The following is a 72,089-nucleotide window of genomic DNA, read 5'->3' on the forward strand; positions in this document are numbered from 1 at the left end:
CTTGTAAAAACATGGGCACATATATGTTAGCACAGCAATAGCATGTCAATACCGAAGAATTCTAAACTGCTTTTTTACATAAAAAACATAAAAATAACATAAAAAAAAGCTGGGATTAAAAATGAATTGTCTTATTAAATCAAACCCCATTTAACCTTTTTCCAGTGTCTTCATGCTGTAGCACAGAGGTTGCTTACAAAATTTGGCACATTCCATCTGAACACAGTGTGCTTGAAAGGAATGCCTCTGAAAATGACACAAGACTAAAAATCATGCAACAGTTGTTGGCATGTAACAGTTCGTTTTCAAGGCAGATCACAATTTATTGTCACAGTATTTATTATTGGCGGGAACTTCACAATGAGGAAGTCTGCTTGTGTGAACCGTGTGAGCGTTCGCAGTATCCAGTAACAAGCTCTGGAACGAGAGGTTCTCGGTATAACGGACTGACAGAACACTGTGCAGCAGAAATGAGCCAAGTCTGAATTACTGTGGGGTGTGACATTTGCTCTTTGGAAGATTCTGAGTTCTATGACTCATGTCTTTCTAAAGGTTGGGCATTACATCTGAGTCGCTGACAACTAACCCCTCATGAAATGAAAATGCAATTCTTTGTTTAACCTCACTGGAGGGTTCGGTTGTTTTTGACCAGTAAAAGCTTGTCTAACACAATATGTTTTATAACTTGTTTTTAAAGAATAATACCGATTGTGTCTCTGATCTGGCCAGCCATAATTCCTTCAGAATAAATGGTTATCCGAGCATGTGGCACAAGAGCAAAATTTGAAGTTTATTTTTTAAATGGATCTTTCTGGTTGGCAACTTGTCTGTGAACAGTTCTAAGCTAAAACACATTCTCTAAGTATTGTAGACCTTCTTAAAAAAGGCTTGTTTCAGGTTTCTAGTTGACATAGCAATCTTTTATAATCATTTATTAATCTATAACCTTTTATATTATATTATATTATATTATATTATATTATATTATATTATATTATATTATATTATATTATATTATATTATATTATATTATATTATATTATATTATATTATATTATATTATATTAATTAGTTACTCAGTAAGTGTTGGCTGTGGACAATTTGGGATACATAAGATTTTTTTTAAATTATTTTGGAAAGTCTCTTATACTCAACAAGGCAGGATTCTTATGATACAGTAAAAACAGTAATATTGTGAAATGTTACTACAATTTACAAAGAAACATTTTCAAATCTTTAAAAATATTCAAAAAGTTTTTTGATTTCCCTGCTGAATTTTTAGCAGCCATTTCTCCAGTCTTCATTGTCACATAATCATTCAGAAACCATTTGGTACATTTCTTATTATTATCAATGTTGAAAACTGTTGTTTTGCTCAATAGTTTAGAGGTGTTTTGCTTAGTATTTTTACTCACCCCAAACTTATGAATGGATGTGTGTAGCAAACAAAGTTTAAGAATAACCGTAAATCTGTTACAAAATCTCTTCTCTATTGTCTGTTATTTGTTGGGGTTTCCGAATAAGGAGTTGTGCACTTCATGAACTCCCGACCCTGTCTTCAAAACAAATTCCAACAACCCGGTGGATAATAATTCCTAATAAAGCCACACTTATGGCTCTTCAAGAACACTTTTAGTCACACCAGATCAGACATTAATGACCTCGGGGATGCGTGTCACAGAGGAGAAAAGCAGTCTTAAATCTTTCAATAAAACTTGCTCTCAGCAGTAAAGCAAATTCAGATGGACCATCAGTCTTTCAAATCCCACGAGTTCCATCATGTCTTATTCATTATCTACACACAGTTCCCAGTCCTTCCATTTCCTCCCACTGTGAGTGCTTCCTCTTTAAGTGTCTGGTCCAAATGTAATATCAGTAAATCAGATGTCTGCGCTTATATATCTCGAGACAGTATTTACGAGTCACTATTTATAATGTACTATTTATGATTTATTTGATACTGAACTTTATTTTACTCTGTCTACACTTGTTTCTCTTGATTTTACAGAGATATAGTAGTATAGTATACTGTACCATGTGTTCTTCATTAGAAAGTATGGTTGAAGCAATCATAAACATATAAAGTACGTCCCCACCCAGCATTTTATGATGTGGGGAAACTGGCCATGTTATGCCTTGGGCTGTGCTGCAATCTTCATTCTCTGTTGTTTTGTGTGCTGACATTAAATGTAAACTGAGTGAAATCAGACCAGAGAGAATCTGACTAAAGCAGATGGCCATGACGTAGTGGAACCAGAGATATTTCCTTCAATGTGTGTGTAATGTGCAACACCCCATTCCTGAGAGAGAGATAGAAAAGAGGATTTGCCAAGAATGCATTGAACACAGGCTCTTGATCCAGTTTCTTTTGTTCCTAAACTGGACAACTTTGAAGACAATTCCAGGTGTGTGAAGATAAACACAGCACATTTCCTTTTATAGAGTGAAAGCTATGTGATCCTTATCCTATTAGATGACACATTTACTTTTATTTGGCTTTAGAGAAGATAGATTTGACCACACACTGTACTAATACTTACTTAGAAAGTATGAGTTTTGTAACTGCTGAAAAAATAAACTATGGTTTCTAAGAAGCATGCCTCACACGATTCCCTAATGTGTTATGTTGCAAAAAACATTTTTTTTTTTTTTGGTAGTAAATGCCGTTTACTGTGCAGGCCAACAGAGATGACAACTGTTTCAAATGAAGCTATAAAATCTGCCTTTTATTTTCTATCTATGTTTGCTTTTAATGTAGGTCGCTGGAGGAAAAGTCTGAACTGGATCCATTTCAAACCCTTCAAGTCTGTTTTATAACTCTTGAGAGTCAGTTGCTTCATGCTGAGACATTTCACTCTAGTCCCCCAAAGTCTCTCTGAACAAATGCATACACAAATAAATACATCTCTTTTATTTTATGCACTGTGACAGAACTTTTGACACAATCTAATAATTCTTTGTGTGCTGAATTTTTAAGCTAACCTGCCTCACAGTGCTGGTGGGGTTTTGGATTTAAGCAAGCTTTTCTTTATCAACATCACAGACTAGAAGATCTGGACATATGAAGTGTACAATCATTAGCAGGATAGATACGAGTTTGGAAAAACATGATGATAAATAAATTATGACAGAATTTTCTTCTTTTTTTTTGAGTGAACTGTCCCTTTAAGACCTGCTTTTAGATCTTGTGTTCTAAATCATAGGTCTTTCAAAATATTTCATCATTATTTTCTGATGCAGTCATATAGTTGTTGTTCATCTGGTACAGTGTGATGGGTGATTTGAACTGACAGATCAATCCGTAGGCAGCTGTGGTGATGACATCACATAGGCTGCTAGCTCAATTTATGAAGTCACTCCAGTGTTTAGCTTTTAAAAACAATGAACCACTGACTTTCTGTCCTTCAGACCCTCACCGATTGGCATTATGGAACTGAACCAAGCTCTGGAATAGATATCTGACCTCATCACATCCATTGATCGTGTACCTGTCATCAATGTGAAAGACTTGGATACCACAGTTGTGCTCTCTGGACTTTCTCAGTCCAAAGAGAGATGACTGTATCTCTCCTTGAATCTGTGTTATATCTGCTAGGATCAACCAATGGAAAAACAAGCCCATATATTCCTGTAATCATGTCTGTCTCTGACACATATCTTGGTCGGCCATGGCTGTCACACCCTCCCAGCCCCCCCATTAACAGCCATCTGTCTCTCGTTTGGATTTGTGACAAGGGCTCCAGGACTTTGGGGCATGTGTAACATGCAGCGGAGGTAAGGTGGTGATGTGAAGGGCTTTATAAAGTCCTATCTATAGCGCTCAACCGCCCCCTGGCCTGGTGCCCAAGGTGTCAACTAGAACATATTGATCTCCCTCTGTTGCCCATAAATCAACCGTAATTGTTATGATGCTGGCAACACTTTAGTGGATGTCCACTCTTGTAAAGTTAATGTAAATTAACCAATTCAGTCAACATGATATGAGTCATTGAGGTTTCAGTTGCCTGAAAGCATCTAAACACCATTTTCATGTTTCATATTTTCTTTCATACTCACTAAAACGCAAGCAGATAAAAGCAAACTGTGTGCCTGATCAAACAGAGATTAGTCATAGTGAGCAAAACATATAAAATGGACCAAAAAGAGAGTTAATTTTATAACAATAAAAAGAATGCCACGATTGACCACCAAAGCCTTTAACTTTAACATCCATATTTTGTTGAATGTTTAAATCCGTGTGAAGCTAAGGTTGTGTCTTTTCTTAACTATAATGACACTATTATGCTTTCATCATCGTAATTATATTTAACAGAGCTGTATATGCTTTTTATCTACTACTATTTATCTATATTTTCAGACTAATAACATAAAGCAAAGGAACTGCCGAAATAGAAATTAGCCATTCATCTAACTCATTTATTTGAATGTTGATTACACTGTCTCTTTTTAAATAAATGATAAATAAGGAAAGACACACATATTCAATGAACGTGAGATTTTTTTTTTTTTAGCTGAATTGCATCATCCCCATAGCCTCACACCAGTACGTCCATTTCCATACCGTCTGGCTTCTTTCCTTGTCTATTAGCATTTAGGGGCTACATGTGGTTTCAAGAGTCACCTCAGGGCATCTTTTTGCCTTGAGCCAACTTTCCTTTTTATTGAGAGAAAAAGAAGAAGAAATTAAGCGGCAGCAGGTGTGGTTGGAGGCCAGGACTGCCCATCTACTTGCATGGTTGCATGTTGTGATGCTTGTGGCTTCCTCTGCTCTCCAGTTTTCCAGCCTAATGTTGGATGCACTTAAACCCTCTTTCTCCTCCCGCTGTGAGCCAGCGCATCAGATATGTTACATTACCCACTATGCATAATGGATTAGCAATAAATCTATTTCTGTAACGGGGCTATGTCTCCTGCATTAAGTCTCTGAGGTCTTTATTAGTGAATACCAATGCAGAAAGAATACAACCAGAGATAGAATGAAAAGGGGCGATGTGGGGGAGGAATAGAGCTAAAATAGCTGTTGTGGAGTGGACTATGTAACCCAGGGAGAGAAATGAGTTTGGTGGCGCTGTATTATTCAGTGTTGTTAAAACACTAATGCATTCTCAGCATCAGAAGATAATAGTTTCGTAATTCGTGCATCAGAAAACGAAAAAAAAATGTGATGTATCAGAAAATTACATGTAATTTCTGATGCAATTCTTTCAAACAATGAGCATGATCAGGCCCATATGGAATGTGTGCCATAGAAAGCTTTGACGTTTTTTATATAAAATAGTTTTTTTTTTGCGCACACACACACACACACACACACACACACACACACACACACACACACACACACACACACACACACACACACACAGAGCACTCTTTAACAATGTTGGGCTCAATAAGAATAGTAAGGATGCATTAACTTGATCAAAAAAAGACATTTACATTGTTACAAAAAAATCTATTTTAAATACATGCAGTTCTTTTTCAGTTTCTATTCACTTGATATTTCTCCAAGTATCACATTCACCAAAATGTTGAATTGCAGTGGTCATTGCAACTAAAATTTATTGTTGGTAAATATAAAAAAAATATTTTTATAATTATTTTTAGGTAAATTTATTATGATTTCAGCTGCCAGTAAAAGTCTAATACTCTGCTTAGCACATTTTAGCATGTTTCCCTAAACATGAGCACAGAGCAAAAAAAATACTTTTGGTTTTGTTTTAATTCATAATGTTCCAGTAGATAAGGTTGAGAAAATAAGTGACCCCAGAGGTCACTGCATTCATTTTTAAGGAATTTTTAAGGTATTGGTGTTTGTGGTGTTTATCTCAAGCTGACTAAAATTCAAAAACATTCTTCAAATGGAGCAACAAATTGGGCACACCATGGTCTCTCAATAGTTAGAACCTCCAACCGTTATTTTTTTTTTTTGAGTGACAGGTGATGGGCAGCTGAATCCACAGCTGAGGTGGGCTGCCTCACTGGAGGTGGTCTCAAGAATATCTGCTAAAATGCCTGGCCATATATGAATTGCAGTGATGCAGAAAGGATTTTGATGATATGAAAAAAATTAATGGCTTATGACTCAAATACTCGTTTAGGAGATGTGTACTTGATACAGTCTTGATCTGACATTTTAAAATGGTCTAAATAAGGATAAAGAGATAAAAATTCAGTGTTATTTATGTGGGCAGCAGCTCGCAGAATTCGTGTCACATACAGTTTAAATTTACACTTAAATTTTTGCCAGTCACTTCTTGCCAATGTGACTTAATTACAATTACTTTGGAGCTTATAATTTTCTTTAATGCACATTTAAAAATAATTATATATACCAATTTATATAAATACACTACTATTCGTAAAACTCCTTTTCTTCATGAGTTTGCTCCTGAAAATTCAGCTTTGCCATCACAGGAATAAATAACATCTTAAAATATATAATGTTATTTTAAATTATAATAATATTTCACAATATTACTGTTTTTAATATTTTGGTCAAAAAATAAAGCATAAGACTAAGATATAAATCAAAAATACGATCGACCCCAAACTTTTGAAAGATATAGTGTGTATATACAGTTCATAATTAACTAAATATGGTTGAAAAAATATCTAGAACATAATAAATACAACACAATGAATTCACAGTGCATGACAAATATCTTTATAGCTTGAACCATGTCTTAGTGTACCATAGTCTTTTGTTTTACATGGACAATTCTGTCATGGGATGTATAATGGAATGTCAGAGGACACATTCATGATGCCTAAGCATGAACTAAACTTTGACCTTTTAACTGACCCAGGCTTTATGCTGAATGTAAAGCTTGTTTGGCTTGTTGACAGAACCGCATGCATGCACAAGGCAAAAGCAGATACAGTTGTCTGTTTAACTCCTTCTTGTCTTTGGTATGTATGCTATGACATGGGAGAGACACTTAGTAGTCTCTAGATATTCATCATAACAAATATCATAAACAAAGCATGTTCATTCTCATCCTCCACTCAGTGGATTGCAGAGTAGTGACAGACTACAAACCAACCTTTGTTACTACACAAAGACCCATTGGTAAAACATGCATCATTCACCATGTCATACACAATGTACATTCCCAGATATGCAGCATTCTTAAAGTGGTTACACACAAACTAGATGCATATGTACAATGGCATAATTGTTATATGAGCATACATTCATACCTAAACACACATGCAAACTTGCAAATATATAGAGTTCTTCACAAACACACAGTGAACAAACATTGTTTAACATAATCACACAAGTGGGACACACACTCTCATCGCCATGTCACAAGTAACTGCCAGCCTGTCTACACATGAAAGAAAAACAGGTGCAGAGGATCCTTGTGTCTGTTTAACAACAATGCCATTTGTCTTATGACCAAAATAAAGCTTTCAAATGGTTTTCTTGTCAGATTGCAGTGCTCTTAAAGGAACAGTTCACCAAAAATAAAAATATGCTAATAATGTACTTAGATGTAGATTGTTTCTTCAATAGAACAGATTTGGAGAACTTTAGCATTAAATCATATTTGTTGACCAATGGATCCTCTGCAGTGAATGGGTGCCATCAGAATGAAAGTCCATACAGTTGATTAAAATATCAGAATTAACCACAAGTAATCTACGTGACTTCACTCCATAAATTAATGTCTTGTAAGAGAAAAGCTGCAACAACAAAACAAATTCATCATTACGATATTTTCAGCTAAAATAAATACCCTTTATCCATAATATTGTTTTATGCAGGGAAAAATCCATTTAATCTGAATCAGGAGAGAAATATGCACAGATCAAGCACCATTTATAAGCAAAAACCCAATCCAATGCAGTTCTTAAGAAATTCTGTATGTTGGTGGATTTTGATATGAGAGGGGATGAACTGTTTTTATTTATTTTATTTTATTTTTTAACCAGAGGATTATAGGTTATGGTATTTGGACCCAAAGGTTTAAAGTTAAAACGCCTCAAATGATGAATTTCTTTATTACATGCACATTTTTCACTTCAAAATATGTCAACTGATAGACTGGAGTTGAGTTGTGGAATATTGTGATGTTTGTATCAGCTGTCTGATCAGACTCTTGTTCTGACGGCACCCATTCACTCACTGGTGAGCAGGAAATGTAACTCTGTTTATCAAACCTGTTCTGATAAAGAAACAGACTCTTCTACATCTGGGATGACCTGATGGTCAGTAATTTTTCAGCAAATTTTCCCTATTTTATTTTAGCTCCAGAAGCCATTTCCCTCAGTTATACATGCATCATAAAAGGGAATAAATGATTGTCAACTTCTGTTTCATGATACATTTAAAGGTAAAGTTTGCAGTTATATTATTAAACTCAATGGATGCTGTCTGTTTGTACAACCAATGGCAGATGAGAGTGAAAAAATTTATTGTTTTGTACTTGTGTTTAGTGATGAAATTCCACATTTTGGTTACATTTAGTGATGATTTCCAATGATTTCTTAGAAGAAAACAGGCCCTCTGTTCACAAAGGATATGGGCTAAAAGAAAGCATGTGTGATGTGCACATTAGAATAATACATCTGTCTTGTTTTTTCAACTTTCCACAAAGAAAATGAAATGCTTATTCTTTGTTTTGCTCAAAGCCTATAATAATCATCTTAATGAGTTGTTAATCAAATGACTATTGTGTGTTTTTCCTCTGAGATTTTCACATATTCTTTTGTCAATACATCTCAATGGCTTTGTCTATAGCAAACTGTTTTCATTCTCGCTATCAGAAGAAGGTGCAGTAATGAAATGGTCTGTTCTCTCACTAGTCTGTTAATTACTTCTCTATTTATTTAGCGGTTGTGCTGTGGTGATGGGAGGCCCTGGGGATTGTCTGACTCCCATGCTAAATAGCCTGCATTCCAATCCCTTGATGCCCAGACTAATACCATCCTCACTTTCATCTCCACGGCCTGACAAATTAGCACCAATCTGATTCCCTATAGTGAAAAATAAGGGGAAAAAGGACCACACAGCATCCTGGAGGAATCGCCTGGCCACTGAAATATCAGTTATATATAGATATCTTTATCATGTAGAAGTTGTTCCTAGAGTTTTGTAAAAATAAAAGTAAATGTTTTAGCACCAACCCATGTTATCCATAAAAAATCTAGTCCATTAAATTTTTTTTTTTTCTTTTAACATGAAAAAACATCCTCTCTGTGCCAATAAATAAATAAATAAATACATTTTTTATATAATGGCGTTTTCTGGCTTGTTTTAAATTAATGACTTTATTTGTTATAAATAACAATTTAATACACATGTATATTCCAGTTGTAAGCATAATCAATCAATTTTGTTAGATTTTATTCTTAAAACAAGACAGAAAATACTATTATATAAATGTATTTTGATATATATAGAGAATTTTCTAAGCTTAATGCGTAAAATTATAAAAAATTATAAAACAAAATGTGTAAAATATATAACTATATAATATTTATTATATATTTTATATATATTTTGTCTCAAGTAAATTCATCTTTACTGATTTTTTTTTAATATTTAACGAAAACAATGTGCTGATCAAGAAAATATGTTTTGCATTGTGTGCAAGGATTAGATTGCTAACCCATGCTGTCCCTGCAAGTCCACTCAGAGTACAATTCCAAAGGCAGTAGGAACACTTGGAGACAGAACCCAGTATGAATGCAGAGAACTTCAAAAAGTCTTTTTCTCCTGTTTTTGGATCGGTTTTCCCTTTGCACTTACCTTGGTTGCTTAAAACATTACATGGCACAAATCTGATCCTAGGTCAGCATTTTATCAACAAGCCATTCCCTACAGGAGGGCCTCTCTCTGGCCTTTAGTTGTTGTGAGAGCAATAGAGTCTGTGTCTATCTGCATAAGAATGCTGCTCACTTCACAGAGGAATAAGGAGGGCCGCAAGAATTTCTGAAAACTTTTCCTGTTCCTTTAAGCCCTTTCATTCCCCTCTCTCCTGTTTCTCAAAACTTGGCTAAGATTCACTCCTGCCAATGCATTTGCACCACTTTCAGAAATAAAACCTGCTTAAAAGCTGGATTTGAACATGTAAAATGCACACTTATAACACAGTGAAATACAGACATTGGCCTAGTCAAACTTGATAATAAGACCAAGCTATCTACCATGCTTCCTCTAAGATATTCTTATCTGTAAGACAGTCCATGTTTAAATATTTAGTAATGCATTGGAATGCAAACAAATACCCACTTTCTTTTTTTCTTCATATCATTGCTTCAGAATTATCTGGTGTGCACATTTGTTTTACAATAGCTGAAAGTCTGAAAATGTAAATATAGTAAAGTTTAGGGTTAGATAGCGGCTAGTTGTCACACAAATTTCAAATTTCAGTAGAAAACTATAACGTTTTGAATCGAATGATTGCATATTATCATTTATTTAGAATCTGTAGGCCTACAAATCATTGACTTTGAACAACACATCTATGGGAGCTCCTCCTCACAAGAAGTATATGTGTACAAGTTTGTGTGTGAGAGGGAGAGAGAGGGAGAAAGGCTAATTTCTCCTCCTATTGGAGACTCCGTGCGATGGCAATGTTGAGCAGTGTTGGGTTTATCGTGATCATGTGACAGACAGCTTTGGGAGAGAACTGCTCTGAACACAGAAACATCAGGCGCAACTAAAGGAGTTAACACTGCGCGAGGGACAGAGCCTACAAGTGAACACTGCCCTGCTTTAAAACCGTTATTCAAGTGCTCTGAACGACGTCGACGGTCTGTGGAAAGTTCTGTGGAGAAACGTTTGGTGCCGATAAAACGTTTTCTGTAGAAGAGGACAGACGCACAAATCTCAGCGGGCATGCGGCAGTTTTTGGAGTTATTTGACGGCAAACACTCTACAAACAAATAAGCACTTTCACGTAGATTCCTTTCGTTAACTGAGTCATTAAGTTAGTTGTTGTTTTTGTAAAAACCGATGATTGGGGGTGATGCAAAGTTTCAACATTGCGTTTGAAAAGTAGCTACATCGGGGCAGGACTTTGGAATAAAACAGGGAAAACATATCAAACCCCTCCGTTTGCCTTTTCCCCCTTTTTTTAGGGGGTTGTCGTGTTTTTCCGAATTTTAACGCCTTTTTGAAGGGTATTAAACATGGTTGGGGAAATGGAAACGAAGGAGAAGCCTAAGCCGACTCCTGATTATCTGATGCAGCTCATGAACGACAAGAAAATGATGAGCAGCCTGCCAAACTTCTGTGGTATCTTCAACCATCTCGAGCGCCTGTTAGATGAAGGTGAGTTCTACACACTAAATATGTTGGTGTATTCATTATTATTATTATTTATTTATTTATTTTTTTTGTTTCTTGGAGTTTGTAAATATATTTAGATTTTTTTTTTCATCCCAGTGAACAGCATTACAAAATTGCTACATTATTATGCCAGTTGGTGGCGACAAGTGGGAGTCATTTAGTGAGTTTGAGTGAGCGAGTCTTTGAATCTTTCACTCACTGATTCGTTGTTAACATCGAGTCTTTGAGGACTGAAACAAATCTTATGATCCTTTTTTAAACTGTGCGTTTATTAATCTAGACTACAGACTTTTGTGTTTAAACGTCATCTGTTTTTTACTATATAAGACAAAAAAACAACAACAACATTTAAGCTGGAAATAACATTAATACACTATAGAGACAAAAAGTCATTTCTACATATTCATAATTTATTCATGCTCTTCCTCTGTTTCTTGTGACTGAGATTACCTCACTCATTCAATTAAGAGGTTGTGTTCTTTCAGTTAGTCCAACCCATGAAATACTTTTTTACAACTGTGCTCAAATTCTGTTGGCCTGTGGTTTACTCAATATATAGGCTAATAAGCCAGGAAAGCTGTCAAAATAAATATACGAGTCAGTAAATGGGAATGATTTGTTCATGATAAAAAAACATGTTTGCTAGGACTATTGATGCACTTTTAACACATTTAAATGCTGCATAACGCATGTAACCAGCAGTTTTCCTCTGAGAACGCTGAGGACCTGATAACAGAATCACTTCTCTCTTTCTCCTTCACATTCTAATCATACAGCCCCATAGCCGTGGCTTATTTCATTCGCAATTTATTGCTGATAACCCCATGTAATAATATAAAGGCTACCACTGCAATACTTGTATGGAGAGAAGGGTGATCTGTTAGATTTATATATCCACACTATTTTACAATCCATTTTTAGAGAGAATTCAGTCTGTCTGGTTGTTTAGTACACTGAATCTAGATTCATCATAACTCACTAATAGCTTGTGGCATATTGAAATGTGTGTCATAAATAACCTCACTAAACCTGGGTTTTTCAGCTCCTATGTTTAGAGCTAATTTAGCCTTGCCTGTTCTCTTTATTCAAGCACATTGAAAACTAGATGGAGCTCCTAAAATGTTGATTAGTCGAAAAACAGGTAGAATTTCTTTGATCTAGATATCCTCTCATTATTACAGGGGGTTCCAAATCACCCACTGCCTTTTGTATAGCTTTATTGTATCATATATTTTCCTCGTATGAGGATCCCAGTTCTGTCAGGTTATTGTAAAGAGGTTACTATATAATAAGCTTGGTATTTTGCTTGAGCACTTGTAGGGTACTTTTTCTTTTCACACCCAGTGTGTTTTATGATGCCAGAGAACTCATTTGTGTCTGCAGTTTCAAATGTTCTTTCAGATTTTTTTTTTCTTTTTACTTACAGGTCAGCATGCTTACAGTTCCAGTTGTTTATATAGGGGTTTTTTTTATATGTAGTTTATAGCACTTGCTCTTAGTGTGTATTGTATATGTAGTGTTTTAAATGAATACAAGCCATTACACATAATATTTGATATTGTGCTGTATTATTGTTTCCAGGTTTTGTAAATCTCCAGCATGTGCTTTCCGAGTGCTGCTCTTTTCTACACACTTCTTTTGTGTTCCCTCTAAGGAACAAATATTCTGCTGGTATGCTGCTTATTGAATTATTTGAGTAATTAAGCCATCATGGAAGAAAAATATCTGGGAGAGGATCCAGAAGCAATGTTGAACCTCTCTTTGAAAACACTGGCTTTTCCTTATTTGAGTTAGATATAAAACGGGACTACAGAGCCCCAGGGGAACCTAGCAGTGAAGTTGTTGCAAAATGTGCTTTTCTGTTCTTTTTACTGAACTGTTCTGTTGCCTTTTATTATTGCCTAGGATAAATAATATTGGGATTGTTAACCGCATTGCACAAATGTTATTGTTTGAGGCACTTTCAATAATAGGGTACAAAATAAGGCCGAAAAAGTGGTCCGTCAAAGAAGGTGATTAACCTTCAGCATATCATCAACCCCAGAAAGTCAAATATTGTATGTTTTTTTCCCCCTCATCATCATTTCATAAGTTTTTTTTATTACATTTTTCCTCTAATTGTTCTAAATGAAGTTTAAACCCCCTGATTGAAATTAAATAGACAACATTTATAAAATAAACTTGAATGCTTCAAATAAATTTAAGAAAATTGTTTCTTTGGTTCTATTTTTTTATCAATAAACATTAAACAAATATTGAAACTAAATATGTATAAAATTTACTTTGTGGTTCCTATAATTGAAAATATTTTATTGTATTTTCTATCAGTAAACGTCAAATAAACATTTAAATTAAATACATTAAATAAATTACAGGGTTCACCTAAATTAAAGAAAAATATTTACTTTTGTGTTTTAACCTACCACTTGGCTTAAAGTTTTTATCTTATGGAATTTGCCTTAAACATTGTTATTTTTAGGGGTTATCTTTCTTTACGCTTTTATTGAAGTCTGCCACTTAAATCAGTAATTCTGTAGTTTTCTAAATGCCTCCACAGTGTCATGTATTTCCTAAATGGGTGAAAGTTGCTCCAGGCAAATGTGTAAGGAAAGTTAGAATTCTCAGTGGTGTCTTGACCTTTGATTGTCCTCACAATCACATTATTATTGGTTAAAGAGTAAAGCAAGGTTCTGGTAACCCCTTCCAAACATAGACTGCCACATGAGCAATGAAGGGACACCACTCTGACCTATATGCATCATATGACCGTGACAAGGGCACATACAATGATCACATGGTTCTTCATGAATCTGTCACCACTTCATGACTGTTAGAGGTGCTTAATGTTCCACTGATGAAGATAAGTGTTTGTGTGTGTGTGTGAGAGAGTATCAGGTATGAATGTGTGCTCTAGGAAACATTTAATCACTTTACACATATAATTGTGTCCATTTCTCTGTTATTTAACATAATGATTTATATACATGTTGTCCTGAAAGTATGAGTGAGTCTGAGTGAGTGTAGTTATATGACCCCTTCATCTCAGAATACATGTGACATCAATGCTCTTTGATTTTCAATGCATTAAGCTATTACCTCCTTAGTTAGATCCCGTGACGCAGACAGAGCGAGATCCAGAAAGGGCACGGGTCGAGGACACCACCAGCTAGACAGTTTCCCTCCAATTTCTGCAAAGTTGAGTCAGGACAGATGTTGCAACACTAATATGCACTAAAATAATTCTTCTGAAACACTTCTCCATAGGGAACAGGTCAATGAAATGGGCTGTCCTCACTGTTTAACCCCATGAAAAGCTACATCGGGGCGTCATACTATTTATTATGATATTTAGCATCAGAAACCTTTTTATGGAATTAGAAAATGTTTTATTATTAAATTCATATTTTACATTTATGCTTCCATTTAAAGTGAGAGTAAAGACAAAAAATCTGTCAAATAAATGCCTTTTTATTTTTACTTTCTATTCAACAAAGTATCCTGAAGAAATGTATCATAAGAATGGTTTTCAACATTGATAATAAATGTTCTTGAGCAGCACATCAGCTTATTAGAATGATTTCTGAAGGATCATGTGACACGTAATGCTTAATATTCAGATTTTACATCACAGGAGTAATTTTTAATTTAATTATATTTAAATAATATTCAAATATTAAGCAGTTATTTTATATTGTAAGATTTCACAATGTTGCTGACTTGTATGTATTTCTGATCAAATTATTGCAGCATGGGTGGGCATAAGAGACTTCTTTCAAAAACATTAACAAAAACATATATCATCCATTTATATTTTGTCATTACAGAATTTTACACATTTAGATCTACGCCATGACATCAGTAAAAATTATAAAAAATAAAATAAAAACACAGTAAAAAAGGATATTTACTGAGAAATTATGTAGGACAGGACATAATTTCATCCATCTGGAATGTATTGGTTTCTATAAAGTGGTCTCATAGACAGTTGGTTTAAAATTAACAATCCTTTGTGATATCCACCGAAAAGGGAAGTGTCATTTTAGAGGCAAAAGTTTTTACATTTTGATTACAAAACCCTTTTTTTTTTTTTTTTTTTTTGTGGAATAACAGTCATAATTGGCCTCAACTGATTTCATTCCCAGAGTAAAGCTAAATAAATACTGGTCCACAAAGGGATACAACACATCTGGCTTTGAATCTCAAACAATAAGAGTTTGTTTTAATAATGTTTAGATAACTCCCTTTTTTCACAGTGGCCTTTCTGAATAAAACTGCTTTGTTCGGCAGTGGCAGACAGATGTGCCTGGAGCTATGAAGTGGCAGTTATGATGTTATTTTCAGGTCACATCTCGTGCCTCTGTGTCAGTCCTCATGTCTTCTGTGTTTGTGAAGGTGCTTTTCAGTTGTCCCTGTGTGTCTAATTTTTCTTTGTCTCCCTTTAGCTGTTTCTTTGATAAGATAAATGTTGATTATCGAGCGTGTCAGTGATCTCATCAGTCTCCTGCTCTTCCCAGACAGCTTTGCTTGCATCTGTAAATACTCAATCTTTATCTCACCCTTAACTGCCAGTTTGCCCGCAGTAGTCTTCTCGACACCCAACAGACAATCTCTTTCAGCCTAAATGCAATCAGCAATCATCCAATCACCAGTACGTTGCTGCACATGCTGCACATTCTAATTTTCTGATTGCCAGGAGAATCAGGATGACCTTAAAGGAAAAATCTGTCATTTTGCTCAATCAATGTTGTTCCAAATCCTGCTTTTCTAGTCATATTGATGAACAGATCAAATGTTTAGTCTTTATTATCTAATAAACCTGCCATCCACTGTAGCTTTTATGTAAAATATAATGCCTTTTGGATATCGATGAGATAATCAAACATTATTGGCTTTTGCGGCACATCACATATCCAAATATTATTGACATCAAACTTGGCACCATGTTTGTTTTATAGTTATGACAGAAGGCAAATTATTTACATTTGAGTCGGTTTGTCATGTTATCATATGGTTTAAAATAACTGGAATATAGTAAATGAATTATATAGACTACTTTTATAATATCATTTTTGATGGTTTTTGAGAAATATGCTATGGCTCAATCATTTGGGGTCAGTAATGAAGTTTTACTCTGCAAGGATGCATTCAATTGATGAAAAGTGACAGGAAAGACCAAATGATTATTATATTTTTGTTTTGTTTAAATAAATGCAGCCTTGCTTAGTAGAAGTTAATGAATTCAATTAAGTATTGTATATGTGAAGAGCTCTCTTTAACTCTTATATATTCCAGACCAAATAACAGCTTATGGGCTTGAAACATTATAGGATTATTAAATAATGACATTTTTATGCTTAAAATGGGGATGTCATAAGTTATTGGTTAAAAAACTGTTGTAGTTGAAATGGATTTGCTTTCACCACAGTTATTTGGTCTGAAGAAGGCATTCAGTTTGAAGATATATTGTCAGAGCGAAGGGAAATATTGTTGTACACATTTATTTTTACACTGTCACTAACAGCCTGACAATTGCAGTAACTGTGGTGTCTGCTCTCTGTGTGTGGAAACGAAGGAGAAGTCGGACAGTTTCCTGGCAGTAGACCTGTATCCAGATGGTTCACTGTTTGCTGTCTACTCTTTCATCCCTCTTGCAACCTTTTCTATCTTTTTATTTATTTATTTTTTTACCTTTATCACGTTTCCTCTGTTCATCTCAGCGTCTCTCATCTCTCCCACACTGCCACAGATGGCCAACTTCACTGTCTCTGTATGGGAGATCGGTTCTGTTCCAAAGTCTTAATACTCTCCGTTGCATGACGTACACTTTACTGTGAAATGGTACGTAAAATATGAATAATTAATTTGCATTTAAGACTCATCAGTGGCAACTTATAACTGCAGCAAAAAGAGAACTATATATTTGTATGATGAAGTAGATATAGGCATGAGTAAATATATATTATGGATATATGTATTAATATACTAATTAACATATGCATTAATATAATTAAAATGTAATTTATTTGATTTCTGTGAAAACTTACTCCAATCTTCTGGGTTATGTGATACTTCAGAAATCATTCTAATATGCTGCTTTGTTGCTCCAGAAACATTTGTTGTTCTTAACAATGTTGAAAATTGCTGTTTATTTATTATTTATTTATTTTGTAGAAACTGGTCACATTCTTTCATTTAGAAATGGGAATTACTTGGTTGATAACAATCTTTCATAAATGTTTTGTTCATAATGTATAGTTTTTAGAATTATTTCAAATTCTGTCTTTTATTTGAATTTGTGTGTCTGTGTATGTGCACTCATCTTTTCAAGCCTTATGTAATGGCACATACTGTGAAGCAGTGTTTGGTTGAGTAACCACTTTGTCTTTATGCAGTGTCCAGCATGGTCTGGAGACCGCCAGCTCTCGCAGGCAACAACACTTTTGTTCGCTAAACGACCAAGGAATGTGTCTGACATCTCGCATTAAATCACGCTTGTTTTTCTGCCAGCACATATCTCTGATTTCCAGTTCTTTCTTTTAAACTGTTTCAAAAAGTCTAAAAACTGCATCCAAATTTGCCCGTTTGAAGTTGATACAGGCACAAACTTCCCATGGCTGATGCTAAAACTGTGAAAAATACTAAAGGTGTCAGAAGAAGTAATTTAAGCCGGACACATGCCAGTGTGTCATTAGTAAATGACAGCAACCGAATATGTTATCTGTAGCACTGTGTTTAAAATGCAGGAGCGCAGCTAGCATTATGGAGGTGATATTTATGTCTTGGTGATGTAGCCATTTCTCGCTTGCTGTCATACCAGACCAACTGTATCATACTGTAGTATTGGTTAGCTCCATTCAGTTGACAGTAAACAAACACAAACTGTAATCAGAGTCGTCTTGTGCTTGCTCGCTCTCTCTCTCTTTCTCTCTGTCACACACACATGTAAATGATGGTCTACAGCAGCAGTTGGAACGACTATCTCACTGTATATCTATGTAATGGTTTTCCAGTGTTGACCAGTCGCCTGTTATGTTTGTTTTTAGTGCACTTGAAGGCTGTGCTAATGACAGCTAAACTGGGGGTGGAAAATTATATGTCTTATGTCATCTCAGCTGTTCTTCAGGGGATGGTTTAAACAGACTGTAGTGTTTATTTTATTGTTTATTTAAAAAATTTCAGTCTATTTATGTATATGTTCTGTGAGCAGATCCAAAATATTAGGTGTTTTCAAATTGAATTTTACTAAATGGACACAAGGAAGATTGATTTTAATGTCAGTATTCATTTTAATTTGCACCAGTATAACATTATGCAAAAATATTTTTAAAATACCATTATTGAAAATCGCATTCAGATACTTCTTTGAACAATTGTGCGTAATGCTTTTAAACAGTTGAATCTTTCTATGTTTATTGCTTTTATATTTCAATCATTGAATTAATTTCCAGAAGTGAATCAGATTCTCCATTTATATAAAGTCATTTTTGCGTCTGAATTTATGCTTCTGAATGATTCACCCCAAAATGAAAATTCTGTTATTACTTATTCACCCTCATGAGAACAAGTGTGATTTGTTCTTGTTCATCAAGCAGCCATGGCGTTGGTAATGTACTGTATATTAAAAAAGATCAACAGAAGTCTTATGAGGGTGAGTAAATGTTGGCACAATTTCTATTTTTGGAAGAGCTATCCTTTTAGCTTTAATAGATGAATAAAAACCATTAAATTTGTGATATTCACAATATTGCTTGTTTAATATTGGCAGCAGAATCATTGTGAATATTATATATATCGCCCAGCCCTTGTTACTCATGGGATAAGTCATGCTTAGTCCAAAGTTTTGAGACTGTTGGAATGTTAAGCCGTAGAGTCACACAAAACCCAGTATAAACTTCTGACTCACTGTTTAATCTCCTTTCAACACATAATATAAAGTGACCAATTATATTTCATGTGTAAGTGCCAGAATGTGTAAATTAATCGGCTTTGAGCAGTTTGAGCTGATGTTTGGATTTGTGCTTCTTTGTGGGACCTCGTATTGCTGATTTTACTCCGAGGGTTTATTTTATCAGCTCTGTTCTAAATGATAGCATATGGGCAGACGAAACCCGTCCTGGTGTAACCAGTTAGGATTTATTTAAAACATCGTAAACCAGAATATGCTATAGGAATCGAACACATGGTAAGAGCATGTATTGCATGTAATTGAGTGTAAATGTTCTTACGTTACATGCTTGCATTCACTAATGTCAGACATATGAGAGACATTAAAAACAATTCTGTTCGATCTTCAGGACTGAGTGGTGTTGTCAGTGGAATTCAGAGGACCAGAGCCTGTTGAGTACTGTTACAGTTATTGCTTATGAGATCTTGTTGAGGTTCTCGGCTTTGCACTGGGAGGATCCTATGGGAGCCCAGCAGGCTACGACTGACTCCGCTCAGGGTTATATTTAGGTCATTTTAATCTGCAGGCCTGGGCCGTGCTTTGATGTTGTCATTTTGAACCATATTGTACATCAGTGTAAATCCATTCTAATATAGTGCTGCTTCTTCCCAATATCCTCCAAAGAGCTTTTGTTAAATAATAATTATTTCTTCAGTCTTTTAAGCTGGTCTCTTTGGAATTCCTCTGTTTGGACCGACAAGCATTCAAAAGGCTGGTGTCTGATTCACTCTTTGTGAATGCACATCATGGTGCGCTAGTTCCTCCATGGCTGGCTGGGCTCTCATGCCCTTTAGGAGTTGTTTTTGAATTAAGTAGCTGCATGAACTCTTCAAAACTTCTGCAAGTCATTTATAACAGAAAGTATGCCTATTCTTTGTTTTTAAAGATAAAGGGAACGACTTTTATGGATCAAGCTATGTGGAAAACTGCATTGTTTGTGTAGATAATACCGTTTTTCAAAGAAAGTGAAACATTTTTCAGGATCTTGGTTGAAGTTTCCTCTCTCAGATTTTAAACCTTAAATGGATAGTTCACCCAAACATACAATTCTGTCATTTACTCAACCTCATGCCTTTCCAAGCCCGCGAGCATATTTTGTAACCAAAAAACTTTGGTACATATTAACTTCTATTGTACATTGTATTACATTTTTCTAAATATTTTCTTCTATGATCCACGAATGAAATTAACATATAAAGGTTTGGAATGACATAAGCGTGAGTAAATGGTGGCAACATTTTCATTTTTAAATATGGCTTTATTTATAATCTCTATCCAGGTTTTAATTCAGAGTTCCTTTATATAATTGAGTTTTTAACATGTCTGTTCGACAGAAATTGGACGGGTACGGAAGGACATGTACAATGACACTCTGAACGGCAGCACAGATAAAAGGACTTCCGAGCTCCCGGATGCTGTGGGGCCCATTGCACAACTCCAAGAGAAACTATACGTGCCTGTCAAAGAATATCCAGATGTAAGTATTACTTCAGCGCTTTTCCAAAATAGTTTAATCCTTTGTTGTCACTTACTAAGACTACTGTATAGATTTAATTTAAGTGTTCCCAAATGTGTCTCAAATGCTTCCCATGTTTTTCTTCAACTCATAGACTGTTGAGCAGTAGTTCACAGGTGAATCTCCATCAGTGCAGGCTTGCTTCTGTGGGTAAAGCAGGTTGATTTATTGATAAGGAGAACAAGTTTAGTCATGAATGCACACAACATTGAGGTCAAGAAAGCTGTTTTACAGCAGATTAGTATCTTAAAATAATCATTGCATTCATGGTATTACTGGAATAATAATGTACAGTCAGAAACTAAGGTTGGGCGATGTCTACAAATTTGGCATCAGACGATGTCTACAGTGAAACATCACGATGGATGATGACATCAGGGGGTGTGCCCAAAGCGTGAATCCTTATAAGGGAAAACAACTAATGATTCCTAACACCGTGTCTCCACCGGATGTGAGTGGCACGACAAAATACTATAAAACCACTGATCTATAATAGAGATTCATTATATAGATAAGTCAATAGAACTCATTGGATGCGGCGTAACACCACAAATCTCTGACAGTAAACTGCTGCCGCATTCTATTTATGACGTGCTGACAGAAACGTCAAATGATTTTCAACTGACGCTTTGTCGCGTCCAGTGTAGCAGTCTTTAGCTGATGCAGTGCGGTGCCACACGACAACAATCGTAATAACAGTGCCGTCTATCGGCCCAACCCTATCAAGCCCCTTTCACACTGCATGTCGGACCATGAAAATTGCCAGAACATTGCCGGGTCGCCTTCTGTGTGAAAGCAAACACGTCTCGGGATTGATTCCGGCATTGAACATTGCCGGGTTCAATCAGGGATGAGCGCTGTGTGAACAAAAACCAGATCTAATGCCGTGTCATAGTGGTGATGCATGTTATCGCGCGACTCTTTTACCGGCTGTTTTGAAGGAAGATCAACGTTCGTGAAAAAAAAAATTTGTGCACACTGTAATGAAGCAGAGATCAGTTAGTTCCTCACTTTCCGCACTGACGCCAAGATTGTTGGCCAGCTTCAGTGAAAGTATAACGTTTTTCGACTCGTACATTACACGTCACGCCCTGATGTCACGTGTCGTTACGGATCTTTACGGGTTGTGTGTTAACGCACGCACATATTCCGGGTAATCACTGGCAGTGTGAAAGTGCAAAATCTAGCGACCCGGGAACAATTGCCGGAACAATTTACCCGTGTATTTGCCGGAAACGCAGTTTGAAAGGGGGTTCAGAAACTGCAATTTTACCTGCTGTATGACTTATGACTAATATTTGGTTGTTTTACACTTTGATAGTCTTACCTTAGATGTAGACTCAGGGGAGCGTGATAATCCTGCAGCAGACTGATCCAATTAACTCGTCTCTGCCAGGACAGCAATGATCAAAAGACAATAATTAGCATGGTAAATATTGCTTAATACTGCGAGTCTATGCATTGTTTGACTCTCAGCCAGATTGTGCATCTTATTCGAATGCATTGTGACTGTTGAATCCTGTATACAAGGGCAGCTTTCATACTATTCTCAAAAAACGTAATTAATGCAGAAACAGTCATCAGGCCTGAGAGTGCATTACGAGAGGAGCCCAACCTGAAACGTTTGTATGTCAACTGAGCAAAGTGTTGGGACGTACGTTTTCTGTGTCCTGTTTATTTTGACAGTCTTTAATATTGAGGCTGTGTTTAAGGAGACAGTAAGTAGATGGAGAAGTGTTTCTGGCTGACAACTCTCACATTTCTCCTGTCTTAAAGAGCTGATAAGAGTGATAGTAGGGTCAGGGTTAATCGAGTTTGAATGAGAGGTGCGTAACGGGCTTCTCTATTATCTCTCGTTTAGTTATAATTAGCCTCTGTGCATTGTCTTCTAAATCAGGACGAATCCCAACCTACAGCACTTGCACAAATGTATGAAATTAACTTGTTTTAAAAGTATGTAGAAGAAATTGGAAGCTCTAGAATGCAATACATCTCATTCTGATGCTGTTCATGCATCAAGTAAACGCATTTTGAAGGAAGAAAAGCTTTTGAATAGATTAACCTGATAGATGACAACACACAGGAACTTCTGAACTGGTATCTGCTGTCTAGTGTATTAAAATGTTATACATTTTGACAACCTGCTCAGAATTTCCCATTGTTGAGTGACTTATTGAGGTCACAAACTTCATAAAGCAACAAAGTCATTTGTAACTGCGCACTGCCAGCACCAGTAGGTCTTTTTCATGAGCAATATTCTCAACAATAAGGATTTTTCTGCCCTATTCAGATCTTTAATTGCCCTGCCAATATTTTCACTGGCTACACTTCCAAAAAATGGTAGATTTGATTAGTTTTCTACATGACTAATAATACCAAACTACAAAAATGCTTTTACTATGAAATAGTGGCATATATTGCAATGTAATACAGATTTCTCATTTTCTACCATTTTTATTGATGCTTTCAAGACTATCAGTAACTTATACCTACTGACTGTTATTTTGACATTACTTTGTCAAACAGCTAGAGTTACCTTTAATCAATTACATTCAAATTCAGTTGTCCAGATCTAGTGTGCAGATCTCAGAATACCTGATGTTTGCATTTAAAAAGTAATGAAAGATTGGAAGATACCGAAATTATAATGTAAGATACTGTTAGATTGCCTCCACCTTGTGTTTCCTGGTTACACTTTGTGATGGTCATTTCGATAGATCAGTTGAGGGCACAACAAATCCTTATCTTATTTGCAGCCATCAATCATCAAGCTTGTTTTAAGAGTGAGTTTGCTCCCCTGTAAAAGAAGCAGATTTCCGATAATCCTGCAGGAACCTGTCAGGGTTACCACCATCCCACCATCCGTGCCAAGTGTGGGTGAGAGACATGCAGGTCACTGACCTTTATGTCCTCTATCGCCTTTTGGAGAGAATGATGTAGAGCATTATCCCTGCTTTCAAAGTCTATGTGAAAACAAATGTGGACTTTGACGAGGAGATTGGAGGGGTGGACTATGATGATTAGTTTTCCATTCTGCATGCTCTCACTGTCTCTATGTAAAGACTGTTCAGAGTGATTCTGAGGCCGCCGCCTCAGTCTGTCATCCTCTTCCCACTCTTTTCACTCTAGCTGTCGACTGGTAATGAGGTTTTTCCGGTACTTCATTGTTGTTCATCAAGAGCCACACACTTTAGATGAAGTTCTTAAACTTGTTAAAAAGCAAAAGAAAAAAGACTGCGTTTGTCATTTTGTTAGCATTTTTAAAAAGAATAGTCCACCCAAAGAGAAGAATAGAAATTCTCTCATCATTTTCTCACCCTTACGTCGTCTCAGATGTACACAAATTTGAAAAAAAATCTTAATTTGTGTTTATCTGTAATATACATCTTGGGTGAATTATCCTTTATGGTAAGTTTTTATTTATTTAAGAAAGTGATGCTTTAATTTAGCAAGGATGCATTGAATTGTTCAAAGGTGACAGGAAAATCATGATGTTACAAAAGATTTTTTACAAATTAATTGTTCTTAAACATTCTATTCATCCAAGAATCCTGAAAAAAAAATATTAAGCAGCATAACTGTTTTCAACATTGTTAATAATAAGACTAGAGGATTAGAGTAATGATGCTGAACAAAATTCAATTTTGCCACCACAGGAATAAAGTGCATTTAAAAAAATATGTGGTAATACTACAATTGTTATTGTGATTTTGATCAAACAAAGGCAACCCTGGTGAGCACAATAGACTTAAATACTAAAAAACTGTAGTGTTTTTACCTGAGGTCAACTTATAAAATTAGTGACTAAAAACAAAAGTAGTTCTGCCTTTTTCTGACCCTTAATTTTTTGTTTATTTTTGGTGTTCTCCCTTCAAGAAACATTCCATTATTTTGTGAAATGAGAAATACTGTCTGATTTGCTTCAAATCAGATACAATTTTTGTGATTCACAGAAAATTACATATTTGCAGCCTTAATCAGCATCACCTGGTAATCAGTGGAAATTATATTTGGAAATGATGTACTATCAGTCCCTTCAGTTGTTTGTGCAGTTACATAGAGCAGCAGTAATCTCAATGTTACACAGCTTACCAATCAGAATGACAGGAAGGTAGCCAGAAACATCTAGACTTGACAATGAAGTTTAGCAATTGCACAAGCTTTGCCTACAAACAGTATAAACTACAGTAACACTGAAAGACATACAGACAGTGCCATCCACAGTACACAGTAGTCTGATGAGCTCATCTCTAAATATACAGCACAGAGGGCCAACAACCCCCAGCAGCTGTGATCGGCCTGAGAAGGCATGAGCTTTAAAAGGAAGAGAATGCATTGTGACATTGAGAGAGATTCAGCTGCCTGGCTTATCACTCAACCCATTGTGACAGATAAGGTTAAATGCTGAAAGAGTGGCGCAGCCACAGGCCCCCAAACGCCAAAAAGCACAATGTCCCGGGCTTGCGACTTTTAAAGGGACAGCACAATAAATCACACCACAGGTCGAGTCCCAGCTCAACAGATCATTCAGTTTGCTTGACTGGTGGTTTCCATACTCAGATGCTACAAAATATCATTTATAATGTTTTAAGGGTTTGATTGAGAGTAGAAATTAGTGGAAATTTATGGTTCTATTACAGAGTAAACAAATTAACCATTCAGACATCTCCACTTTTGGTCATGTCTAAATTGAAAGGAATTTAAAATTAACTTGGGTTTGGAAAATATTTTCCAGTAAATGGTTGTTTTGTTGACTTTTAAAGCCAAAATCATGTTAATTGGAACATGAATTTGCAATGGACCAAAAGCAATCAAGCACTGCACCATAAGTTACAATGGCTGTTAAATATGGTAGGTATTTGTGTTTTATATGACTCTTTGACCCCTTTGTTAGGTTAAATTTGTAGCATGTGTAGCTTGTATCAGAACAGGAACAGGGTGGAGCATGGTTAAGGCTTCCCCGTGGCAAATGGTACATTCCAAAACCGAATTTGGTCTCTAGATGTTCCCCTTTCAATAAACAGGGATTAGACATTCCAAACATTCTGCCATGGTTTTCAAAGTCCCTTTGATTGAATTATACAATTATGTTACCATGCTGCAGATAACATCAAGCTATGCCAAAGCTTCCAAATGGGAGAACAGTTAGCTGAGGGGATGATGGTCTGTGCTTTTAACCTTGAGGATGTGATTGTGGCTGCCTCCGCATCTCTTAACTAAGTTGAACAGTGATTTAAAAATGTCAGAACTATGCACATATAAAATGAATAAAACACAATGTTCTGTCACATCGAAAGTGCAACCCAAATGATTTCAGATCCGTGTCAGATTTTTAGCACTGGGATGCTCATACCAGATGTGAAATGCAGTTGTTCTCTTACGAGAGTTCTCTTGTACTGCGTCTTAGCTAAGACACTACGAGAAAAGTCTCTTTTCACGAAATACTGAAGCAAAAAATTATCCTTAATTTTGAATTTTTGTAAAGCGCATTTGCAGCAGCACACAGCCATAGGCGAGATGGCTCGCTCGCTCATTGGCTGCTCTGCGGCAACTGCACAGCCTATCGAGCGCAGGCTGATGCAACATCAGACCAATAAGGGCGCTTCGCACCCTTCATGCCACTTCCCGCCGAAACGGGTGTGGCCCAACCCTATAAAAGGAGCTCGAAAAGGCTGACTCACCTGATTTTTCATCTCTTCAGCAAAGCTCACGCATCGCTGGATCACGAAGGAAGCAAGCGCCGTCTGATCTCAGCGGGATGAGCATCTCGGCGGGATGAGCTATTCCTGAAGCCGCTGGCCAACGCCGCCTTCCACTGCCATTCCTGCTGCGCGTTCCGGCGCACATATCCTTTCAATTCTGTTATATCCAACTGTTCTTTATGCGTGTGTGTGTGTTCGCCCTGTGACACACACTCGTAAAAGAGCTTGCATCTTCGATCATGCAGCGCTCGTGCTCGCTGATGGCGGATGCCTTCACTGCGAGCTGTTGCCATGGTGACTCTGAGGACTCGCTTGTCCTTTTTCTCTGAGCCTGCATTCTCCACTACGCTGAGGCTCCGTAAAAGCGCCGCTTCCAGCAGATTCCGGAACCGTCTTCAGCTCAACCGAGCTCGCCGGTTCGCCCTGCTTCACCGGCCTCCCCTGCATCGTTTCCCGATGGGCAACGCCCGCTGTTTGCCGCCGTGTCGTCCGAGGAAGTCGATCTCAGGGCCACGTCGGGGGAAGAGGACACGTGCTCTCTGCTAGCTTCGGGCAGTGAGGGCTGGGCGAGCTCCGGGGATCTCGCGCCTTCTGCTCAGAAGCCCAGCAAACGAGCTGACATCGAGAAGGAGCCGAGGCAAGTGCTCACGCTGGCCGCGACGAGTCTCGGCCTCGAGTGGTCTGCACCAGCACCCCCCCTCTCGTTCCCGGCTGGATGGTAGTTTCCTTTCGGATGAGCGTACTTCTCAAAGCCCGCCTCATTTCTTCCTGAGCTTCACGAAGAGGAGGCAAAGGCTTGGAACGCTCCATATTCAGCGCGAACTCGTTTGTCTGTCTCACTAGCATTCTCCACACTGGATGATGCTAAAAAACAGGAACTACCAGTCACTTCCGCCGGTGGAACAGGCGATAGCGACGCAGCTTTGTCCGCCCTCTGCTGGACGGCGGACGAAAGCGGTGTTGCCATCTAAAGCCTGCCGCATGACGTCACCTCTGCTCGCGCGAATCTTTTCTGCTGCTGAGCAGGCTGCGTCTGCACTACACACGATGGCTGCAGATATTCCAGGGTGATCTCCTCTGTAAACAGGACGAGATGGTACCTGAGGCTATCTTTCTCGCGGATTTTAGGAGTGCTTCGCTACTAAATCCGCTGTACAAGCCATGGGACGAGTTATGGCTTCCGCTACGGTGGCTGAGAGGCATCTAGGGCTGACGCTCTCAGACATGGCAAGTGGTCCGGTTCTGCAGCGAGTCGTGCTAGACCGGCCTCGCAAAGCTCTCAGCCACACCCCCCGCCTCCTGCTGCTTCATCGAAGCGCCGGTGTACGAGTTCCGCTGTGGCCGAGCTCTCACCCAAGCGCGCCGCTGTTTCAGTTCCAGGAATTGTGACTGTCTCAGCGTTTTCTGCAACGCGCAAGCCGGCACAGTTGCCCGCTTGCCTGCACACAAAAGCAGTTATCACAACAACTTCAGCAACGCAGCTCGAGACCCCGTTCTTGCTCTTCCGGCCGTCGCCCCGCTCCGCGGGGACCACGGCAGAGGATTACGGTGAGGCCGGAAGCCGCGAAGCCATCCTAGGAAAGCGCCGGTGTACGAGTCGCCGCGGCCGAACTCTCACCTAAGCGCGCCGTTGTTTCAGTTCCAGGGATTGTGACTGTTTCAGCGTCTTTTGCGATGCGCAAGCCTGTACGGTTGCCCGATATTTCCTGAAAAAGGTGTAATTTCTGGTGCCACGGCCGATGGTGCTATAAATGTAGTGACGATGCCCACTGCTCAGTGCCCATCTCCACATATAAGCACAGCCCTTCACACAGGGCTCGCGCCCATAAAAGCGACTCAAGTCGATCGCGCGCACTGCATAGTAAACGTGCCCACTCCTCAGTGCCCACAAACACTGTCACACGCGTCATGTGGTTTCTGTAAAAACGAAACCCGTGCACGTTCGTTCTGCCCAGGCAGACAGCGAGTCTAAAGCAGTAAATGTGCACGCTTACAGCCCACAATTACTCACAGACAGCACGAGTCCCACGGGACCCACTCAGCCCTCCCTCACTCGGTTAAGCACCGTGGGGGGTCGAGGACGAGCGATCTGCCCGCTGTGATCAGCGCGCTCCCCGCCTCAAATGTCACAGGCTTAACGCCCATGTTAGAGCACATCGAAGCACTGCCGTTGCCCAGCCAACAGAGCGCGCTTCGCATCCAAACCCTAGCCATTCATGCAGACGCATGGTCAGCGCTTCCAGGGGTTTCGGATTGGGTGCTAGACATTATAAAAGGAGGCTACTCGCTACAGTTTTTTTTTTCGACGCCCTCCGCGCTTTTTAGCGCGCGTCGAAACTACGGTCAAAACAGAAGTAGCACACCTACTTCGAGCCGAAATATCAAAACTGTTGAGCAGAGGGGCTGTGGAGCCTGTTTCTCAAGCTCAAAGCGAGGGGGGGCTGTACAGCAGATACTTTCTAGTGCCCAAGAAAGATGGGGGTCTCAGACCCATACTGGATCTAAGACAGCTGAGCAAAGCATTGGCGAAACGCAGTTTCAAAATGCTTACAACCAGGAAACTCCTTGCGCATATTCGCAGAGGAGACTGGTTTATGTCAATAGATCTGAAGGACGCGTATTTTCAAATACAGATAGCATCACGTCACAGGCGATACTTGAGATTCGCCTTCGAGGGCCAGGCATACCAGTTTACAGTCCTGCCGTTCGGCTTGTCCGTGGCTCCTCGTACGTTTACGAGGTGCGTGGACGCAGCGCTCGCTCCTCTCAGACTCAGAGGCATGCAAGTGCTAAACTATTTGGACGACTGGCTGATTCTGGCTCAATCACGAGCGGAGCTCGTGGAACACGAGGCCATTTTACTTGATCACCTCGAGAAACTCGGTCTCAGTGTTAACTGGACAAAGAGTTCACTGAACCCCAGTCAGACGAGACTGTTTTTGGGTATAGCTCTGGACTCACGTTCCATGACGGCGCGGCTGTCACCACAGCGCACGTTGGGCATTCAGCGCGCAGCGAATTCTCTCCGCTGCGGCGCGACCGTTTCGCTCAGAGAATTTCAGAAGATGCTGGGTCTCATGGCCTCAGCATCTCCAGTTCTTCAGTTGGGCCTGCAGTTCTGGCTGAGACACGGGTATCTGGTCGGTTGCGTCTCAGGGTCAATCAGAGCTGCGTTACAGCCCTGAAACCCTGGACAGCCAGCGACTGGTACCAATCAGGTGTAAGCCTGGGGACTTCCTCGAAAGTGAAGATGGTGTCGACGGACGCCTCCACTTCGGGATGGGGAGCGCTGCTCAAGGGCAGACCGTCCTTTGGCCTCTGGTCAGAACAGGAAAGGCTCCAACATATCAACTGTCTGGAAATGCTGGCAGTGGAGAACGCGCTGACGCGCTTTTGTCCCCGAATCAAGGGACACCACGTCTTAGTCCGTTCGGACGACATGTCTGTGGTGTCCTACATAAAATGCCAGGGCGGTCTCGGGTCCCGAAACCTGTGCAGGTTGGCAGAACGCCTCCTGGTTTGGGCTCAGCGCAACTTGCGCTCGCTGAGGGCAGTTCATGTGCCTGGGCTACAGAATCTGGGTCCAGACAGGCTGTCCAGAAGCAACATTTCCACGGGCAAATGGTCTCTACACCCACAAACAGTCCGGCTGTTGTGGGAGAGATTTGGCAGGGCGGAGGTGGACCTCTTTGCGTCCCACGAAAACGCTCACTGCCCCGCGTTCTTTCCAAGAACGAAAGCGCGCTGTCACGGAAATGGCTGTGCTGCCCGCTTTATGCTTTTCCCCCCGTCTCCCTCCTTCCGCAGGTGATAGAACGGGTGAGGGAAACGGGATGTTCAATACTGCTTGTAGCACCATTTTGGAAGAACCAACCATGGTTCCCAGATTTGATGCAGTTAGCAGACACTGCCCCGTGGCAAGTGCCGTTGAGGAGGGATCTCCTCTCGCAGGCCGGGGGCTCGATTTGGCACCCTCAACCGGAGTTGTGGTTGTGTGGGCGCTCAACCGTTACCCGCTGATCTCTCAGTGGGAGTGCTAAATACCATCACTCAGGCTAGAGCTCCGTCGACACGACGGCTGTATGCCCCTAGAAGTGGTCGGTGTTCTCCAGCTGGTGCACAGCTCGGGGATGTTCACCCCTTAGTTGTGAGGTGACGGAGGTTCTCTCCTTCCTACAGGAGCTGTTGGATAAGAGCACACTCCGCAAGGGGCGTCGCCTCGTCGTGGGCGTGGTCTAAGGGGATCTCCTTGCAGGATATATGTATGGCGGCAGGTTGGGCCTCGCCGTCTACATTTATCAGGTTCTATAGCCTGGAGGTTCCCGCCTTGCAAGCAAGGCTGATGTCGGTATAGTCGAATCAGGGCCCTGATGGGAACTCTAAGTTCGTGAGCGTTATGCCGACTGTTATATGGGCAGTATTGCATAAGACCCGCATTGGTCAGGCTTTGCCTCGACTGTGTGATGTCATATTGCCGCATCTACGGGTGCTGCTAGATATGGGACGCCTCCTGTCCTGGACTCTCTGTGAGTCCCTCGGGTGACTGTGCACTGTAAATCCTGGGCGTTGCTTTCAGGTTTATTGGTGTGTGATCCCTGCGCGCACCGCGTTTTACATGGGGTTCCCGTAGCATCTTAGCTAAGACGCAGTACGAGAGAACTCTCGTAAGAGAACGTACTCGGTTACTAACGTAACCTCGGTTCTCTCTAGAAGAGGGAACGAGTACTGCGTTCTCTGCCGTGCGTACGATTCACTCTGGTTCGCTTCGGCGATGAAATAAATCAGGTGAGTCAGCCTTTTCAAGCTCCTTTTATAGGGTTGGGCCACACCCGTTTCGGCGGGAAGTGGCATGAAGGCCGCGAAGCTGCAAATGCGCTTTACAAAAATTCAAAATTAAGGATAATTTTTTGCTTCAGTATTTCGTGAAAAGAGACTTTTCCCGTAGCGTCTTAGCTAAGACGCAGTACTCGTTCCCTCTTCTAGAGAGAACCGAGGTTACGTTAGTAACCGAGTACGTTTTCCACTGAAAATAACTACCTTGATTTCTCTACATTTTGATGTTTCCTCACAGTTCAATTTTGTGGGAAGAATCCTGGGTCCACGGGGTTTGACAGCCAAACAACTGGAGGCAGAGACGGGCTGCAAGATCATGGTGCGAGGCAAAGGCTCCATGAGAGACAAGAAGAAGGTAAGCCATTTTTGATTTACTTTATTGCTTTAACTTTAAGTATTTTTTTTACTATATTCTTTTCATTTCCTTCCTTTATTAATTATATTTTCTCCTATTTAATATATTTTGTCTTTTCCCTTCTTTTTTGCTTTCCTTTTTTACTATTTTGTGTCTTTTGATTCCTTTGCATGTTTAAATTTTTCGTTTATTCGTTGTTTGTTTGGATGAGTGGTGTAGGATCCCTTTGTTTTTCTTTTCTTTCAATATAACATTTAAGTGCTTTTTGGCCATATTTTTATTGGATGTTTTTTTTAGCGAGGAAGACCATACACTGCCTTCGCGCCAGCACATAACTAATAGATGCCAAATGGAAAGAGACAAAATCCAGGCGATTCCATTTGAATGGAATTCCTGACAGAGCCCGCATGTCCTTCCCCACTGTACAACTGAGGAAGATGATATGCCTGCCTCCAAGGCTGCCTGACACAGAGGAAAAATGACTCACATTAAAATGAAAATAAGTGCTATTAGAGGAAGGAGAATGCTCTGTTTTTCAAGCTCAAAGAATACGGTTTCACTTCCTTGTCTCATCCTACACTATTTAGTCCAAGTTCTTAGACTGTAGTTCAATTTAGGTGTGTTGCAAATATCCAATACTCTAAACCAACAAAAACAAGAACAGAACAAATTATGCTACTGAAGACTGATTTGTTTTAATGACATCTATGCCTTGTAATGATATTTGATGTCAGACTACTTGCTTTTAATCTGGTATATAGACATTAGCAACTACGAACTACTGTCTTGAGTTCAGTCCTGTTTCCACAAACACATCAGGAGACAACTGTCTCCTTTTTGCATAATAGAAATCAACATTTTTATCAGTTTAAGACTTTTGAGGATATGACATGTTTATTCTTCACAGCACAACTTCTACTGCCTACACAAGCATGCAAATGAAATATTAAGAGAACACACAGTAATATATTGGGTTAGAGGCGTTGATGAGATTCAGATTGATGGGAATTAATGGAACACAGTGAACCAAGATGCCTCATGCAAAGCGCCATTCTTCACTGTATTGTAAAACCTATGTCTACCACACCAGAGATGCTTATAAAGGCTGTTTCTCTGGTCAAGACAGAAAAACAGACTGGTGGCTCAGCATTCTTAGCCAGAAGAGGTGTTGCACATTTAGGAAGCTCAGAACAGACAATTGAAATCGAAAGTTTAAACCTCAGCCGTTTTCTCAAGTTTGACATAATTGTTTTCTGACAGCAGCTACTAGGCTTATGCTTTTCAAAATGCTCCTGTCATAATAGCATGTCAAAATTAAATCTGTAAAGAGTGCTTTTGAACATCGTGCGAAAATGAACGTTAGATTGTGAAACCATCAAGCCCTGTAGTGTTCTGCAAACTTAATTTCTGTAACAGTGAAACTACTGTGACAGCAGTGAGAAACTTGTGCATAAATCCCGTGAAAAATTATGGCAATCAAGGAACAGAGAAAAATAAGAAAAGTTACAGCCAGGGGCAAACAAGTCAGGCGTCAAATGGAGATGCCATCTGCATCTATTCTCTTTGCCTAAATTGAATTTACTGTCACATTTCCTGGAATAAACACAGAATAGGGTTAGGTTTCTGGTCTGTGAAAGGTGTTTGCTATTAGAATTATAAGGTTAGATTTACCATAATATTACATTTTAGTTTTTATACTCACCATTTTCGTATGGCTTTTTTGTTTGTGGAACACAAAAAGAGAAACTTGGCAGAATGTCCTAGCTGTTCTTTTCTGCACAATGAAAGTGGATAGGGGCCAAACACCGTCAGTCTCCAAAGCATGCAAAAAAAGAAACATTAAAAGTAATTTAAGTAGTGCATATGACTTGTATGCTATGTTTCAAGCCATTTCATAACCTTATGTGAGAAACATGACATTTTTGTTCTTCACACTGAAATTTAAGTTATTCACTGAAAATCTCATGGTCAGCGTTCACTTTCAGAAGAACAACTTAGATGTTCTCCTATTAATAACTCCTTTCATATTCCACAGAAGGAAGACATACTGATTTCGAAACCCATGAGGTTGAGTAAATGATGACATAGCTTTTTGTCAGTTTAATCTGCAATCTGCAATCACAGCAATCTGCTATGTTTATAATATCACATGATGAAATAGCTTGTTTATGCTGTGCAAAAGGTTCATGCATTTAATGGTTGGAAGTGAAATAGAGATTCTGATTTTGGAGGATGTTTGTGTACAAATAGGTGCACATATCCTAAGAAAGCTTGCTAAAATCATGCACTTTTTGTAATTTATAGCTTGTGTTGGTTTGACCTTTTACATAGCTGTTATAGTTAAATGCATCATGCAAGCAAGTTTTCTCACTTTGCTGTGTTGTGTACAAAATTGCCTGCCCACCAAAGTAGGCCAGACCAAGACCTCTATACATTGTGCTGCTGCATAGATTGTTTCAGAGTAAAAATCACAGTTATTATTAGCACATAACCAGCTGTGCACAAGACTGCAGCCTTATTGGATGCACAAATTTGATCATCTAATTACTCTATTTTGAGGATGTGGCAGCCACTTATTAGCAAATACAACGCCACCAACTGTGATCTGAGACTGGCGTCCCCCGGTCAAGGATGTGGCTAGGACGTCTGTGTCTCTCATTCAAACTTTACCCTTGAGGCCAAGACAATGTTTGTGATTGCTTGAAGCGGGAACCTCAGAAGGCAGCAAGCGAGTTCGCAGTAATTGATTGTTCTGAAGGCCTGAGCTCTGCGTCGTAAACATAAGCCCCGCTGTGATGAAAAACGCAGCTGGAGACAATGCATTCAAATAACGCTCAATGCTTGGGCCCGAACACCCCATTTCTATGGCAACCGGCTCGTCACTGCTGTTAGTAGTCTAAACCCTGAGATAAACTGACAGTCACGTGTCTCCAGGCTAACTGTTGCTATACAAGCCTGTTGGTGTTCTAGGTTTATTTCTGTGTGGAGCTGCAAATAAGAGTCTAGAAAAATTTCCATGGAAACTGGAGTGCCGGGTAGTCACAGGAAGTGGTCTAAACACTCAGTCAATTCAAAGACTTATAAATGTCCCTGGAGAATACTTGTTGGAAATGTGGCCTGGCAGGTTGTGCACGTGCTTTGACATGTCTTCAAGTGGCGCGTATGCGGGCGACCCAAGTTACAGTAATTTCCCAATCCCACCCAGCACTCTCTCAACGTCATTTCCTGTCTCCTCTCTGACTGTCCGTCTCTTTATTTTCAGCCTTTTTGTCATTTTAAAATCCTGTTTAGACTCAAAAACACCTCTGGGTTTTTATTTATAGTACAGTAGGTGCATTAACTAGCTATCAACTTAACTGTAATGGCCAAATATACCTGAAATTGGTTTCTGCTAAATTCAAAATTAAAGAACTGCATCTCTGGCAGTTACTGAGTTTGACACTGAAATGTCTGAATTTCAATTGATAAACGAAAATATCTATCTATCTATCTATCTATCTATCTATCGTTCTATCTATCGTTCTATCTATCGTTCTATCTATCGTTCTATCTATCGTTCTATCTATCGTTCTATCTATCGTTCTATCTATCTATCTATCTATCTATCGTTCTATCTATCTATCGTTCTATCTATCTATCTATCTATCTATCTATCTATCTATCTATCTATCTATCTATCTATCTATCTATCTATCTATCTATCGTTCTATCTATCGTTCTATCTATCGTTCTATCTATCGTTCTATCTATCGTTCTATCATTCTATCTATCGTTCTATCTATCGTTCTATCTATCTATTGTTCTATCGTTCTATCTATCTATTGTTCTATCGTTCTATCTATCTATTGTTCTATCGTTCTATTTATCATTCTGTCTCCCTATCGTTCTGTCTATCTATCTATTGGTTTGTCTATCTCTAATATTGGTTTTCTACTTTAAAAAATGGGTAACACTTTAGAATAAGTAGTGATGCACCGAAATGAAAATTCTGCGCCGAAACCGAAACCGAAAATTTAGGATGCACTTGGCCGAAAACCGAAACTGAAGCCGAAAATGGCTTCTTTTAAAAACGTATATATATATTGCTTGGATTTAATGGATCTGAATTGAAAAATCACAATATAATAATCAAACTTTTATTAACAGTTACATAAAAAAACATAACATATTTTTTACAATAAATATAAATAATAATTATTCTTCAAGTTTTATGTTCCATCAAATAAAATTGTTTTTTAAAAATTGTGCAAAAAAATCCACAATTTTGGAGATTTTTGCAGAACAAATGTTACATATTGCAACTTTGGTGTCCTCTCGTATAGAGCTGTCACTTTTGTGAAAAAAAAATCCTGTTCGATTTTTGAGACATAGGCAAAGTGTTCATTGAATCGTTAGTAAATTGCCTATATTTGGCATTGATCCGTTTTTCAACGCCAAATATAGGCAAATCCACCGACAACTAAACAGGCATTAGGGCGAACGTAAAGAGGGCGCTTGAGACGCGCACAAGTCAGCAATGTGGACTGCCATATAACATCAATGAAAAACATTACTGAAGGCTACATTGATATTATGCACTAATAGGCTCTCTCTCTGTGTGTGTGTGTGTGTGTGTGTGTGTGTGTGTGTCAACCTGCAGTTGCTGTGTGACGTGCGTTCGCTGCGAGCGTATAGTGACGAGCTGGACGCGCTCCGAGAGAAGGCCGTTAAAATCGATTCCCTGTTTTCGTTTTCGAAACTTGTGTTGGTTGGTCCGATCGATTGTGCAGCTTTTGTGACAAGCTTTTTTTGATTGTGACAGCCCTTTGACATGCTTAATCTTTTATAGGCAGACGCGTGATAACAGCTCGACCGTGAGTGAAACCTAAGCACTTGCGCACGGATGGGAGGGGCGGGTGACATTCATTTTCGGTTTACGTTTTCGGCTGTTTTTTTTATTTCGGCCCAAAACCAATAATGCCATTTCGGCCGAAAATTTTCGGCGGCCGAAATTTCGGTGCACCCCTAAGAATAAGGTTCCATTAGTTAATGTTAGTTAACTGCTTTAGTTAACATGAACTAAGCAAGAACAATCCATCTACAGCATTTATTAATCTTAAAGGTCCCATGACATGGATTATTTCCTTTTCTTTAAATGCTTTTTAATGTTTCCTTAGGTGTACTTATATTGTTAGTATGATTTTTACATTTAAAATTTAAAAATAAAAAGCATTTTTATATCCTGATATTAGCCCTCTGGCTTGAATGCTCTGTTTGAAGGGGCGTGTCTGCTGTGAGACTCCGAGTAAACGACAACTGTTGTGATTGGCAGACATCTTTGCATTCGAAATGCATATTACATGTGGAACCCCTCTCAAATATATATATATATTTTTACTATTACAGCTGTCGAGATTAACGAATCGTGGAAGTGTTGATTATATAATTATTTTTTCGATATTTTCTCATCACATGAAAGGCTGTAGTGATGAGCATTGAGTAGAGAGAGTCTGTTTATCGCGTGAATGCAGTGATCTCGTCATTATTGCAATTCGTTTTCTCTCACAAAATGTTTTCACCACAACTAACAGCAAACACATGAATACACCACATGACTATAGTAAGAGCTTTGTTGTGCAGCATAACAGCGTCATTCATTGTAACGGCAGTTTAGGCAAGAGTGTAGATATACTCGCGATGTGTGACCGCTCCGAAAAAAAAGGGAGCGTTCTTTGATCGCTCTCTGTAGTTAAATCACAATTTAAATAACAGATTTGTTTCATGCTACTAAGAAAAACAACGTGAAGTTGATCGTTTAGTCACTGGCTTGATTCACTGATGCATAAACAGTATTAAACGATTTAGAAAGAAAGTCTGTGTGAACTTGAATAATTAGCTACACATCAGAAATCACTGATCACAGATCAGGCATTAATGAAAAGGGTTACTCACTGTTTGTGCCGGTGCTGTCGAATCCATATCATAAAAGACTGTTTGTAACACCTGTGCTAACATTGCGACTGAATTATATGTAAATATTTGGGCGGGCAAAGCAGAGAAAGGGGAGGTAACATTTCTCCTTATAACGTCACAAGGAGGAGATTCAAGATCAGCCCGGTTGAGCTTCCATTTTCTCAAAGGCAGAGAAAGATAGCAAAATCTCGATTTACACCGATTAAAATTTCTAGAAACTTGGGGACAATATACAGGCTAGGGGAACTCATATTAATGTTAAAAAACCTCAGAAAGTGAAATTTTCATGTCATAGGACTTTTAATGTTAATTTCAACATTTACCAATGCATTATTCAAATCAAATTTGAGCTCGTTAACATTAGTAAATGGACTGTGAATTAGCATGAACTAACAATGAATAACTATTTGCATTAACAAGGATTAATAACTACATTAATGTATTGTTCATTGTTTGTTCATGTTAATTAATGCATTAACTAACATTAACTAATGGAAACTAAAGTGTTACCAAAAATGTATGAATTTCATAAAATTTTACTTTCTTCAAAGTAAACTATTCAAATTGCAATTCTGCATATTTTTTGGTGTGTCAGTTCAAATTCAGGATTTGAGTTTGTGCACAGCCCTGGTTTTCAAACATTTCTTCTGTTTTCCGTGAACAGGAAGAGCAAAACAGAGGAAAGCCCAACTGGGAACACCTGAACGAAGACCTGCATGTCCTCATCACTGTGGAAGACTCTCAGAACCGTGCTGAGATCAAACTTAAGAGAGCCGTTGAGGAGGTCAAGAAACTCCTAGTCCCTGCGGTGAGTGATTTGTTTGTCTTTGATCTCTGTGTGTATTCTTTGAGTCTATATATATTTTTTAAGTGTCAAGTGGCAAAATCTGATTGATTCATCTCAACAAACAAGACTCATGGAAATGTTGTTTAGGCACTGATAAATGGTGCTATAAGGAAAACACGCATAATCGAAAGATCTGCGCACAGTAGTCTTCTGTTTCCTCGCTAGTCGCTCTGCATCCTCAGACAGGGTAGATGTGAGCAGGGAGCAGAGAACAGGGTTGCTTTCCTTCTTGAGTATAAGCCTGGAGCCATTGAGCACACATGACTTCAGATGTGCAAAGGTGAGCACCATAGGCACTTTTTTACTAGGCTTAATTACCTTTGCTTATAAATTAATGAGGAGCACAGGACTGAAGGGTCAAGACTCGGAAAAAAAACCCACAGGGGACAAATGGAAGTCTCAGCATTGCTCTGGGACACAGAGCTGAATGCCAATTAACCTTTAGGTCTTAAGGAAGTGACAGCAGGTTAGAAGGAAATGCCATTAGAAGCCTAGTGAGAATTGAGAGAATTGTTCTTTTTCTGTAGTGTTTTCCCCAATGATTTTTTTTTCATTGCAATATAGCTATGAAGCTATATAGATATAACATCATCCTCCCAAGGCTCTCTCTCGTCCGCCACACTTTTTTTTTTTTTTTTTTTACGAGGGAGCGCCAAAATTAAAATTAACTATCTTTCGCCTATCTTTCTTTCATTCTTTTTTCCGGTGGATTGTCTCATTTTGTTTGTGACACTGTACGCTGCAAAACCATGCCATTTTTTTACTACAAAGACGCAGTTTCCATAACGGACACAAACAGTTCTGTCGCTGAAGAACTGAAACGTAAACAAAGGAATTATGATCCATATTACAACCTTATTGCTTCGTTAGACTAAACGTGCTTCATGAGATGCCGTTCAGTGGACCCTTACCTTTCTAACTAAACCGGGATTTACAGCTGTAGTTGTGTTTATGACTCGTTATTACGACGGATCTGGTATGTACAGCGTTTCTAATGTTCATGTTTTTTATGTGTACTGCTTACACAAATGTAGCAAATACAGTCTTTATAAGCTTTCCATTGAAAAACAGTGATCTGTGGTTGATGCTTGAGGCTTAGATCTTTATAATGATACATAGTTTGTCAAGATTAAATTTTCCCGTTTCATTTAATCTATTCATAAACACTGACACGTGCAAGTTGAGAGACTTTCAGGATGAGGGCGTCGGGGTGCAGGCTAAGAGGTTTAACCTATTTGTTAATACAGTTTCCTTGTCCTGATTTTGTTTCATCTGACATTACAAAGTCGCCGCCACTTGTTTTTTTTATTTTTAATCCGTCATGGAGACATATTTCAGTCAATAAATGTTTGATAAAATATAGTCCAGCCCTACATTTCTTTTATTCTTGTTCAGTACCAGTAAAAAGTGTGTAACCCCTTTTACTGGTTTTCAACAAGAATGAAAAATGTATTATATATTATATATTTTCTTATTTATTGTTTCATTCTGAAATATATGACATAATTACAGATATAAAATGGTTTGCGAATCAATATTGTAATTGTTAACAAACTAAAACTGCTACTGAAACATTAATTAAAATGAAGCTGAAATAAAAATAGCTGTTAATAGTGTTCATTGTCTGTTTGATTTTGTCTTTAATTGATTTTCCATACATTTCTGCAATATGTACGTAGATTTAACTGACGGTCACCACTGATAAGCTATAACTAAATATATTGTAGAAACATAATTTTCTGTAAGGTTGCTTTGCAACGATTTGTATCGTGAAAAGCGCTATACAAATGGAATGAAAACAACTTCAAAAAAGTTACTTTACTTCTGTAAATAAGTTTAATTACCAAAATTGAAAAATTATTAATTGTAGAAATATAAAAAAATTAAAATACACATTCTAAAATCATGTAAAGTTAAACTAATTAAAATGAAAATATAAAATAAAAAACCTAATTTAATATATTAATAAATACTGTAATGCATATAAATACAGTATATATTAAAATTACACTGTTGCAAAATACATTTTGTGCCTTGTGTGCAATAAAGAAAAAATACTTTATTTCGTGGTATTTCTTATTGTGAACAACAGCTATTTACCGTAGAAAGCATAATAGAGTTAGTAGCGTGGGGAATTGGGGAAATTTGTGTAATTGTGGATTGCAATCCCTTCTCCTCTGTCTAAGAGAGAGGGCTTCTGGACTCCCTGTGGTGCTACCATGGTAACCCTCTTGGGATGCACTGATCCTTGATTGACAGTTGTGCCCTTTCTCTGCAATGGAATCCTGAATGGGGAATAAGCTCTTTAGAAAGTTTAGCACTGTTTACTCCAGGAAGCTCTCGTCTTGAAGGTAAACCCACTGCGGTTGTGTTTGTCTTCATCAAACCATCCAGGGGAAGAGTATTCCACTTTTTTCTGGTCATTGCCTACTTGTTCAAACCTCTGAGAAATAACTTTTTGTAATAGAATGATGTCTAAAGAAAATGTTTTTATATTTATTTTGAATTTATTCAGATTGGTTCTAGTCAATGTCATGAACTTATGCCACTGAAGACTTCTTTCACCATTATAATTTTACAAAATAATAAAGTGTAGTAAAACATTCTTGTAGTGTTTGTTTTCCAGCTCACTTCCCAAAATATTCGGAAGACATCTTTCCTCCTCAGAGAATAGAATCGGAAGTCTTTCTGTTCTAATATTGTTTCATTACTAAATTGAATGGTGACTAAACTAAAGCTATATATATGTGTGTGTGTGTGTATATATATATATATATATATATATATAATTTTTTTTTTTTTTTTTTTTTTTTTAATAATTTCTTTTTTTTACTTTTTTTCTACATCATTCATTGTGTAATGCCAGTTTATAAAAAGATCATTTACATACAGCACATACAGTTATAGACAGGTTTCTACTACTTTTTCATTTACATTTACATTTACATTACATTTATTCATTTAGCAGATGCTTTTATCCAAAGCGACTTACAGATGAGGACAGTGGAAGCAATCAAAAACAACAAAAAGAACAATGTTATATAAGTGCTATAACAAGTCTCAGTTAGGTTAACACAGCACATGTAACTTGGGATTTTAAATAATATAATAAATAAAAAGAAAACAGAATAAAAAAGAATAGAGCAAGCTAGTGTTAGAGGTCTTTATACACACACACACACACACACACACACACACACACATATACATATATAGACATATATATAGATAGATAGCTAGATAGACATATACATACATACACACACACATACACACAAACACAATTGCATAATAAATTAAAAGAAAATAGAATACAAAAAGATTAGAAAGGTAGATTTTTTTAAGAATAGAATTAGAATAGTGAGTGCTAAAGTTAGAGGGTCAAATAAAGATGGAAGAGATGTGTTTTAAGCCGATTCTTGAAGATGGCTAAGGACTCAGCTGTCCGGATAGAGTTGGGGAGGTCATTCCACCAGGAGGGAACATTTAATTTAAAAGTCCGTAAAAGTGACTTTGTGCTTTTTTGGGATGGCACAATCAAGCGACGTTCACTTGCTGAACGCAAGCTTCTAGAGGGCACATAAGTTTGAAGGAACAAATTTAGGTAAATGGTTGCAGAGCCAGTGGTAGTTTTGTAGGCAAACATCAATGCCTTGAATTTTATGCGAGCAGCTACTGGAAGCCAGTGCAAATTGATAAACCAGGGTTCCCGCGGGGTCTTAAAAAGCCTTAAAAGCATTGAATTTATTAATTTGGAAATAATACCTTAAAAAGACTTTAAAAAGTCTTGATTTTTGATGTCTGGGTCTTAAAAATTGTGCTGTATGTAACTTCTCTGTACTGTAATTTTCCTCAAAAGTTTCATTTGTCAACTACGTTTATTTTGATTAAATGACATAGTATAAATAAAGAGTGGCGGAACCAATAATTGAGAACGCAACGCAGCCCCGGGTCACAGTACAAAATACTGCGAACATGTTATGCCTTCAGTAAATGAAGATCACGTGCTACAGCACCACAACCATAGACTGCAAGTCTGCAACACAACACACAACACACAACACAGACCTCAAGCAACAAGCAAAGGAGAAGCGCGAAAAATCAAAGAAAATCTCAGCATTCCAGAGGAAAGGTTGACTGACGCCATTATATTTTTAACGTTTGATTTTACGTTAGCTAGCTACCAATTTCATTCTGAGGTTATGGGGAAATCTAAATTTAATGAAGCGTGGCTGGATAAAAACTCTTTTCGTCATTGGTTAAAACCAGTGGACAGCAACGTTTTTGAGGCTTTTTGCACCATATGCAAAAAAAAAAAGGATTCAGCTAGGTACAAATGGGAATGAAGGCATTAGAGTCTCATGTCTTCCAAGCACATGAACGCTCTCAATGGAAAAAAAACAAACTCCTTCCATCGCCTGCGTGTTTCAACCAACTAGTGTTAGCCAGCTAGCTGCTAATGTGCCTGAAGCGGCAGCAGGAGCCAATGTTAGCCAGCTTGTGCTAGCGCTGCAGACCCTCCAGCTTATGACCGCAACTAGAGTGGATTTGCACACAGCTTTTGAAAAAGTGAAAGTGACATTCAGCCAAGTATGGTGACCATACTCAGAATTCGTGCTCTGCATTTAACCCATCAGAAGTGCACACACACAGAGCAGTGAACACACACACACACACACACACTGTTAACACACACCCGGAGCAGTGGGCAGCCATTTATGCTCTGTACGCTCTGGCACGCCAACAATGAAAGCCGAGGTGTTGTGGACTCTTAACACAATCGCTAAACACCAGTCCTACAATGGAAATGAGGGTATCTCAGAGCTTTTCAAATGCATGTTCCCTGACTCTGACATCGCTAAAACGTTTACTTGCGGTCACGATAAAAGAGAAGTTGACGGAACTGGCTGTCTTTGATAAAGAGATTGCTGCCCTGAGTGAAGAGCCAAGGAATTGACTGTTTCTTAGTTTATTGTCGAGTTCTGATTTTCAATGTTTATTGTTCAGGGGTCTCTCAGTTCCCCATATTCCCAGCATGGAATAATTAGCTAGCTAATGTTAAAAAACAACTTAACATTGTTCGGCAAACTTTCTTGTAGCCTACTGAAATGTTTTTATTTTTCACACCTGCTTGGCTTATCTTTTACCCATTCCACATTTGGAAAATAAATGAACACAAGTTCAAGGATTTTGTTTTTCTTTGCTGGTAGGGACGTGAAATAGGTATTAATTTTTTATATAAATGGTCTTAAAAAGACTTGAATTTAACTTGAAGAAACCTGTAGGAACCCTGATAAACAGAGGTGTGACGTGTATCCTTTTTGGCTCATTAAAAATTAATCTTGCTGCCGCATTCTGGATTAATTGTAAAGGTTTGATAGAACTGGCTGGAAGACCTGCCAAGAGGGCATTGCAATAGTCCAGCCTGGACAGAACAAGAGCTTGAACAAGGAGTTGTGCAGCATGTTCTGAAAGAAAGGGCTTGATCTTCTTGATGTTGAATAAAGCAAATCTGCAGGATCGGACCGTTTTAGCAATGTGGTCTGAGAAAGTCAGTTGATCATCAATCATAACTCCAAGGCTTCTAGCTGTTTGCTGGAATCACAAGAAGTTCTGTCTTGGCAAGGTTGAGTTGAAGGTGATGGTCCATCATCCAGCAAGGAATGACTGTTAGACAAGCTGAGATGCGAAAAGCTACCGTCGGATCATCAGGATGGAATGAGAGGTAGAGTTGAGCAGTATTCACCAATATTCCTTCTAAAAGCTAAAGGGAAAGATGTGAAGTCGACTAGAATAATTCTCATTTCATGCTGTTGTTGCCAAATTCAACCATTCTTTAAACAATAGAATTATTATAAATATTTAAATATATTTTCCCTAACACATAGTCTGACCTAGGGGCTGATTTTCACTAGCTTCAGTCATTTGGCTGGCAGACACACACACATATACACACACTGATCCTTGTTTGAAAAGCCCCGCTTTTCTTTCGCTTCTCTGCTTGCTGACATAGTTCATGTTATTCTGTGGACTGTCTGCCGTGCCCCTCCCTGACCTGCTCTGAACTGTCTGGGAGCTTGATGAAAATCCAAACTTAGTTGTTGATCTTTTCTCTCTTTTGGGCTTACATTTTTATACTGTTGCTGTTAACCCAGTGCATTTACATCTATCACATCTGCAGATAAATCACTAGGAGATATACAATGGTTTAGATCAGTGTGTGTTTGTTTGAACTTTTTGACTCCAAAGCTTCCTGTAGTCTACATTATTCATAGGCCTCATAACTTGCCCAGTTGTTTATTATTTTACTCAATAAGATCAATAATAAGAAGAAATTACTAAATTACTGCCTGATAATCAAAATTACTTCATGATAATTTTTTGAGAGCTTGCTTGGCATAACAAAAAAAAGGGTAAATTAATTTTAAATATGTATTTTAAATATTTATATTGTAAAAAATATATCATTATATATTTGCTAAGATTAGTCTAATACTAATTAATGTATTCTGACTTATTTACACTCTTAAAAAGTTTGATTCCCATGTTAAATATGACCGAAGTACCAAAAAGCCAGTTGGATGTATGAAGAAGTATTTCTGTGCCGAAGATACTCCTTCAGGGTTCATATAAGTTTCAGAAAGTTATTTTCATGTTTGGCCATAAAGGGCGGGATTTCTAGTATGGGCACTTCTCCAGGAAGAGCACACGTACACATCAACCAGAGTGAGAGCAAGAGCACGGCCATCAACGTGATTCATTCGGTAACTTGTTAGCCATAGTTAATTTAAGCTAAGGAAGTTTTAGTCCCCACTTTGTTGACATCACAATTTGCAGACGATCGCTTGGCAAAAGCTGTGCATACTCGTGACTCTTAAGCTCCGCCCACAGCATGCCTTTAGGAGCTCGACTGTTTTCCGAGAGAAGCATAAAGCTGTTTTCCACTTTGAGGTGTGCTGAAGGCCCCCTGCTTGAGAACCATTGGTTCATATGGACCACTTCATCATAAATTGACAAAACGGTGTCCACTCCAGAGGAAGTGAACTGTATAAGGGGGAAAACAGCTTGTAGGTTCAGCTGATGGAAAACGGAGAGTGTTGAGAAGCGCTGATCCCAGCACCTGCTGTTCAGAGTAATAAGATCTGTTTCTTTAACCTCCTGCTCCTTGGGCCTAGCTTGTTTTAACAGTGGCAGAGTAAATCATCTGCTAGCTGTTAGCAAGTGTGAAACATTAGCTTCCCTGCACCACTGCACTGCCTTCTCAAACATTTTAGCTGACAAAAAATTTCAGTTGAGCTTTTTAAGTAAGCTAATAAGTGTTAAATGATTCCTAACAGCTTTTTTTCCTGTGTGTGTGCAGGCCGAAGGTGAAGACAGCTTGAAAAAGATGCAGCTGATGGAGCTGGCCATTCTCAACGGCACTTACAGAGACGCCAATATCAAGTCACGTAAGAATGACATTATCAAACTAGAGCTGAAACAACGAATCGATTTAATCGATAAAAATCGATTATTGAAATAGTTGTCAACTAATTTAGTCATCGATTCGTTGCTAAATAACTTTTATTTGCCATAAGCGGCTCATTTCGTGCATATTTCAAATCTGCGGTGACCAAAGTGTGGCAGTAATGAGCCATCGGAGGTTTTACTCAGCCAGTACAGACGGAGAAGTAGCGAATAGCCAATAGCTGGCCTCGTTTTATGTCACGTGCTTCCCGAACAGCGTCTCTGCAGCATTTAGCGGGATGTGGGAGACTGGGAGTACTTTACTTTGAGCCTTCAAAAAAGAAGAGTAACCTGTAAACTCTGCACTACTGAACTGTTTAAGGGGACGTTCACATATCGCGTCTTTTGCGCGCTCAAGTTCGTTATTTCCAACACCGCACCGCATCGAGTTAAAAACATCTCAACTTTTCAGAATGCTGCAAGCGCATCGCGGGTCATGTGACAAGAACTAACCAATCAGCTTCATCCTTTCCCGTAACAACGTTAAAAGCTCAGTCAAGATGAAAGGAACAGCTGATCATAGTTGTATATGGATTTCCATTTTGAAATAAATTTAGTAGCAGAGCTACTGCAAGTGATTTTTTTGAGCTGCAAATCCATTTATCCTTTGCTGAAATTTCCGCGTCTTCAAGGAGAGAGCACGTAATGGTTGCTTATCAAAGGCAGACGCCTCAGGGGCGCTTCTGCCCGAGCGCTTTGGAAAGAAGGAGAAAGCGCCACGCGTTTTTAGGCACGATATGTGAACGGCCCCTAAGACTTTTATTTGTGCAGATTCTCCAGTACAATGTTGTTTGCAAATGTTTAGTCGTAAAAGCTGATAACATTGCTTTTTAACTTTTTGAAATGTAAGTCAAGGTAGATTGATTAGCCCCTTGATTTCTCCCCCCCCCCCCTCATATCTTTGTGCATCTTGTTCTGTTTAGCAGCCTTAGCCTTCTCCCTGGCCGCCACAGCACAAGCTCCCCGCATCATCACCGGCCACTCCCCGGTGATGCCCACTGCGGCACTGCGAACACCTGCACCCGCCGCACCCACCCTCATGCCCCTCATCCGGCAGATCCAGACCTCTGCCATCATGCCCACAGGCACGCCCCATCCTGCCCTCGTACCCCAGACCCCTGAGTCAGGCATCATCTATGCACCCTACGATTACCCCTACACCCTCGCCCCAACCTCCATTCTTGAATATCCTATTGACTCAAGTGGTGTTTTAGGTAAGACATTTGATTATTTGTTTGTCTTACAGATTATGCATTTAACACAATTTGGTGTTAAGGTTGGATAGTATGATAAATTAATAAAAAAAATTTTTTTGTAATAATAATGTCGTTTATTTCATAAAATATATATTTTATTTATTATCTTGCATGTTTTATTTGTTTTTTTGTATGTAAATATACCGCCCATCCTTGACACGATTTGTCCTCTTTTGCTCCGAGATCCAGGAGACTAACTCCATCATTCTGTCTTGTCCTTGTAGGTATGGCTTTCCCGACAAAAGGCTAGTAATGCTCAGGGGTTTAACACAGTCCTCAGCCCATACGTGTGTTAAAAATGCTTTGCTTTTCAGCTGCCTTGGAACAAAAAACAGACAAAAGAACAAATGAAGAAACTGATTTTTATAAGAAACAAAAGACTAAAGATCATTACTACTCATGTTTACACTGGTCTTAACTGTTTTGTTGACTTATTCATAGATTAAAAATTTATATTTTCAGATAAATACTGATAAGTAAGCCTGATTACATTCCTCTGTTTGAAAAGTAATCTATATTTGTTTAGTAATCTATATTTGTTTTTCATACAACTGTATCTTTAGATATTTAGAGAGCGATCAGTATTATTGCTAATATAAAATGCTTGTGAAAAACTTTCTCCATGAAATAGCCTGCAGTGAATTCATACTATCTGAGGCATCTAGTGTGCTGAAAGGAATACAAGGGCTCTATAGTCATTGTAAAAAATTGTCAAGAGCATAAAAAAAAATACCATTTGTGTTTTTATTAAAATGCAACAAATTTACTGGGAAATTGAGAAAGGGCAATAACATATGATGTGATTTCACTATAACAGGGCCCTGGAGAAAAGGTCACTTGTGCCTTGTAATTTGGTTTTACAAGCCTCGTTTGTGAAACAATGTTGTGTAAAGTGTAGTTTTAATGTATTTTGATGAATAATCTGGTAATTCTTGTTTTGTTGGCAATGTTGCGCTCTGAGCAGGTGCAGTGACTACTAAAGTACGAAGGCAGGATATGCGCGTCCATCCTTACCAAAGGGTAGTGACCGCAGAACGAGGTTAGTTTAGCTCCAGTGTTTAAACTGTGCTCTGTATATATGTATGTGTGTGTGTGTGTGTTGAGCTTCTTCAGTATGCTGAATACACTTTCTTTTTCATTGCATCTCACTCAGTAAAAACAGAGGGATCGTTTTAGTCACTTCTAACCTGCCAAACAAAAAGCATCATTTGAGATTTCAGTGTTGCTGTTATCAGGTATAGTACATGCCAGTCATACTGTGCAGGGTTCATTTACTCACTAAACCTGCCAACCTAGAAATGCATTGAAACTGTAGGTGTTATCAGCATACTTGTATTATATTTAGAGCATGTTTTGGGGGTCACTGAAGCAAAGGTAAAAAGAATTGGAATACTGTTACAAAAGAAAATTCTAAATGATTTACAGGAGGTTACAACATCCTGTGATTACTAAAGACAACATTCCAAATTCTGAGATTTAAGCTCTGTTCCAGAATCTAGTGAGCTGCCTTCTAAGACGGCATCCTAACTGCCATGGAACCTTGTTAATGTACAATTTCATAACCAACACAAAACATCAGTGGCATTCCACACAGTTGATTTCAAGTTTGAGGTTAGCGTGTTGCAAGTGTACAATTTCTTTATCAGTATTTGTCAGTAATGACAAGAATGCAACATCATAATGCATTTTGAAATAGCCTTTTCTGTGAAAGAAGCATAATATATGCTACCTTAGACTAAACTGAGGTAAAACAAGCCTTCATATTGGAAGGTGCCCTAAAAATACTGTCTCTGTAGGAAACCCACCAGGTTTTGGAACTGACTGTTAGTTTGATCTGATAACTTCAGCACTTAAATGCGTTGTATATTGAGACAAACATGACCTGAAGCTTAGTGGATGTATGTAGATGAAAACCAGCTATTGGGATAGTGTTAGAACCACTTTGGAGCAAAATTGACTGTCCACTGTGCTACATTACACTGATGACGTTGTGGTGGCCTTCAGGCTCCTAGTCAATGAACGGTAATGGAGCTCACCTGTTCGTTTGCTTCTGTTTATTCCTTCACTTGTCATTCCTTTGATACCCTTTCTCAGTTTTTGTGTATTTTCAGATAATTTTATGTTGCTTAAGTACATTAGTGTCCCATTTAAATCTACTCTCCCATTCTGATCCATTGAAACATTGTTTCGGCAGCTTTCAAAGAAAAGTTTTAAGTTTTTACTTTCTGAATAATAGAACTCTATTTTACTCTGTCTCATCTTATATAATAAAACAATCACCTTATTTATGGTTCAGCCTGGCCAGACCAGCATACATAAAGTTGAGAAGGTGGTGCAATGCTGGTTTTCCCCAATTTATGATACAGATGTATACTTAAACATATGAATTGCAATACTGTGTTATTTCAGGCCTGTTATAAGCTGTAACTCATTACAGAAGATACTTTGACTTCTGCAAATCCAGATTTTTTTTTCATAATCTTGAGTGCGTGTACTGTTTGGAATCTTTTCTCATTTGACATATTTTATTTATACCTATTTACTGCAATTTTTATGTGTAGATCAGTTGTCGTTTAGGTTAAAAGTTATCATTTTTGGCCAGGGTCATTGAGCATATTCATCTCAAAATCTTTCAAATGCCTTAAATGGTAATAACCTGGATCTAAGGGAATTACAGTGCCAGCTTCTAAAGTCCGCTGTAATGAAACCGATTTAATCTCATATTACAAATACGTGGATGTGCCAAAACTGTACATATAATAACTATGACTCCTGAAAAAACTGAAAATGTGAGAATCTACTGATCAATATAAGTGAATTTCACACCCATAAGACTTTAACATGTCATAATTTAATAGACCTATACAACTGACCAGTTTAATGCATAACAATTGTGAAATTGCACAAAAAGTCCAAACTGTCTCATGTGGCTTACTGCCCACAGCCTCAGAAAGATCTCTGAGAATTTGTTAAGATTCCTCAGCTTGGAAAATAGCCTTGAATGAAAGGCATTGGATGAAATATTCCAAGCACCCGGCTTCGGCAGTGTCACACAAGATAGGCTAGACAATTATGAAGGTTAGGACTTGTTTGAGAGTGTAAGTCATCATATGCACTGCCCTTTGAAAATAGTTTCTTATGTTCGGTGCATAATCAGAGCATTATAATGTGCTTATGATCCCTTAAACTCCCCATTCAAGAAATTCCTCATCATAAAAATATGGCACAAGTATTTTGCACTGAAGATTTTAAATCACCAGCTCCTAATCTGCGATACTCAGACAGAGCAAAGTGAAACAAGAAAAAAACTAAACGGCAAAACCTCATGGGATGTTAGGATGTTTATCAAAGCAGGACGGTCACACACTGTATCTGCCTGTTAGCACAAGAACAACAGATGAACTGAAGAAATATTCAATTTTTGGTTTGTTTGTTTCTTGTTTGTTGTTTTGCAGTAAGCTTCTTTTGAATTTTGTGTCAAATGTATGGAAAAGAACAGTTATCGTCTGTGCTCTTTTTAAGATGAGTTTATGAAAGCAATATGTTTAACTATAAAACAAGAACATTTATGAAATTCTATTGTATTTGTAAATGAATAGGGAATTTATACTAGTGCACATTAGAGATCCATGTCATGTTATTATTTTTTTATCTTTTCCATAAGGGGTACATTTTGTTTTTAGGATGTCGTATTTATGACTGTCTTGCTACACTGTTATAGGTTTGCGAAACAAGTAGATTTGTCTTTCTAATTGTTTTCTTGTGTTGTTGTAGCCCTAAATTTCAGCCGATATGCTTTCGTATCATTCTTGTTGGATTAGCATTCTGTATTTTTGTAAATAGTCCAATTTTAAAGGCAATAAAAGTTGAGTTTAAAAAACCACCAAACGTTCTGTACTGTCTAGAAATCTTTTGATTTAGCCTGTCATTCTTTGGTTTTACTTCTCTCGTCACATCTCTGTAACTACTCATGAATCCATATCATTATCACTAGCAGCTTTGTGGCTTTGTATTGAAGCAGCACTCTAATGCTTAATAGCAGTCAGAGGATCGTTCTTCTAAAAATGTGCATCTTTTAATCCAGGATTGATGCCTTGTCGGTTGATGACGGTTTTTCCAAATACCCAAACTCTGTTGACTGCTACTAACTATTAAGTGCTGTTAGTTTAATTCGTAATGACTCTATAATTGATTTGCCTCTTTGCTTCTTTAACCATTTTCACCTGGGAGATGGGTTCTGGAGTTAAATCATGAGGCTCTCATGATTTTGCTGTGTTAATGTAGACGTTGGGCAGTTTTTCTCTTACAGTAGCTGGAATTAGTAATGTCATATTGTCATCCAACCGTCACTAGCTGAAACTAATCTCCTTCTCTATCTTTTTTTCTTATGTGTCCTTTTATTTTTTTCCGTTTCCCCTCTGTCTGTCTATTTTTGATTTTTATTTTTCTCTAACTACCCAGCCGTCACTGGCAACTAACCAATGACCCTCTGAACCCTTCACCCAATGATGACCTGACCATTGCCTGCCTGCTGACCAGTTCTCTGGCTCTCGTCCTTCGCTTCTATGTTTTGGCGGCCTGCTGGTGAGCCCCAGAAGCAGCTTTAATTCACTTAACACAGCCGAGAAGCCGTGATGGCCCCACGCCACGACCCGCAGAACAGAATCGTTCCCCTTCTCAAACTGAGGACCTCCTTGGTCAGGTGACCTGGGCTTCCCAGCCTGCACTGAAATGTCATAAAGCAATAACGCTGTGTGGGAGACACCTGAAATCCTACGGTTAGCCTTTCACATACACACACTGAATAAACAAATCTTTATTGGTTTCATAACAATTAAGCATAATATTCTATATAACACTCTAAGTTTGTGCACTGCAGTTCTCATGCCATCCTGAAGAGTTATTTTAAAACCGATTTATCGGTCCAAATGTCCATAAGGGATGTAAAAGCCATGCTTGCCTACCAGCGTTTTCTTCAGAGAGCTGTCGAAAAGTGAGCAAGTGTGCAAACACTGAACATCGACTGATATCTTTTTGATACGAGGGTGCTGCACAGGAAACGAATATATATTTTTCAAAGGTCATCTTTTTTGTAATAAAAAAACAAAGCAGTATTGTCAAAATGTGATGAACACAAGACAACATTTTTGAGACCAAAACAGTGTCTTTTTTTAATAATAAAAAAACAAACCAGTGCCTTATTTTACACAATATCATCAATTATGAATAAGTATGAATGTCCATCAATGTGTTATATGCCAACATATCAGGTATTTTTATTCAATTCCTCTTTATTCATGAAAACAAGAGGTGTACAGAACAACGTTCCAGGCGTTACTCAAAAACTACATTTTTTATGTGCAGTTTCTCATTTTTATTTACAAGTAATGATTGAGTTTTACCCTGTCACACTACATTAGATGGTAATTGAGCCTGTTTGTAGTTGATGATATATATGTACAAGCTCTCTAATATGTTTGTAGATCCATTACTATATCTGATACACAGCAATGAAGCAACCAACAGTTACTGGTCACTATTTCCATATTTTTAGTCTGCTTATATCTCAAGAAGCATTTATTCCATTCATCAGGATGAATATTATAAAGGTTTGGGGTTAATTAGTACAGAGCTCATTTTATTCCTTTTGAAGAATTGAAGTGTACTAGAAGAGCAAGTTTGTATGCAGACGCATCACGTCTCTCCATACCTTCCTATGCAAATGATTTTCAGTTTTATTAAATTTCCTTCAGTTGGTCTTCCAGTTAAAATGTCAGACCATTTCAGTGCTGAAGAACAAGACTAAAAGCATATTAACAAATTATAATTACATTTTGTTATTTGGTTATCAGAATCGGATTTTGAGAAGATGCATCTCCTTTTGTATTTATGCGGAGCAAATGCAATACTTTTTAGACGTTTGAGGCTGTGATGCAGTTGCATGTCATTTTTTTTTTTTTTTTTTATTAACCTGGAAATTGCTAAAGTAAAAATCCTGCAAATACATTTAATGGATGGAAATTGTTTTTACAAGGATCTCTCATCCTGTCAGATTGACTAGAAACTGGAGTTGTTTGTTAATGTGTGTTTTTTTTTTTTTTTTTTGGTTTAGTATTTGCTTTCCATGCAGTATTAATATAGACAGTGTCATTATGTGTTGTGTTTATGGGTGATTGTGTGAGTGACTGTTTGTGTATTGTATATGCCAATGAACTGCAACTCTCCGTTAAAGCTTATTTTTGTTGTCTTTTTTTTCTCCGCAATCCCAAGCAGCTCTCTGCACACAGTCCTATTTATAACCATTGTAACATTTTATAATGTATTTTTCTATCATGTTTTGTATGTGAGAAATAACATTAAATCACATTTCCAGATATGAACAGTATGCCTTATTACACAAAAATTGAAATGAGAGAGTTGATGGAAAATTGAAAAACTTATTTGAACAACAATATCATTTGGTTTAAACCTCGCTCTGAGCAAGTTTTAAAGTGGTTTTTATTTGCTGGGGTGTTGGGTTTGTCATTCTTGCTTTGCCTCTGTGTCTTTTCATGTAAATTGTAAGCTATTAACCATTTCTAGTTATATAATTTAATTAATCATTTCTTGTCGATTGTACTAACATTTGATGATTGATTTCTATTCATTAACCCTGTCAACTATTTCTTTTGTCTGCTTTGAATCTTTAGAACAGGATTTGTGTGAAATTAAGCAAAAGCGTGTTTTACTGACTGAAATATACTGGACTTAACTCTGTACTGAGAAGCAATAGCGAAATATTAAAATCATAGTTTTAAAAAAAGAAACTAACTTGGTCGCTCTTTCTCTTGTGCTTTTTAAATGTGCCAGAACACTCTGCATACTAATCTGATTCAGGTCTGCTGTAGATAATGGAGAAGATCTGGGTCCAAACTTCTCTACTGTTTAATTGATCATACTGAACAAAGCTGCATTTAACACCAAAGTGACAAGATGATAATGGGGTGGAAAAAATCTGGAGGAGGAGTAAAATCTATAGAAATGGTACGGTTGTTTGAGTTGGACGAACACCGACCTCTATTTTACACAGTCTTACTATATTTTTTTTCTCAACATTTTCCATTGTGTGTGCTTGTTTTTGTATCGTCCAACCATCTGTTGAGATGTTTTGGAAAGTTCTAAGAGTCAACAAGAAAAAGAGTAAGCACAGATTACACCAGTAATTGTCTTTCAAAGAGTCCATTGAAACCAATGTAAGCAAAACTTCTCAGATTTTCTGAAATGTGCAAGAAAACAAAAGAGGCAAAATCTGTTTTTTGTAGAATAACTGGAGGTCAATCCAGTAACGCCTTCTAAATGGAATATTTTTCAGCTGTGCACATCAGCGCTGCCTAACTATAGTAACAAACATCATGCTTATAAAAATGTATCAGTATCAAGGTTAAGATAGCAATTTCTGTTTGTCCGTGGTGCAGCGTTGAGAGGAACTGGAGTCGCCAAAGAAAGCCGATAAATCTGAATAACCTTCTAAAAACAGTTTTTCAGTTTTCTAACTGTTCACACATTGTTTAAATGAGTTGCTGTTGTGTGTAATGGTCTGTGTTTAGCTGATAAAGCTAATCAGGCTCTTTTAGTTCCCATAAGACATCATCACTGCACCCAAGAGTCCTAGTTACTAGCTTTTGTTTCCTTTTCAGTTTATAGCAAAGTCACCAACCATAGCCTGCATTAAACAAATCTGGTAATATCCAACAGAACAGCAACAGAAGTGAATCTGTGACCGTCACAGTCTGTGACAACTGAAGATAGTGTTGGAATAGGAATATTTCATGCAAAATTAACAATATAATATCATGAATTCACCCCCATTTTATTCTGAATTCATATGCTCTTTATCTTGTTCCATTTAAAATTATTCGTATTAAGAATGTTAATGCTGCTACTTTCCACCCAACTACAGTTCACAGAGCCCATGGCTATTGAACTCCAAAAACTAATAAATAGACTAACATTCATAAAAGTGGTTCATAACTAGTGCAATTTCATAAATCTTTTTGTGAGGAACAGAATAAAATGTATTTACTTTTAAGTCAGTGAACTGAGTGAATTGATTCAACTATTCAAAACCGCTCTAAATAATAATTTTTTCAGATTTATCTCAAAACAATATGTAGCGATGTATAAAACACGGCTCATAATTTTTTTTTTTTTAAGTATTTTTATTAATTCACCCAATCACCCTGACACGATGTTCCCTATGCAGATTTCGCTCAAATTTAACCACATGGAGAAAAGTAACCTCTATGAACGATGTTTCACATGCATGCTACACCATTGATAAAAGTGAATACACAAATCCCACTGTAGAAAAAAAATAGCATGTTAGTCTGTTCATTAAACAAAAGCGATCATAGCTAAAGAAGACTTGATGTAGGCTACAAAGCACAATGTAACCATTTTTCATTTTTGGAGCTTAAAAATGTGCATGGTCACTGAAAAATGGCTCCAGAAAAAGGGGAAGGCAGTAAGGTGAGTAGCCTAGTCCTAATGGCAAGATTTTCATTTAAGGGTGTAATGCTCCTTTTATAGCATACACACAAACACACACACATACAAAATGAAAAAATGGAAAGGCACTGAGAGGGAGAAAGTGAAATGGATGGAAAAGGAGAGAGTGTGATTAATTCGCTCCCACAGACGGCAAACTGTTCATTAAACACCACGCGTTTTGTATTAAATGGTTCCTGCCTGTCCAAATTATTAGCTGCTATGTTAGGTAATCATTCCTTCCCCCATCCTCTCTCTATCTCTAACCTGCAATTAAAACCTCAATTTCCTGTCTTGTTCATTTTCTGATGTACCCGCCTACCTCCTTAATTCACAGTGCTGCTTACATTCACAAAAACACAAACACACAGCACACACTATCCAATGTAATGGAGCGTAATGCAGCAGTAAGAGTGGAATGGATAACGGTTTCAGCTGAGGGTCAAAGAGGAAAGATGAAATGGGTAAGTTACTGTAAAGAGAGAGAGACACAGTATCCTTTGTTGACTCGCACTCTGACTTCCCCCTCGGAGGCTGCAATGACCTTTAAAACCTTTATACCCAACAAACTCAGAACTCTCTGTCCCAACTTACCAAACGCAAATAGAACCCTTTATTTCCCTCTTTCCTTCCTTCCTTCCTTCCTTCCTTCCTTGTCAACTACTGATCTTATTGGATGCCAATAGCAAGCTAAGCCCTGAGAGATTGAAGAAGAGGCGACAGACTCCTTTTAGAAAAATGAATTGATATATATATATATATATATATATATATATATATATATATATATATATATATATATATATATATATATATATATATACTGCAATAAATATTCAGGTTTATGTTTGAACATTTCAAATCAGAGAAGCTGGTTTCATCAGTTCTGTTGAAGCAAGGGGAGTGTCGGCACAAGTGCAGATCTTCTAGGAAACGAACCACACTTGATCTTAAACAATGACCACAAAGACATGTCCAGCATGCGGATATGGAGAGGGTGGGGAATGTCCTCCCAAAGGGCTCGGACAGAACAAATCTCAAGGAACGCTTCCTTCTGCTCTATTAAAGAACCGTTTCCACAGACACATCCATCAATGCTTATGTAAGAGAGGAAGTCATCGCTGTTTACCTAGCTTGTGTAATTGTTTCTATTCATAGCTAAAGATCTGAGAAATATCAGAAGTGGGGATGGTGGGGTGCATATAAAGGACTGAACTAATTTAACAGGATGACACAGACAGATGTTACGCCACAGCAGAGTCGCACAGCAGGGCGCTGTTTCGCTTCGGTTTCATTCAATAGGTTTTCCAAGTATAGATGTACAGGATCCGAGTTTACTCGTACTTTAGACACACACACGGTGCGTTTAATCTTGTAGGATGCTTCTCTGTCTTCCATAGGTGTTCCCATTCCTCTTCCTCTCGTTCTGTGGGGTCCCTCCACCCTTCCTCTCTGCTCTCAGAGGATGGGGCCTGGGGTCTGGCTCAGTCCTGGCCCCCCACTCTGGCTCCACAAGGCTGGACGCTGCCCAGACTGGTGGGAGAGGACAGCAGAACTTGGCAGGCCACAGTGGAGAACATTCACAGCCAAGCCAAAGTCCTAAAGCACTGCCAGAGAATAACGGGGAGCTTGAAATGACAAGAGCTAAGCCAAGGGACAACTGTGGCTCTTGGATTTTACTTTGTATCTGGGATATTATGAGGCTTACGTAAATCTGTTGCGAGTGTCAGCTGGGCTTTAACGAAGCAAATCCACATTAAAGGGGAGCTGTTGAGTTTGTGTGGACTCAAAACTTAAAACAGGTGATTCTGTTTAACTCTTGTTTGTAGCACAGTGAATCTTCCAGGAGTCTGTCAAGTTACATTTGACCGTAACATCAAAGCATAACCAAGTAGAACACTATTTAGTACTTTTTGTGCCTTAAATAAATTTAAGATTAAGGTGCAGAGGACCTCACTTCAAAATGCCATAGGTCATAAGCCATTGATCCATCCAATACTAGGTGATTTTATTTTTACATCTGTTGATTGAATCTCAGACAGCAACAGTATGTGTCATGCTTGTGAGAAACGTGATGGCTTTAAAACTGTTATTTTATTTACTACCCTCATGTTGTTCCAAACCTGTAAGTTTGTTTCTTATGTTCAATACAAAAGAAGATATTTGGAGGAATGTTAAAGAACCAAAACAGTTGTTGGTCCCCATTGACTTCCATAGTAGGGAAAGAAATATATGGAAGTCAATGGGGACCATCAACTATTTGATTACCAGCATTCTTCAAAATATCTTCTTTAATGTTCAATATAAGAAAGAAACTCATACAGGTTTAAAACTATCTGAGGGGGAGTAAATGATGACAAAATGTTCATTTATGCGTGAACTATCCCTTTAAAGCCATCTTCTTGAAACTTCTGAAATTAAAAAAGAATAAATTTACCTATATTGACACGCACAGTTTCTGTTAATAAAATATATTTTATAGTTACTAAGTGTTTACTGATGTATTTTTTTATGTTTTTGAAAGAAGCCTCTTATTCTCACTAAAATTGCATTTATTTGATCAGAATGCAGCAAAAAAACTGTAATATTGTTACATTTTAAACAATTTGATTGTTAATATCAATATCAATATCTATCTATCTATCTATCTATCTATCTATCTATCTATCTATCTATCTATCTATCTATCTATCTATCTATCTATCTAATATATATATATATATATAATAATTGCAATAAAATTTCACAATATATATAAATGTAGTTTATTCCTGTGATGGCAAATCTGAATTTTCATCAGCCATTACTCCAGTGTCCATTAGTCCAATCCTTCAGAAATTATTCTCAAACTTACTGATTTAGTGCTCTATAAACATTATTATCAATGTTGAAACCATTTTTACTACTTAATATTTGTGTGTCCTTGCTGAATACAATTTCTTAATGTCTTTTTTAAAAAATATTCTATTTCAAATAAATGCATTCATCCATTCAGATTCCTGAAAAATGTAGGTATCAAAGTTTAAAAAAATAAATAAATATTACACAATATTATTACTTCAATTGTTTTGATAAAATTAATGCAGCCTTGATGAGTAAGACTTCTTTCAAAAACATCAAAAAATGAGCTCACACACACAAATATATAAGATTTGTTTGAATTTCGAACAGCAAGTAACAACATGTGCTATGCTTGTTGTTTCCCTCTTTATGAAACAAGCATGATGGCTTTAAAGTCTTCATCTGAAAGGTTCAGAGGACCCCTCTTGTCCTCCCATCTCATCTCTTTTAAACTAGTTGAAGGAACAGAGCCTCTGGCAGCTTTCATATCTCCATGGTAACACACCCCCTTCGGGGTCCTTCTGGAGTTTTTTTGTGTGTACTAAAAGTTGTTGTTTTTGAGTTTTGACACAAAACTCTGAATATAAAGCCGATAACAAAGCATGAAGATAAAACATAAGTGTGATTAAAATATATTCTTTGAGATTAATCCATTATGCCATCACAGCCATTTTCCAGTCCTTGGGGTGCCTGTCTCTATTCGGCTGTCTCTGGTTCTCTTCATCACTGTGGGCTGTCTATAGGAGTTCTTCCACTGACTGTGAATAGTCTTTTTGTTGGGGAACAGTGAGCCATTTCTGCTCCCACAGAAAGCCCTGGGTAATTTAGTGTGGATGCCAGGAAGTCTGAGCTCACAGAATGACAACAATGGCAAACGTTATTGCTCCACCTCAAGGGGTGGAAAAGAAAGAGACAGAAAAAAATAAATAAATAGCTGTGGTGATAGAATTCTGCTTCAGCACCATCCCACACGGCGAATTCCTCTTAAATCTCATGCGAGGATCAGAACATAAACTTTATGGTGCTAAACAACCATTTGTGCTTTAAAGCATGCGTCATGGGACATGCTTGCTTTTTATCGTGGGATACGATTCGGTGTGAGGTAGGTCTTTCCCCCCACACAAACTAACAAATCAGTTGAAAAGAAAAAGAAAAAAACGTTTAAGAAAAGAAATAAAAGACAGAAAAAGAAAACAACTCAAAATAGACTCATAATAGTACACCAGAAACTTTTTGCAATTTGTCCTCGTCTGCCATCTAGCGGGAAAGCATTATCACTGGTGTCAAAGGTTCAGGGAATTATTTTTACATTTAAAACATTTTCTTCTCCAACTACATCAAACATAGTCTAAATACTTTAAACTGAATAATTTAAAATGAAATAAATGTTAAATTTAATAAATTATGACTGTTACCTATAGAATTAAAATCTCATACCAAAGCATTTTTAAATAAAGAAGAGGATATCATAACAGCAGCATATAAATAAATGGATACATAAATCATTATTTATTTTTAATTTACTTATTTTATAATTAGTTTTTATTTTATTTATTATTACGAATGAGTACAGATCCCTGTCCTGTTTCTGTAGTTTACCTTTTCCTGTTTTTAGTTGTTGACCTTCCGTTGTTTTTAATGTTTTTCAAGGCTCATTTTTTTTCTTATAAACTCACTTAATATTAATATTAACATTTACGTTTATTTCTGCTACTGCAAATGGCAAATACAGACAGCGTATCTGACAGCAACATGTTTACTCTCGCTTTACTCCCAAGAAGTTTTTCTTCTTCTTCTTTATCTGTTTGAATTTATTGTGCTACTATCATGAACCTTACTTTAGTTTGTACGTTAGATCTTTCTTGTTATGAAAAAAAAATCCTTTCTCAACGAAATACTGACGGTCGCAAAATGCCGTGTAATAATCAACTGTCAGGTCCGTTGAAGTCTGTCAAACACCAATAACCTCAGAACGACATCACACACTTTTCATATCGATATCAGATAGTTTATTTTAGCACACTAATATTTGTTTATTTTTTATTTAATACATGCATATATTACTGATTTTATTAAATCTTCAGCCATCACTCGAGTAATTTTACGGCAGTGTTACGTCAGCAGTGTCCTTTCACTTTACGGCAGAGCGGCATGTGGAGGTCAGAGAAACAGAATCTCTCGGTCAGAGACTGAAAACTCTCTAATTATCAAACCTCAACAATTGACAACTCAGCACAGTAACATCTATGTGGGTTTTTCAACAGACGATATACAACACAACGCCGTTGATAAAGCAAATCGTTATTATTCGCTAACCTCCGTCAATTTGAACGCGTGTCGGTGAGGAAGAAGTCTCATCTTCATCTGTATCATCTCTCAAGACATGGATAATAACACACCGGCATCAGGAGGATTTAAAGGTGGGCTCGGGAGCCTTCTCGGTGGAGGAACCCCTGAGTATTCAAATACTGAGCTCGCAGGAGTCCCATGTAAGTGTTGTGTGGCTAATCTTTACATACATTAAGAGTCTGATTTACATTATACAGTCAAATTAGATATTGTGAGTAACGTTATCTGTTCATTTCTAATAACGTATAATGAGTGTTATCTGTCATTTTAAGTGACTGGTATGAGTCCTCTCTCGCCTTACCTCAATGTTGACCCTCGTTACCTTGTGCAGGTGAGTTTCTGTAATACCACAAAGTTACAGTTCAGGCCCATTTAAAGCTTTTCTGTGATAGAAATGAGCCTGTCGTATGAATTGGCAAAGTACGAACGATGTCACAATATGAGCTTGATTAATGGTAAAACATAATACAAAAGGCACTGGTAACATACTGTACAAGATCAGAACATTGTTTTGACTACTGTAATTAATAAATTGCACATTTTTACAATACCTGACATTTTTGAAAAATATTCTTGTTTTCCTGAGAAAATATTTTTTTACATTTTTATTCAGATCTGCATTTATTAGTTGAGCCATTCTTTAATGTGTACTATTGTGATTTATATGTGACCCTGGGACCACTAAACCAGTCATAAGGGTCTTTTTTAAAAAACAAACAAAAAAAGATTTATACATCATTGGAAGCGGAGTAAATAATCTTTCCATTGATGTATGGTTTGTTAGGATCAGACAATATTTGTCCGAGATACAACTATTTGAAAATCTGGAATCTGAGGGTGCAAAAAGAAAGAAAAATTAAATTATTGAGAAAATCACCTTTAAAGTTGACCAAATGAAGTTCTTAGCAATGCATAGTACTAATCAAAAATTAAGTTTTGATAGATTTACAATAGGAAATTTACAAAATATCTTCATTGAACATTTACTTAATGTGTTAATGATTTTCGGCATAAAATAAAAATAAATAATTTTCACCCGTACACTGTGTTGTTGGCTTTTGCTACAAACATACCTGTGCTACTTATGACTGGTTTTGTGGTCCAGGGTCACATATTGTGTTTTCTTGTTTATACAAGATTTCTGTCATACCAAAAACTTATTTTATGATGTTTGTCTTTTTTTCTTAGGACAATGATGAGTTTATCTTGCCAACTGGGGCAAATAAAACCCGTGGTCGCTTTGAGCTGGCCTTCTTTACCATCGGGGGATGCTGTATAACAGGTGAGGCCTTTCACTTTACAAGCTTTGATCAGCCTTTGTCTTTAATCTTTGCCCATTTTAACGTTTGTTTATTTCTTTGAAGGTGCTGCTTTTGGGACACTTAATGGTCTCCGTATGGGCCTGACAGAAACTAGAGACATGCCATGGTCAAAACCCAGAAATGTCCAGTAAGAATCTGTTCCTTTGTAAACTTTGATTTGAAATGATTTAAGTTAGTCTATAGATAATTCATAAAGGATCTTTTTGAATTTCAGTCACTAATATAATGTTGATGTGATGCAGCTTATGACCAATTTGATGCAATGCATTTTATCCAGAAACTGAAAATATTTGTCCGAAATCATTGATACATTTCTGCAGTGATATGTTTGTCAGCATTTACTTTTCACACACATTTTGGATAAGCTACTACAGATAAACTTCACTTTGACCAGAAATGCTGCTGGAATATCAATAAGTATGATTTGTTTGCCTAGAGGCGGCTACTCTTTTGAATTTAATTACTTAATCCTCTTCTTGTTGTTGTTCTGTTTTTGGTTAAATTAAAAATTAATTTCAGTTTTGGTGTTTCCATAAAAAAATGATGGTACCAATAAGTTAAGTTATATTTGTTTTGACATACTGAAACTGTCTAACCATTGTTTATTACCCACATTTCAACTTTAACACTGACCTTTGACATGTTTAGAATTTTGAACATGGTCACACGACAAGGTGCATCATGGGCCAACACACTAGGATCTGTGGGTAAGAATTGCATTGAATTCAAACAGCTTGTGCAAAAGAATATCACATCTGTTGCGTAATTGATTGTAGAAACTTTGTTGGTTTCTTTTTCTCAACAGCTCTTTTGTATAGTGTTTTCGGTGTGGCCATTGAGAAGGCCAGGGGTGCAGAGGATGACCTGAACACAGTGGCAGCCGGAACATTAACAGGGATGCTTTTTAAATCCACGGGTGAGAAAAAGGGACTATCATTGCCATCACTGATTTAAAGTAATGAACAGAATGTTTATTGTATTTATTGATAAAAATGTACATTTATTTTGTACAGCTGGACTCAAAGGAGCTGCCAGAGGAGGTCTCGTCGGTTTAGCCATGTCAGGCCTGTATGCTCTTTACAGCAACTGGGATCACCTGAAGGGGAGATCACCTTCACATTACTGAGGATGACTGAGAGCTCAAACCATGGACTTATTTTGACTCTGAGCCCATTCTTAATTTTATGACCCCCTTTTGGAGAAGCATCCTTTTCTTCTTTATGAAACCTGTGGACCACCACACGTGTACAGACTTCTTCCTTTAGATTAAGTGTAATATTTAAATGGAAGAGCCAGAGTGCCACCAGATTACTTAGTGGACTGTGAATTTGCTGGTACTGTACATGTCTTTTTAGGTGCAAGTTGCAGGAACTCTGTATCCTTTAATCATGAGGTTTTATCTGTTCTCATTGTGGATTGATGTATTTTGTCTGTGCAAACTAAACTGGCTGCTTCCTCTCTAAAACCGTAAAAAAATTAAATACAAGTTTCCACTGTTTGAGACTCTTCCTTTGCATTTTAGGGATATTAAAATAATGGAGTTGATAAAGAATTTCTGTGTGTTGTGCATGAATGGTACACTATTCTGTGTTAATGTAGTTCTAAATATAATATAAAAACAAATAATAATTTTAAAAGTTTTTTATACACAGTATGATTTATTTGTAAGCAGGTCAACCTTTATTTCAACAGTCAATGAGTACAAATGAATGATAATTCTAATATTCCAGAATGAATGTTCATGTGCTTGAATGTTATGATATGCACACATTGTCATATTTTCAGATGAAAGCATAAAAAAAAAATCCTTTCAGTGATATTTCTCAACCAGGACAACCATTGGTTACTCATCCTATCATTTAAGCATTAATTGTACCAATGACCTAAACTCTCCCTGTAGTTTGAATACTTGTGAGTGATAGATGCATAGATTAAATGTTAAAATAATTCAAGCTCCCTCTCAAAATAATGATCATATAGATTAAAAAGAAGTAATTTATGGAAATTAAATGGATAAATTCCTTGTAGCTGTTTAAATTTGGAAATTACCTGCACTGTTCAGTGAAAACCACTGCAGTTAGAGTGTTCTTAAGGGAGACTGTCTCCCACAACAGGTGAAATTTCCTATCACTACTTGACGCTGACCGTCAAAGCACCTTAAGAACTGAACTTTGGACTGCCCATGAAAGGGCAAATGTATGTTCCAGTCCTCTACAGAAAAAAAAACAAGGCCAACTGGACTGATGTGTGTAAAGTTGAATAGCCAGGACTTGTTTTACAGATGTTTCTTGGCTTGTCGAACATACGGTGGAGATCAGTGTGATTTAGCTGAAAGCAGTTAAAACTTTGCAGTTCATGTTCTACAGCGAAGCCCATCTCACATGCATAGCGGAGAAATGACCCACAAACTGGTGCAAACTACCCTAACTTGGTGGCTGGTGGTTGTGATGCTGCACACCAGCTTCCAGCGCACGGACCACAAATGGATGAGCAGGTCCATGGGCCGGACCCAGATCTGGGACATGGCATTAAATCTTGAAATAATGACCCTTCCTGTGCCTACAAATGTGGACAAGGAATTCTTTGAGGTTGGAACTTAGTGCAAGAAGAAGTCCCTGATGCGTGTGGCCTCAATCCATGGGATGTAGGCTGCTGTGCGAGTGAAGACGCTGGGCTTGTTCTCCACTGTGCATCCGATAGGACCAAAGCTCACGATGCCGTGGACCTCCCAGCGGTCACGCCCCTCCTGGCACAGCAGAGGGCCACCAGAGTCACCCTACAAGAAGAAGAGCCACACAGAATGTAGATGAATAGTTGAGGTGGAGTTGAAGAAGGGGCACCTTGATGTATTTTCCCATAAAACTGTCTTCTCACTTGGCATGCGGCTGGGGTCCCCTCTGTATCTCGGAAGCCAGCACAAATCATGGAGTCCCTCACGCGGTCACCCCAGAACTTCTTCTGCCGGCATGTCTTATAGTCAATGATTGGGAGCCGAGCTTGGTTCAGAGCCTCAGCAAGTGACACATTTTCTTTTCCACCTAAGATTTACAGAGGAAGAAGAGATGCCAAACCTATATTCTAAGTGGGATAAGTGGATCAAATCCCTTAGTAAACTCAATGATATCAATAAAACATTAAAATACTACTGTTTTTGCCTCAGGGAGGTAAAATAAACCAGTAGAAACTGCAGTTGGGTCCGCTGTTACAGTACACTCTTCAGTCAAATGTTTTTAATAAATAATCCAGCCATCATATTTCAAGACCCAGCGTTCTCAAAAGATTTAAATTTTAATCCATGAAGGTCAAAGGCGTATAATGTAGATTTTACCTCGTGTGTCGCCCCAGCCAGTCACCCAACAGTACTGCCCTGGTTTAAGGTTGATCTGCTTGCGCGGCAGGCAGGCATAGCGGATGAAGTTACTGGTTTGGATGTCCGTGGCAGCTTTAACCAATGCGATGTCATAGTCCAGCTCACTGTGGGCTGGATAACGAAAGTGCTCATGCCTGTAGATCCTCTTCACTGGAAAAATACGCTCGGCGGACTCAGCTCTTTTCAGTTGATGCTTACCCAAAACGATACGCCAGCTACTAGCATCCTCTGCTTTTCCCCTAGGCAGTGAAAAGCACAAAGAGAGGAACTTAACACACAGATGTTTATGTTTTTCAGCACCTAAAGGGGAAAGAACCAGGAGCATTGTCCTGTATACATTTAAGCATGTTCTGCCTCTACTGGTGATTTGCCTTACTTCTGGAAGCAGTGAGCAGCAGTAAGAACCCAGTTCTTATGGATCAGAGTCCCTCCACACACATGAACATAATGTTTACTGCCTCTAGGACGAACCTATAAAAATAGATACCAGCTTAAGTGACTTCCTCTTATGTTGCACCTTGAGATGTTCTGTGTAATATCAAGTGCAATTTACCTGCAGTGAGACTTGCCAAGGCCAGGAGTGGGGTCTCGCTTCGTTGCCCGACACAATACGTTCCACTGTGTTTGGTTTGAAATGAGCCAGGCCACAGTCCTTCGGCCAGTCTAAGGACAGAACAACACTTACGTTAATATCAGTTAAATTATGTAGACAAGCAAACACAAGGTACACAGGATTTATGAAGGGATTAGCAAATGAAAGGTGTTGTACCAGGAGAGGAAAGAAGGAAAGGAAATCCATATTTGGATCTTTGAGAAAGACATAGAAAGAAGTATAAATTCAGTTTTTCAACACTTGTAATCCACTTGAAAGATGTCAGTGGTCATCTTTCGTATAGTTTCTCACCGAGGTGGAGGACTTTGTGCTGTTGAAGGCGACTGGGGTTGAATGCATGGGTGGAGGCTCTGTCCAGCGCCAGACCCAGCAGCATTAGCAACAGTGGAAAAAATAGGCTTCTTACTGCCATGATCTACAGTAAACTGTGTGTTGCACATCAGAGTTTACCAATTTATACTATGCCTGGTGCAGGGCCCATCCTTTGTGCACTTCACGCCCCTGTCATTGGGACAAAGCACGTTGACAATACCCCTCCCAATCCTGGATTGTTCTGGTGGGGTAGCCGAGGGTTTTCGGAACAAGCTGGCCCCATGGGATCATGGGAGTCCCATCAGCACTTTCAGCTACAGACCGTCCCTTGTCACTGTGCAAAACAACTCGCCCAGAATAGATTGCCAGTAGACTCCTTACAGTCACGCCATGCTGTTTGGATGAGGAAAGGTGCTGACCTTCACGTGACCTTCGGTTGCTTTCTGAAACCTTGCAGGGCCCCAGGGAAAACCTGAATAAATAATTAAAAAGATCATGACTGATCTGTGTCATTTAAATATTAATTGAATTGATGATTACCAGAACTTGTTTTCAGTAAGCACTCATTTATCCAAAGTGACTTACAGTCCACTCTTTACACCAACAATCCCCTTGGACCAACGTGGCATTAAAAGTCTTGATCAAGGGCACAATGGTGATTATACCTATACTTATGCTTTTCAACTCAACATTAAACCACTACACACCATTGTATTTTCATAAGTTTTACAATTATTCTTACTCAGAGCTTAAGTTAAACTTCTCTGAGTACAAGATAGGAAAGGACCAAAGGTTTATACAGTATAGTGATTTAAAGGGCTCCTAAAAGAGCCTATTGTGCTCTTTTATTTTGTTTTTGGTGTGTACTAGAAGAGGCTGTCATTCTAGGTTGTTCAAAAAACACAATATTTTTCATATATTTTACATTATTGCAACACCTCTATCTCTCCAGTCTGGCATGAACGGCTCAAATAGTTACTGTATCAAATGAAGGCCTGCCTTCTGAAATATTAAATGTGCTTTGATTGGTTAGCTGGGCAAGTGTGTGTTGTGATTGGCAGCACTTGACGCCTGGTCCGGAAATGTCATGCCCTTTACCATAGCTGTCTGCGAACTTCAGTTTAAATATTGCATCAACATCAAATCAATTTGAGCGTGATTTAAACCCGGATGATTGCAACCTCTCTAAGTTCGTCTGCCTTGGGAAAGCTAGCGTGTCTCTGACATAGTGATAACACTCGTTGCCTTCTGTAGTGTAGCACAACTAGGTTTTTTCCCATTGGTTGGAATTTGTGATATCACAAATCCCGGAATATATGTGCTGTAGTCCAAGCGAGTCATTCGTAGTAGGTTTTTAAAAGTGATTTCTGTTAGATAAAATATCTCCTTTTGAAGTGGACTTTGAACTTTGTAAAAACTGCATATCTTTTTAATTCTCAAACAGCAACATTACAGACTAACTAATGTTGAACAAGTGAAAAAGAGGACCCCTTTAAGAGTTGTGTGAATTCGTCTCTCATGTTACCAGCAGAGGGCATAAGAGTCAGAATACAACGATGCAACAGGGCCTGTGAAATCTACTAAGGTTTTTTTCTTTTGGTGGAGAAGATTTTAAGACAGGAAATGCTGAGATGTTTATTACTATATGCATGTACTATTATGATGTGTGCCTGATCACCTGTTGTATTTACTCCAAACTCTGAAATATGGCACAGCAAGGAATAACAAAACAAAATAGAAGGGAGCACCTGCTCAGGGGCAGTCAATACCAGGGAATGTGCCTGCTCATCCAATTGATCAAAGTTACAATGAAAGAGCCATGGAAATGTCCAGGGCAATCTACTGGAACACAGTTTAGTAGTTTAGCAGGACCTTCTGACATGTTCTCATGCCCCTCTCTTTGTCTATGTCCTTCAAAAACAAAGAGAAATGCCACTGCCAGTGAGCCAATGAGAAATCCCATTGTCTTATGGCAAATAAGTCTAACCGTACTGTTTTAAAATAACAGACACAGAACATTGTTTACCAAACGTTTTATTGTTGCTCGTACATTTTTCAAGACATTCAGTATTTCAATATTAAAACACGTTAGTGTAGTTTTTGCAGTAGAAAGCCTATATAAAGCTTGTTTTCGTCATACTGTAAGGTGTTGATCCAGTAATATCTATATTATGTTAAATCACAATGCTCAGGTCCAAAAAAAGATTGCTTTGGCAAAGAAAACAAAAGCAGTTTTTGCAGCACATACTGTCGTTTTGGTCAGAGATTCTGGATACACATTTACTTACCAACAATAGGTGTCATGCTATTTAAATGAATATAATCTAAACATTATTGACAAGAGATTACTCTAAATACAATCCCTAACTTTCCCAAAATCATGACTGATTCTGAATAAGATAGTTATGATAGAGCACGTGATCATGACATACATTAAACTGAATGTGATTTGAACCATTTTAACTTTAATATTTTAACATTATAATGAACAAACTATAAACATTAACGATATTATATAACAGAAAATATTTATGAATATGTAAAATGATGTGAAAATGGCCATAATTTTCTTGGTCCTTACACTTTCTAAATAGAACGCAAACCACTAAAAATTCTTCATTATTAAATCATGTCGTGAAAATAGTGGAAAGATAAAAAATACAAAATAAAATCAATGTCAAGTTTTGGCAACAAAATCAAAATGTATATGTTTTACTTTTTGAATTGACTGAGATTGTCCCTGAGCATACAACCAGGACTGGGACTTAGTTTTAGCTCCTAATGTACTATATAAGTGCAGGAACAATGACCTTGAGTCTATATTTGCTAATCATCAGTAGGTCTGATAAGAACCTAGCTTTAAACACCCACAAACCTCATGAACATTTATATTTTTAACTCTGTGGATTGATTTTGGCCTTGAGCCCACTCTAATCCAGCAGGCAAAACCGCCACTGGACCAATCACCATTTGCATCAAGATCAGTGAATTCAGTAACAACATAGATTGTTGTAAATTGATAGTTTTTTGTAAATTATATTTCTGCAGCCACAGAATCTGTGAAATTTTTTTTTAAACCATTTAATCTGAAATTTCTGCCATTTACTACTGGTTGATTATCATTGACTACAAAGGGTTTAACACCATGAATCTGTGAGACCAGAATACAAAGAAATCGAAATCCATCATGATTTGAGGGTTAGCATATAGAATAACTAGAGGTACACTTCAGATCATGCTCCAGGGTGTATTTTTTTATGTATACCCCATAGCTAATGTTCAGTAATCTGCTGTTTGCTTGACACAATCCAACAAGTACACCTGACATTTTAACCTTTAAATAGCATTTTAATAAATGAAAATGCTCAGTGCTCACCAAAATCTTTATTTTGGTATTTTGGGCAAAAAGGGGCATCTAAAAGGCCATGTATGCAGTAAGGTAGAAACACCCCATTATATGTAAACTTTATATGGTAGCTCTATGCAATGCTAGCTTTCAATTTATCTCTGAACATCACTGCTCTACCTAACCAATAGTGGAGCTTTAATAGCATCAACTAAGCAGATAAGGCTTTGGAATATTTAGAGATATAATTTGAGGACAATTTTCTTTAGCTAAATTCTCAATCCATTTCCACCTTCAAGGAAAAGCCTTAACCTTTCTTTACCTAACCTAGGCATCCACAAACTGAAAAGGCAATATCCAGCCCTTCGATGATCTCCTTAGTCTCCCACAGTACTGGGGTTAGAGCAACATGCTGAACTGCGCAGTGTTTTTATAATGCCTTCACTCTTCTTCCGTCGCCTGGGCTGCAATGCTAGGCTGCTGTCATTGTCCGTGGAGTCTTGCGTCTGAGCAGCTGCAGCTGCCGCAGCTGCAGTCTCTTTGATCTGAAGTTCCAGATGCCTTTGAATTGCTAGGCCAAGCTCTTCAGGGTCCACAGCTGCACCATACACCTCCCATGTCATACCCTCAGCATCCCATTCCACCTCCTTCACTGGGGTCTTATGACACATGTGCTCCGAAAGTGTGTCTGAAATAGGATCCGCTCTTAAACTAATTTCAGGAAATACATGAGAAAGAGGCAAGGCAAGGGAATCAGACAAGGTTTGCACACCAACATCTCTGAGCTCATGGTCAGATGTCATGGTAGTGGCATCTTTGACTGTCTTGTTAAAACCAGTCAGGCCTGTTCTGTCTAGTCGAAGGCAAGAAGAGTTCTGCCCCCTAAACTCAGATCCGCAGCACTGGCCTGTACTGCGGCTGTCAAGTCTGGTCTCACTGACTGAGGACACAAGTGGTGGGAAACCGAGCAGGCCTGAATGCAGCAGTGATCTTTGTCCTGCACAAGGGCTTCCTGCACAAGGTGGCCGTGATATCAAATGTCCAGAGCATGGAACAACACTGCAAGTATTTCTTAAACAGGCAGTGTTCAGCATGTGACCAGAACAGGTAGATCTATGGCATGCAGTGAAATGATGACTTTCACAGTTGCTCTGAGCATGGTCTTCTGTATTCGCTCCCTGTGGTGTGAAGTTGTTGCTCAGACCCGAAGAACTCATTCTACAAGGAACTCTGCAACAGCTGCACTCTTTCAGATTCTCTGCAGGGCCACAACATGAACAACATCCCTCCCTGCACATCAGACCCTTCATCCCTAAATCTCTATTTGTGTAAGGTGTGTGTGGCACACACTTCACACCACTATGGACCTGATTTTGCCCCAAGAGAGGATCGTGCATTGGAAACCTTCTGGGCGAGTCCTCCATGAAACTCCAGGATCTTGCTGCTCCTCCATGCCAGATTACAGTCTCATGGGTGCTGTTGCCACTGCACATGCTCCCCTGTTCATGGTCACAAATATTCACAGGGACTCCTGACGATGCTCCACCCAGACTGATAGGCCTTTGAGTACATGTTGCACTGCTGACGCACTTACGCAAGTTCTGACGGTACCATGCCAGCTCTGTTCGTTGAGGAGGTCCACTGACCATTTCTGTCGAGCTTTTGGATAAAGAAATGGTTGGCAACTCATGGTTCTCCACTGTTTCACCATCAGCAGATCCAAGACTGATGCTTGGGAGGTAGATCTCAGATGCAGGTCTTTGTCCTTCCTCCATAGTGAATAAACTACTGGTAAAGAAAGACATACACTTATAAACATTTACACATATTTACAGAACATATTTTAAACAGTTATAAGTTTCTTAAGATGAATTAAGCACACCAAATTTTCCTCTTTATTTAGTTACTAAGCAATCCATTGAATTTGAATGACCCTTAAACCTTTACTTTTACGATAGATAAAGCTGAGATTTCTTTTGTTCTTACAACACATAGATTAAAGTGAATAGAACAGGGGGATGCCTAGATATCTCTCCCTTGAGTGATTGACCAGATTACAGACAGATAAGCCCAATTTCGGTCTTAAGATCATTAGCTACAACATGGGAATGCCAGCTTCTCTCAAAAGGACATTAATCCACATGGTGCTCGAGCACAGGTGGCTGATTCCACTCCACATGGTCCCATAAGGAC

At 38.1% G+C, this 72,089-nt stretch overlaps 4 protein-coding genes across 10 annotated transcripts in view; 2 read left to right on the forward strand and 2 right to left on the reverse strand.

Moving 5' to 3' along the window:
- Positions 1–10,562: 10,562 nt before the first annotated feature.
- On the forward strand, positions 10,563–53,597 carry qki2 (QKI, KH domain containing, RNA binding 2). 4 transcript variants are annotated; one of them, XM_059532651.1, is made up of 8 exons: positions 10,563–11,287; positions 20,585–20,727; positions 31,540–31,656; positions 38,273–38,416; positions 45,816–45,903; positions 46,888–47,175; positions 48,182–48,256; positions 51,679–53,597. In XM_059532651.1, exons 1-8 carry the CDS (start codon positions 11,146–11,148, stop codon positions 51,693–51,695), a joined length of 1,014 nt encoding a protein of 337 aa, XP_059388634.1. In that variant the 5' UTR covers positions 10,563–11,145; the 3' UTR covers positions 51,696–53,597. The 4 variants fall into 4 exon arrangements, 3 of the variants coding, with proteins under 3 accessions (XP_059388634.1, XP_059388633.1, XP_059388635.1); XM_059532650.1 differs by having other exon boundaries at positions 10,564–11,287; positions 46,885–47,175; XR_009426375.1 differs by having other exon boundaries at positions 10,566–11,287; positions 46,885–47,175; positions 47,442–48,256.
- A 7,094-nt stretch (positions 53,598–60,691) lies between these two features.
- Positions 60,692–63,751, forward strand: timm23a (translocase of inner mitochondrial membrane 23 homolog a (yeast)). The gene is made up of 7 exons (XM_059532659.1): positions 60,692–61,073; positions 61,206–61,264; positions 62,122–62,215; positions 62,298–62,382; positions 62,904–62,962; positions 63,061–63,171; positions 63,269–63,751. Exons 1-7 carry the CDS (start codon positions 60,968–60,970, stop codon positions 63,379–63,381), a joined length of 627 nt encoding a protein of 208 aa, XP_059388642.1. The 5' UTR covers positions 60,692–60,967; the 3' UTR covers positions 63,382–63,751.
- A 135-nt stretch (positions 63,752–63,886) lies between these two features.
- Positions 63,887–66,688, reverse strand: zgc:112285 (uncharacterized protein LOC561476 homolog). Its single transcript, XM_059532657.1, has 6 exons — positions 66,530–66,688; positions 66,179–66,288; positions 66,002–66,096; positions 65,584–65,864; positions 65,130–65,293; positions 63,887–65,031 (listed from the first exon to the last, which is right to left on the reverse strand). The coding sequence occupies exons 1-6, from the start codon at positions 66,648–66,650 to the stop codon at positions 64,852–64,854; spliced, it is 951 nt and encodes a 316-aa protein (XP_059388640.1). The 5' UTR covers positions 66,651–66,688; the 3' UTR covers positions 63,887–64,851.
- Positions 66,689–70,175: 3,487 nt separating this feature from the next.
- Positions 70,176–72,089, reverse strand: part of LOC132122417 (uncharacterized) — a 4,312-nt gene continuing 2,398 nt past the window's right edge. For 2 of the 4 annotated variants that reach the window (XM_059532654.1, XM_059532656.1), the window contains exon 2: positions 70,176–71,681. In XM_059532654.1, the coding sequence (XP_059388637.1) occupies positions 70,274–71,681 (1,408 nt within the window). In that variant the 3' untranslated portion in view covers positions 70,176–70,273. Of the gene's footprint in view, positions 71,685–72,089 lie in introns of all 4 variants that reach the window. The other 2 variants (XM_059532653.1, XM_059532655.1) reach the window with 1 other exon arrangement.

The sequence above is a fragment of the Carassius carassius genome, chromosome 40 (genome assembly GCF_963082965.1).
Source record: "Carassius carassius chromosome 40, fCarCar2.1, whole genome shotgun sequence".
Lineage (NCBI taxonomy): Eukaryota > Metazoa > Chordata > Actinopteri > Cypriniformes > Cyprinidae > Carassius > Carassius carassius.

Excerpts from the sequence above, each read along its gene's own strand:
- qki2 (XM_059532650.1), top strand. The coding sequence starts at position 11,146 with ATGGTTGGGGAAATGGAAACGAAGGAGAAGCCTAAGCCGACTCCTGAT. Across the intron at positions 20,728-31,539 it reads CTGTCAAAGAATATCCAGAT|TTCAATTTTGTGGGAAGAAT; the intron begins GTAAGTATTACT and ends GTTTCCTCACAG. Across the intron at positions 31,657-38,272 it reads CCATGAGAGACAAGAAGAAG|GAAGAGCAAAACAGAGGAAA; the intron begins GTAAGCCATTTT and ends TTCCGTGAACAG.
- timm23a (XM_059532659.1), top strand. The coding sequence starts at position 60,968 with ATGGATAATAACACACCGGCATCAGGAGGATTTAAAGGTGGGCTCGGG. Across the intron at positions 62,216-62,297 it reads CGGGGGATGCTGTATAACAG|GTGCTGCTTTTGGGACACTT; the intron begins GTGAGGCCTTTC and ends ATTTCTTTGAAG. Across the intron at positions 62,383-62,903 it reads TCAAAACCCAGAAATGTCCA|AATTTTGAACATGGTCACAC; the intron begins GTAAGAATCTGT and ends TGACATGTTTAG.
- zgc:112285 (XM_059532657.1), bottom strand. The coding sequence starts at position 66,650 with ATGGCAGTAAGAAGCCTATTTTTTCCACTGTTGCTAATGCTGCTGGGT. Across the intron at positions 66,097-66,178 it reads CTTGGCAAGTCTCACTGCAG|GTTCGTCCTAGAGGCAGTAA; the intron begins GTAAATTGCACT and ends CTATTTTTATAG. Across the intron at positions 65,032-65,129 it reads GGACCCCAGCCGCATGCCAA|GGTGACTCTGGTGGCCCTCT; the intron begins GTGAGAAGACAG and ends TTCTTCTTGTAG.